Raw genomic sequence first — 72,089 nt, 5'->3', positions numbered from 1 at the left:
AAGGCAGGCAGTTTTGTCAAGACAGCCAGGCACAACCACCACAGTTATTTCAAGGACTTTGAGTGAACTGGGTGGTTAGACTTCTGTTGGTCCTCAAATCATCAGGCTGGAGAGTCAGTTCTGATATCACTGTGTTTCAACTTCTACCTTTAGAACAGGGCTATCCTGCATGTCAAATCCTGAATTTAAATGAATGTGAAGCTCTGATGGAGAAACCTCTCTCCTCTTTGCAGCCACAGCTGGGCGGCCACCAGAGAGTTTTCAGGCTAGACATGTTTTTCTCCAACATCTGTCAGCTTAGCTAAATCAGAACTCCAAATGAACAGTGTAATACCCAAGATCATTATCTGGATTTGTGACACTCCCTCCCTCTCCTCCCTTGAGGATTTAGGATTCAAAATGAAAAACAACATTTGTAAGAGATCAGGAGAGGGAGGATTTTCATCTTTATTATTATTACTACTAATAATACATTTTCATTAGCATGGTTTTAATAATATAAAACAAGAAAATGAAACCTGCCCCCTGCAAGTCAACATGTTCCCTGGTGTCTTTTGCATAAGGTACTGTATCTTTGACTCATTCTATCCAAGATAAGCCTATTAATTAAGCTTTAGTCTACAGGTGCAGTCGACACAGATGTAATTTTCCACTCTGAGCTCACAGAAAACTTGCAGATGGGCTCTGAGCTTAGCACTTCTTTTTTTTTTTACAACATGGAAAGGATGTAGTCTGTGCTTCAGGTAGAAGGGCAGAGTTAATCCATGAATCAAACCAACAAATATTTATCGAGTGCCCGCTTGATGCTCATCTAGGTGCTGGTGTTGTAGAGGCTGCCTGATGAGGAGAGCTTATACCTTTAATGAGGAAACATGATTCACATTACAAGCAGCAGGACATTGTGGACAGAGCACAGCACCTGAAATTGGGCAGAGCTGGCTTAGAAATCCAGTTCCATAGCTGAAAAATGATATGACCTTGAAAATTTTAATTCACCTTGTAGATACCTAGTTTCTTTTTATTAAAATGGGATATTAATATCTTTAAGATTGTTGTAAGCACTAGCAATAATATTTGTAGAGTACCTGCTACATCAGAGACACTCCAGAAATACTGTATAAGATGGAATATTTTATATGTATAATAATTTCATTCCTAATAAAAATTATGCAAATGCTCAGGAGCAGGAGAGAATAGTGCCAGCCAGGATAGTTGGGTAAATGCTAAGCAGAACTAAGGTAGCACTTAAAAATGACAGACTCAGATTGTTAAAATGGATCTGAGAGGTTAACTGGTCCAGTGGACACTTCTTTTCCAATGTGGAACAGAGATTCAGATGAATGAAGTTAACTTGCCTGGTTGCAGGGGCCAGGTTAGATGATGAAACCTAGGGTCTTGCTTTTGGTGCTGTGTGATGATGATGGTGTATGTGTCAGGGTATCTTGTGAACTTAAAAAAAAAAACAAGACAAAACCAGGCTTTCAACAGAGTCTGATTTGGGAAGCTTGGAGTAAGTAGCAGGAATTTAGCCCATTGGTTTAGCCTAAATTGGGAGATTCAGTCCTAGTTCTTCCTCTGTCTTGCTGTGAGGTTCATCAGGCCAACCTTTTCATTCTTGGTTGTCTCATCTATCTCTTGAAGGTTGGCCGTGGTTGAGATTTTGTATACCTTCATCTCTCGTCATCACTCAATTACACCATTTCAGCTCAAGCTGGGATGGAAATTTGGGGGGGAGATCTGCCTTGGATATGAGGAGAGGACTAGCTAAAGTGGTAGAGGGAAGATGGGGCTGTGAGATAAGTCTGGGTAGGGAGATTTCCTATAAGGAAGGGAAAGGACACTTGGTTATGTGGCAAGGAGGTGGCTTCCAGGCGGAGAGTAATTGTGGGATGCGTAGATTTTAGACTACGCTTTTTAGAGACACAAACTTCCCACAAGGGGCTCTGTGCAATAGGAAGCCCTTGAAATGGCTGAGAGAGACATAAATTTGGGAGATGTTGCATACTGTATCACAGTTTCGGAGACTTATAATGCATATTGAGACCAATGAAGTATCTGATTTACTTTACTGAAACTGAAATGTTTTAAATTTATTTGATCACAGACCACTTAAAAAAAAAACCCAATTACTAATGTTCCATGGAACACATTTTGGGAAGTACAGTTATAGAAAACAGGGAGTCATTATAAGTTCTGACAACTTGGGGAAGTGATCATTAGAACAAAGTCTTAAGAAGAGTAGGAGATGAACTGGAATTTCTCAGCTTAAAGAAGAGAAACCTTATGCAATACAGCTTTCATTATATGAATTGGTATAATGAGGGACATGAGTGATTGTTCTTCATATTCAATGAGCATCAAGCCAAAAGGAATGGGTTTAAAGTTAGGTCTAGAGATTTAGGGGGAAGAAAATGAAAATCTTTCTAATAAGGGATATAAACTAGAATAGCTTATCTAGGGAAATAATATTTCAGAGTCTCATCCATTTCATGTAATAAAATCAAGGGATAACTTAGATAACAACTCAAGTTTCCTGCATTTTCTTCTCCAACTTTGCTATTCAGAGACTCTTACACTTAAACGGCAGCCACAGAGCACCCCAGGGGCTAAACAAAGATCCAGCAGCTCACACAACCGTAAATCTGGAAAGAGTCCAACATCTGGTTTAATTTCCCACCAAAGCAAGAATATTTTCTGCAACACTCCTACCCTGTGACCTTCAAGAATATGCTGGGAACTTCAGTGCCTGGGAAACCATTACTTTTCTAGACAGCTTATTTCATTTATGAATGGCTTTGATACTTAGGAGACTGCCTTACTAGAACCAAAATATATTTCACACATTTAGACCTAGTCATTTGTGTTGGGGTGCCATAAAAAATGCTTGTTACTTCCCCCTATTCGATGACCATTCAGATGTCCAAAGACAGATATTACAGTTGCACTAATCCTTTTTGAAGACACAGAGTCTAGTCCTTCAGCCATTTCGCCTAACATATAGTCTCTAGAACCTTCCCCATTCATCCAGGGAATATGTATTGGTCAACATCTGGGCTATGACCTCTTTATATCTTGGCAGAGACTTACTGTGGAAAGGTCATATATGTTGGGAATATCCCTGAGATGGAGCACCAGACCAATCCATGTCTGGAGGCCTGGGCTGGCAAGTTCATTGCTGCAGTTACATGTGGGATCAAGGGGCCACAGGAAGAAACACACCTAATTTAAAAATATGTTGATAAGCACATGCTTGTCAGGATAATGGACTCTTAGAAAGGAGCTTTGTGGAAGGATGTTAGGAATTAGCAAGGGTTGGACCTATAATTTCTCTAAGTTATTGAGGACAGTATCCTAAACTGCTTTGTCAACCAGATTAATGGGGTAAAATGTGGAAATTCAGGAGATTTCCCAGCAACCTCCTGTAGATCGCATCTCCTCATAAGTTACACCATCCTTAGGAACAGAAGGCAAGGTTTCAAAGGGCACTACATGAGAGTGTATGTGAGACAACCCTTCTGGAGATAGATGCAGGGTTGACTCAGTGATGAAACAAATTCTGTTCATGACTCATACTTGGCCCACCACCACTCCTCACACCTCACTAGCCTTGAAATATATTCATTTGTTCAGTTCTTTCTACTTCCAATAAGGTATTACATTAATCCATTTTTAATGTTTAACAGTCCTATCATGCCATTAATGAAAATAATTTTTTTTCTACAAAAACTACTATCAAGTTGTTCCTCATATAGTCAGAAATGCTTGAATCTAAATGCAGGATTTTATATTTATCCTTACTGCATTTAAGTTTATTTAAATGACTTGACTGATGTTTCTAGAATTTTTTTTCTGATGCCATGTATTCCTCTTATTGTGGAGTCATCTTCACTTTTGATAAACAGTCTTCCATTTCTTCCTCACAATCTTGGATCATGCTCATCAGTTAGGGATCATGCAGAGGGTTTCTCTTAAGTATAACACCAGTATAACTGTAATCAGTGCCTTGAAGTAAAATATGCAACTTGCTATTCGCTGAGAGAGTAAGACTAGGGTGATTCCATCTTGTTTACAAGGAAATCAGAGGATTATTGAAATAACTTATTAAAATCAAGATACATTATGTATAGTTTGACTCCTTGTCTTCTGCTTGTTTACCGTGGCAATTTGGATTGATGGGAAACCAAAAGTATATTCAACCAGATCAAGATGTTGTCGATACTGGTCTTACGCTCTCAGTAACATGCCCAGCAGTTCATTGTATAACAAGCAGCAACTGCTTTTCACAGCATAGAGTCCTAACTCTTTAAGCAGTTTACAATGTCTTAATTTTCTGGCTTACCTTTTTAGCATAGTTTTCTTTGTATTCCGTTTACGTTCAATTCTTTTAATAGGCCACATTCTCTAAACATCTCTCTGTCAACATCTTACTCTGCTTCCCAGCCTTCATTTGCTTGACAGGCTCTTGCTTATCCTTTAAGTTTATGTCCTTCCCCAGTGTCCCTCCCTGTTCTTTTGCTAGCACTTCCCACTTAAAGTATTCTTACCTATGGACTTCTCTCCCTTGGCTGTTAATTCCATGAGAACATAGAATATCTCTTCTATGGCTGAATAATATTCTTCATCCACGCACCCACAGATGGACATAGAAGTTGCTTCCATATCTTGATTATTGTGCAAGTAATACTGCATTGAACATGGAGCACTATATTCTTGCTAAATAGTACTGATTTTTTTTTTAAAGATTTATTTATTTGTGCATGCAGAACTGGGGTACAGGCCAGAGGCTCAGGGGTGGTGAGAGGCTTCACCAGAGACAGAGTGGGGAGCAGAACAGGCTGACTGATGAACAACACTGCTGAAGGGAGCAGCGGGTGGGTCAGGAGAAGTCTGCCACGCCATGTGGTCACCTCCGGGGCAGGCGGGGATCGAACTCATGCGGAAGTGGCTTTAGCTTCTCAGTGCTGTGCTTTAACCCACTGCGCCACCAGGGAGGGCTGTACTGATATTTTTAATTTCTTCAGATAAACACCTGTGTGGAACTGCTGGATCATATGGTAGCTCTATTTTCAACTGTTTGAGAAACCTCCATACTACTGTGTTGCACCAATTTAGATTCCCTTCTTTCCACATCTTCACCAAAACTTATTATTTTTTTTATCTTTTTGATAACAGGTGTGAGGTGGTATCTCACTGTGGCTTTGATTTGCATTTCCCTGATTAGTGACATTGAGTAGCTTTTTATGTAACTGTTGGCCATCTGTATATCCTTGGGAAATAAGTCTATTCCAACCCTCTGTTTTATCCTGTTTGTTTTTGCTATTGAGTTATATGAGTTTTGTATGTATTTTGGATATTAACCCTTGCCAAATAAATGATTTGCAAATATTCTCTCCCATTCAATATGTTGCTTTATTCCTTTTGTTGGTGATATCCTCTGCTGTGCAGAAGCCTCTTTATCTAATAAAGAAATGAAGACAAAAGTGAATGTGTAAAACATCTTTCCCAAGTTTCTCAGATCTAGGTCAGGGTTACCTGTTTGCAGTTGAATGCTCTCTGCATTAAGCTAAAGTCTTAGAGATCTCCATTTCACATATAAACAAACTGAAGCCTCCCCAAAGTAAGGATTTGCTCATTGTCATACTTTAAATTTTAAAAACAGACCACTGGCTATTTCAGTATATCCATATATTCAGTACATATTTCAGAAATTTGTAAAGTATCTTGGTGCCCTCTTAGCTCTCAGCCTATAGTTTATAGCTGATTCATTGAGAGACTAATATGCTCAGTGAGTTCACTGAGCATAATGCTCAGTGAATTAACTTAGAAAAAGAAAGACAGATATCATATGACCTCACTTATATGTGGAATACTAAACACTAAACACCAACACATTTTGCCCCCAATTCATGGATAGGAAGAAGATAGTGGTGGTGGCCAGAGGCAATAGGCACAGTGGCAGGTGAAATAGGTGAAACAGGCTGAAATATACTAACTTCCAGCTATCAGTAGTCAAGGGGCTGTTATATGCATCCTGGTGACTATAGTTGATAATACTATATTGCATTTTTGAAAGTTGTTAAGAGAAATGTTAGAAACTTTATCATCAGAAAAAATTATGATTGTGTATGGTGACAGATGATAACTAGACTTATTGTGGTGATCACTTTGTAATATATACAAATATTAAATGATTCAGGTGTTGTACACCTGAAACTTTAATTTAATGCTTTATTTTTTAATGATTGGGTGAGTGTGGAGTTGGAGAAAGGTGGCTATCGAGCAGATCATTTGATGCCTCAGTTTCCTTATTTATGAATTCCTCATTACTTCGCAGTACGTGGCTACATGAGTTAACTCCAGTAACGAGGGGGGAAGATAAAAATATGCCAAATTTCACATCTGCACTAAGGACATTCATAATGTTCATAGTCCTTTATCTTTCCAGCAACCTTTATGGTAGGCGTCATAAATCTCCATTTTATAGTAGGAACTGGCTCAAGGTCACAATGGTTGTAAAGGACAGAACTGGCTCCCCAGTGTGACAGAGCCCATGCCTCTTCCACTTCATCCTAAGGCTCCTACTTTGTCCAGTGCCCAGCATGGCACTAAGGCTCTCCACTTTTCTAGGTCCATGTCTGGCTATAGAATTGCTCAGCCCTGGAAAGGAGCTGGTGCTAACATGAGGCTCTCTGGCCTGCAGATGGAGCGAGGTCTGGCCAGAGCCTGCTGGCACTGTTGGCATGGCTGGCTTGAAGCCCTGCTTCCTCTCTGGAGCAGGGAGGGAGAGCAGGCACACACACATCCAGGCAGCGTGCATGGTTTATAAAAAGCCATCAGGCGCACTGTCCAGGGACTGCAGTCATTTATCCACACTTTTTCCTTGTAAAATGTTACTGACTGTTTTACACCAAGGGCAGTTTATCCTGAATGGGATGTACAGGCATTCAATTCACCTCTACTTTTTGCCAACTCTGCTTTTTCCTCTCCTTTGCTTCTGAAGTTATATATGGTTCTGAGAAAGGAAGCCATTTTCTATGTGAGGGAAAAAAAGAGCTGAGAGCTTTAAAGAGAAACCTTCCATCATAGGAAAGAACATTTGGTTGGAGAGATAATGCCTTTGTTTTTAAAAATGGAATCCTGCCTCACTGGTATTATATTCTTCTATAATTGACCCCATTTCCGGTCAGACGCTAAGAACTTTGCTGAGATGATCTGTATCTGTGTAACTTGTGAGGCTAAAATGGAGGATAGATATGATCAACTCCATTTTTCAAATGGGAAAATTGAAGTTCAAAGAGGTTAAATCACTCATTTAAGACCACAATGAAAGGCTGCTGGGGCAAGCAATTTGCCCCAGCCGCCTGGTTAATAATGGAGAAACAGAAGGAATCTCTGAACCGCATGCTCCTCCTCTTCTACCCCCTCTCCCTAGCCATCTCATGTCCTTCTTCCTCAGTTTGCCAAACTAGTTATTGCTATTCTTCATTTGCAGATGAGGAGACTGAGTTTCTGTGATACTAGAGGCCTGCTGAAAGTTACACGCTTTGTCGTTGCGAAGCAGGTCTCAAGTCTAAACTTGCAGATTCCAGTCTGCCTGCTTCTCTGCCTTCATTAGTACCCTCTACTTGCCTGCCCCAGCATTTGCAGAGAATCTAAATGTAATGGATTGCTACTGCGGAATGCCAGAATATTTTAATTTATAGACAAGAATAATGGGGTTCAGGTGAATGCCCTCTTCTGTATATTCTCTTTGGAACGAGGCTTAACTTTATTGTCCTTTCACTTCCCGTTAGTTCTAGCTAAAGTGATTCCATAATGACATATAAACCCAAACATGAGTAATTGATGGCAGCCTCAGGAGCTTGAGCAGGATAAAACCAGACCAACTAGAATCTCCAGGGTGAAGAATTAACATTTATTGGTTTAGTGAAATGAATTTATGTCCCAATAAAGCCAGTTACGGACTAGACACTGATTTAATGAGGTGCCTTCTATAAAAAGACCAAATATGAACCAGGACTAGGTTGGATTGTAACTGATATACTACCTACTAAACCAGTTTTGTTCAGAAAAATCTGTGAAATTTCCTTAATCCATGAAATTTGAGCTTAACTCATTCTGTTTATAGAGTAGGAAGTTGAAGGGAAATTAAATCAGCATTTCTAAAACTATGAACAGTACATTTGGTATGAGTCCCACAGGATCAGGACCCTGAACACTCTGGAAGCTTGGAGAAGGAAGATGAGGACAAATGCTACCATAAAAGAGAAGAAATACTGAATCTGAATATACATGGTAGTCTTAAATCTAGGGCATTCTTGCTCTGGGTTTATAAGAAAGACAGTAAGGAAGAGAAACAGAGAAATCAAGCTCTGGTGCCTTCTCTGTGGTAGGGTGACAGACAGGAAAGGACATCCTGGCTGTTGTCCCTTGGCCATTGGACAGTTCATATGTGCCACTGTAAAACCAGGTCTATTTCTGCCTTCACTCCCTATTCTCCTTCCTTCTTTGTTGAGAGAACTGAGTAATTGGTTTTCTTTGATAGTCAAATTCTTAGACCCCATATCTGAGTCATGACTCTTTCTTTTGTATCCTATATCTAATCCAGCAATATATCTTTTCAGTTCTACGTTGCAGATTTGCAAAATTTGCCCATCTCTTGCCATCCCCATCTCTTGCTAGCTCCCTAGTTCAGTCTGTATAGCTCCAAAGGCATCCTAAATTGGGCTTCCTGTTTCTAATCTTAATTCCCTGCCCCTCCCCCAAATTCCTTTATAATCTGGTCTTCACACTGTAGCCATAGAATAAAAGTAAGGTCCAGCCTCTTCTCTGCTCCAACCTGTCAGTGGCTTCCATCTCGCATAAAGTAAAGCAAAAGTCATTATTACAGGAACTTTACTGAATGCTAGGTGAGAGGCAGAGGCATAGATAGCAGTGTGCTCCTTCCCACCTCAGCCGTCTCACTGACTTTAGAAATGGTGAAGGAAACCACCTACTACGATGTTTTGGGAGTCAAACCCAATGCCACCCAGGAGGAATTTTAAAAAGCCTACAGGAAATAGTTTTGAAGCACCACCCTGAGAAGAATACAAATGAAGGTGAGTTTAAATAGATTCTTAAAACTTATAAAGTGCTCTGTGATACAAAGAAAATGGATTTATATAACAAGAAGGAAAACAAATCATTAAAAAAGGTGGAGCAGGTGATGGTTTTAGTTTTCCCATGGACATCTTTGGTATGTTTTTTAAAGGAGGAGAAAGGATGCCCAGAGAAAGAAGAGGCAAAAGTTATGCATGAACTTTCAGTAACCTTAAAGGACATATAATGGTGCAAAAAGAATGTTAGCTCTCTGAAAGAATGGAAGTGGTGACAAATACGAAGGCTGAAGTAGATAAGAAAGGAGTAGAATGCTGTGCCATTTGTCTGAGTACAAGCATGCAAATAAGAATTCATCAGATAGGACCCAGAATGGTTTAGCAAATTCAGCCTGTGCACATGTAATGCCAAGGCAATGGGGAATGGATCCTTTTTAAAGATGCATGTAAAGCTGCAATGGCCAGAAGATAGTTTAAGAGAAGATTATCGAAGTTCTTATATACAAAGGCTATAAAGAATGCCCAGAAGATAACATTCCACAGTAAATGAGACCAAGAACCAGGACTGGAGCCAGGAGATATTATCATTGTGTTCGATCAGAAGGATGGTGTTGTTTTTATTAGACGAGGAGAAGACCTTTTCATGTGTACGCATACACAGCTATTGAAGCATTGTGTGGCGTCCAAAAGCCACATCTGCTCTTGACGACCAAGCCATAGTAATCACTCTCATCCTGGTCACATTGTCAAAGATGGGGATATGAGCACCATTTTATCAGAGACCACATGAAAAGTGTTGCCTGACCAGTGCTTTTAAGGTAAACTTTCCTGAGAATGACTTTCTCTCTCTTGATAAACTCGCTTTGCTGGAAGAACTCTTACCTGAAAGGAAGGAGTTAGAAGAGACTGATGAAAAGGACCAGAGAGAACTGGTGGATTTTAACTCAAATCAGGAAAGGTGATGCCATTACAATGGAGAAGCTTCTGGGAACAATGAACAGCCTCCCAGGACGTTCAGGCCTTTCCTGGGGCCAGTGACTGACACTGCTGGCATTTTATGTGCAGTAGTGAATGCGTGAAGTGTGCTCACTATAATCAATGTGCTCATTGTTTGCAATTCTTTTTTTTTTTTTTAATATTCAGTTATAGTAGTGATTATAGTAATGTTTTAAAGGAAATGAAAAAATAAACTCAAATATAAAAGTTAAAAAAAATCACATTTGTGGCCAGCAAAGGCCTACAGATCAGGCCCTCTTCTGCCAACTTCCACTTTCTGACAGCAACTCCCGACCCTCATCTGCACTTTTCTGCTGTAGCCCTGTAGAATCCTTAGTGTTTTTGGAAGCCAGCAGAAGTGCTTCTGTCTAAGCTTTTCTTCTCGGGCCACTCTTCTTCCAGATATTTGTGTGGCTCATTTCCTTACCTACTGCTTAGTTTTGCTCACTCACTTTCTCAGTTGAAATCCACGCCCAACCCCAAACCCTTCCCAGACTCCTATTCCTCCATATCTAGCTTTACTTTTTTTTTTTTTAAAGATTTATTTATTCATACAGAACTGTGGTACAGGCCAGAGATGCGGAGGGTGAGAGGATTTACCAGAGACAGAGCGGGGTACAGTACAGGCAGATCAACGAAGTGCACTGCTGAGGGGAGCAGCGGGCTGGTCAGGAGAGGTCTGCCTCGCCATGTGGATCTCCTCCAGGGCAGGTGGGGATCGAACTCATGCAGAAGTGGCTTAAGCTTCTTAGTGCTGTGCTTTAACCTGCTGCGCCACCAGGGAGGGCCTCTAGCTTTACTTTTTAAAGAGTACTTTTTTTTTTATTTTTAAGAGCACATGATATCAAATTCACTTACTATTTTTAATTTTCTAACGCCATTTATATGTAAGTTTTTTTTTTTTAAGATTTATTTATCTATGCATAGAGAACTGGGTACAGGCCAGAGGTGGAGCAGCAGTTGAGACGGGAAAGGTCTGCTGTACCATGTGGATCACCTACGGGGCTGGGGATTGAACTCACTCTGAAGCAGCTGTGGCTAACCCATTGCAACACCAAGGAGGGCCCTGGATGTAAGTTCAGTAGGGGCTGGAAACTGTTTTTTTACTGTTTCAGTCCCGAATCTAGGATCATGCCTGATATAGTCAAATGTTTCTTGAATGAATGAATGAACAAATAAGGAGTCTGCTGAAAGTTATCCTAAAAAAGAGCTGTTGCTGAGTTGAGAAGCAGGACTAATTCAGTTTTTTCAGAGTCTGATTTTTTTGCAGTTTGATTTTTTGTTATATTTTGTTTTTAACTCTGGAAATAAGAGATGGTAAATTCAGTTTTCTGTGTCTGTGAAGTTTTAAGATTTTGTGTAAAAGAATTTCAATTAGTTGAAGAGGATTTTTATTTAAGTTATCACTGTTAAATTTCTCTCTTTGGGTCATCTTAGACATTTGGAACTTTGCAACGAAGTGGAATGCCATTTCAGAAAAATATACCCTCTCATAATGTCATCACTGATACTGATAAAATATTTGAGCACCCACTGGGTGCAGAGCACTGGGGAAAAAAAAACATTCAATGTGTGCCACATACATCTGTGCTGCTGTGATGCCAGATGTTCTTGTTGTGGGAGTTTTATGTTTCCAGTGCTTCTAAACAGGGATGCCAGATTTTATGCATTTAAATTAACTTTGTGAAGAGTGACTTATGAGTGTAAAATATGGTCAACAGTGAAGAAAGCAGAAAACATATTGGTTCAAGTGGAAATATCTTGCAACACTTGGGATTTTTTTTTATTATTATTATACATTGTCGGGCAAAATGTAGACCAGGAATGTCATCCTAATTCACATTTGTGTAGCACTGTGCAGTTTATCAAGTACTTGCTTACAACAGATCATGTCAAGTGTATGGTCACTGGTAAAAGATATAAAGGAGAGTAAAGGACTGTCTGTCCTTTGCTTTTTCCCTTAAACTTTTTCTTCAGAATGTTCAAGAATTACTCCCTGGAGTCACTCATTTGGGTATATACTTTAACATAGTTAAGGAAGGGAACCTTATAGGAATTGAATGAAAAGTGCTGTCCCTTTGTCCAGAACAATGGTCACATTCACTTGTATGTACCATTTGCCAGAGAGTTTGTCAGAGAGTTCATAAATTCCAAAATTCAGAGCAAGAATCTACAGGTGAGGGTTTTGTGTTTTCAGAGACCCAAATTAAGTTGTTTCTGGCTGAACAATCACATTAAGCTACAGATGTCTCCGACCAGGCTGGAATGAGATAACACCTGTCACATCAAGAACATGGAGTACAAGAAGGACAGACTCCAGGGGATTGTAGTACATCCCCTGAGTGACAGGCAAGGAGAATGTTGACATAGGTAGAGAGGACACAGCGAGTGGAGCAGGTCTCTCCAGAGACCAGCCCTCTCAGTGTAATATTTCTTCTGGGACACCTTTCCTCACTAGCTTCCAGCTGCCAAGCTTTCCTTCGAAGCTAGGAGAAACTTGTCTGTCTTCCTTCAGCCTTCTGCACTCAGTCATTTCTCCCTAGTGGCAGCCAATTGCTGAGAAAGTCCCAAGAGAAAGAGAGACTCCCATTGCAAATGAAGACGGTGTGAGCAGCTCATAGCAGGACTGAAGTGGGATCTGACAAAGGCAGTGACATCACTGAAGCAGAGCCTTGTAATTGGATGTCAGTGTATGTATTTCAAAACATATTCTCTAGGTACCCCAACTTCCTAGGGAGATGAAAAAGAATCTTTCAGTATGAAAGCTTGTTACATCTCAAAGAAAGCATGCCAGTACTTCCCAAGGACAGAGTGTTAACATAGTCACCAAGCTACATGGGGAAGCCTTTGACAGCTCCTGGCACAGCTGGAGGGATCTTTAGATTTCTGTTTCGTGTCCTTTCCTTGTCTGTAGCTTCCAAAGGTAGCTGAGAGTGGTCTGATGTACAGTGTTTGGTTTGTGAGGTAGATGCCCTGTAGTTTGGGCCCAGCTGTACTCTGTGGAGAAAAATGCTGATTCTCCATGTTTTCTCTGAGGCTAGAAGAGGATAATAAAAGCTTTCCCCCTCTCCTCTTGGGGACTTGGTGAAGATTAATTAGATGCTGCCTGTGAAGTGTTTTAAGCTCTGGCAGAGGAAGGTGCTAAGCATTATTTCTAAAGTTAGTTTCTTTAACCCATTCAGTGAATTAGGGATCTCCACTCATCCTTCAGCATCTGGGTTGATGCTTCTTATTCTTGAAAATACAGTGCCTTGTAGGGTGGTAGTGGGGGTTTGATGGTGGAAAGATTGGTCAGTTTAATCAGCTCATTTAAAGTAGGAGATCTTTTTGTGAACTGTGGGTTTTGGTTGAACACCCTGACGAAGAGACCAGGCTTGATCAAGACCAGAGCAGGCTGGGAACCCTCTCTGAGACTTCTTGTCTCCAGGGTTGATAAGAAAAGGAGGGGGTATCATGCCTGAGCCAGGAGAAGCCAGACACCTTAAGATGGGAGTTTCTGCCTGGCTTCCCACAAGGCAGAGGGATAGACTAGAATAGCTTTGCTAGGAAACGTCAGCTCTCCTTGACCAGACCAATTGTCAAAACAAGGAAATAGGTTTGTGGATGGGCAGTTGTACCCCAAAATCTCTCTCTGTGTGGTAAGCACCAGTGTGGGAAGGATCTTCTCAAACCAACTTCACACTTCCCAGAGTTTGGTATAATCAGATATCTGTATTGAACAGAGGGAATAACCATTAATTTATTTAATAACATATATTGGACATGACAATTGGTCATAGTTCTAAGTATTGGGATACAGCTGTGATCAAGATAGCCAAGGTTTCTGCATCCAGAAAGTCTGCATTCTAGTAGGAGAGACAGCCACCAAACAGCTTCTGATATTGACTGATAGCAGAATGTAAGCTCTACAAGGGTAGGTTTTAAAACAATTCTTATTTGTGGCCCTGGTGGCGCAGCGGGTTAAAGCACAGCACAAAGAAGCTTAAGCCACTTCCGCATGAGTTCAATCCATGCCTGCCCCGGAGGTGACCACATGACACAGCGGACCTCTCCTAATCTACCCGCTGCTCCCCTTTAGCAGTGTAGTTCATCGATCTACCTGTTCTGTACCCCACTCTGTCTCTGGTGAATCCTCTCACCCTCTGCATCTTTGGCCTGTACCCCAGTTCTGTCTGAATAAATAATAAATAAATCTTAAAAAAAATTGTATTTGTTCTGTTTGTTGCTATCTCCCCAAAACTAGAATAGACACTGATATTCTATTTATTGTAGGTACTTAATAAGTATTTGTGGAATAAATAAATGAAAAAGATATTTCACATTGTGTCAAGCACAGTGAAGGAAATGAGTTGGCTTATAGTTTGGAGATGTAAACAAGAATTGGTGATGTAAGTTCTTGAAGGTAGGGAAGCTAGTTAAGAAACTGTTAGGACCCACAGAGGCAATGACTGCCCTCATGGAGGTGGCTCTGGAGGCCGCGAGTGGTTATTCAGGTCCTGAATGTATTTTAGAGACAGAGCATTGGGATTTGTTGATTGATTAAATGGGAGGATCAGGCTAGGAGAAGAGTCAAAGATGACTCTTGGGGTTTAGATTGTGTGAGTACATCGATGATGGTATTGTGATGATGGGGTGGATATTGGGGCTCCTGAAACATTGGGCTTACAGCAGACAGACTAGGGTTAGGAAACTCCTGAACTGAGTTCCTTGGTAGACTGAACACCGCTCTGATGTCTGAGTAGCTCTGATATACTGAGCTACTGAGTATCTCTCTGATAGCCTATTTTTTCCCCTTTGAATATGTACTCAGAAGTTGAATTGTTGGATCATATGGCAGTTCTGTTTTCAAATTTCTGAGGCACCTCTGTATTGTTTTCTATAGTAGCTATACCAGTTTTCATTCCCACTCACAGCAGGCAAGGTTTACTTTTCTACATGACTTTATTAATGCTTGTTACTTATTTCATTCTAATGGTGTAGGGTGGTGTCTCATGGTGGGTTTGGTTTGCTTTTCTTGATGACTAGTGATGTGGAGCATCTTATTGTGTATCTGTTGACCAGCTGTATGCTTTCTTTGGAAAAATTCTATTCAGATCCTCTGGTTTTTCATCAAATTGCTTTTTGTGGACTTTATTTATTTTGCCATTGAGTTATATATTTGATATTAATTACTTATCAGCAATATGATTTGCAAATATTTTCTCCCAGTTGGTAGATTGCCTGTTTCTTTTGTTCATAGCTTCCTTTGCTGTGCTGCTCAGAGTGCTGTAGTCCCACTTACTTATTTTTACTTCTGTTGCCATTGCTTTTGATGACAAATACAAAGAATTGTAGCCATGAATGATGTCAAGGATTTTACTACTTGTTTCTTCTAGGGATTTTATGTTTTCTGGTCATATTCAAGTCACTAATCTGTTGTGAGCTGATTTTGTGAATGATGCAAGATGGGGTTGAGGTTCTTTCTTTTGCATGTGGCTATCCCAGTTTTTTCCAGCACATTATTGACGAGGCTGTCCTTTCCTCATTGTGCGTTCTTGGCTCTTTTTGTCAGCAACTGACCATATATGTGTGGGTTTATTTATGGACTTTCTGTTAGTTCCTAATTGACCATTGTGGCTGTTTTTAATGACAATACCATGCTATTTTGATTACTATAGCTTTACTATAGTTTGAAGGTGGGAAGTGTGATATATTTAATATTACTGTTGTTATGTATTAGCTCTGATATTGTCATATATGACCTTTATTATGTTGAAGAACTTTCCTTCTAGACCTTGATTGTTAAGAGTTTTTATCATGAATGGATCTTGAACATTTTCAAATGCTTTTTCTGCATTTATTGAGCTGATCATATGATTTTTTTATCTTTCATTATGTTAATGTGGTATATCATATTGATTGAGTTTCAGAACCATTCTTGCATCCCTGGAATAAATCCCACTTCATCATGGTTACAATCCTTTTAATGGTTTGTTAATATTTTGTGAAGAATTTTTGCATCTATTTTCATCAGGGATATGCACTTATAAGTGCTGATCTTGTAGTGTCCTTGTGTATTTTGGTTGCAGGGTATACTGGTTTTATAAATGTTTTTCAACATTTCAAACAAATTGAGTTTGATAAATGTTCTTTCCTCTTTTATTTTTTTGGAAGAGATTTAGAAGGCTTGATGTTAATTCTTTAAATTTTGGTAGCATTCCCTAGTGAAACCATCTGGCTTTGTACTTTTGTTCAAGGTGATTTTTAATTGCTAATTTAGTCTCCTTACTAGTACTTGATTTGCTCAGGTTTTCTATTTCTTTATGATTCAGTCTTGGTGAGTTGTATGAATTTGTCCATTTACTCCAGTTTGTCAGTTTATTGCAGTACAATTGTTCATATACTTAGGAATTTGCATGTGTATGGTATTAATTGTAATGTCTCCTCTTTCATTTATAGCTTTATTTACTTAAGTCCTTTTTTTTCTTGTTAAGCCTAGCTAAATATTTGTCAATTTTATTTACCTTTTCAAATAGTCAATTCTTTGTTTTATTGATTTTTTCTCAGAATTTTTTTATATCTAAACCCTGAAGGAACAAATATATATATATATACAAATATATATATATATATATATATATATATATATATATAAAAGTATTAATATCCTCTCTTTGCTTTTGAAGGACAAGGAATTTTAGTTAGCATAAACTTACATAAAAACAAATATATAAGGCATTTTAATTATTCTCCTGGCTCCAAGTCTGGGTCTTCTATATCTGCTTGCCTTTTATCATGACTGTCCAGATATGTTTAAAAACACAGTAAATATGTCTCACTTCCACTCACTGGTGGATTGATAACAGAAATTGCTCTGGTAGAGAGAGTCATTCCTTTAACTTAATATTTCATTACCCATAACAGCCCAAAAAGCCATAGGGGAAAAGCACAGTAGGAAATTATTAAACCTAATAATACTTCAGACTTTTGTGCAAGTAAGTTGTGGGAGATAGATCTTCTTTAAGAAATGATGCTAGGCCCTCCCTGGTGGCGCAGCAGGTTAAAGAACAGCACTAAGAAGCTTAAGCCACTTCCGCATGAGTTCGATACCTGCCTGCCCCGAGGAGGGCCACATGGCGCGGCAGACCTCTCCTGGCGCGCCTGCTGCTCCCCTCAGTCAGCCGGCCTTTTCTGCTCCCCACTCTGTTTCTGGTGAATCCTCTCACCCTCCACATCTCTGGCCTGTACCGTGGTTCTGTAGGAATAAATAAATAAATCTTAAAAAAAAAAAAAAGAAAGAAATGCTGCCAACCATATGGTCTTCTCACACTCCTATAACACCTTTCTTGAGAGCTGATGAAAGCTCTAGGCATTTCTGTCAGTACATACAGATCAACCAAAATTGTATATTTTGGTTGCAGGGTAATGCATGTCTTACAGATGTTTTTCAACATTTCAAAAAAAAAAAAGAGTTTGAAAATGTTCCTTCCTCTTCTAATTTTTAGAAAAAATTGAGAAGGCTTGATGTGTCATTTTAAAGGGCAAGGAAACCTTTGAGATTCCATTTCTAAACCTCTAGGGATGCATGTGAGCCTGGTTCAGTGTCCTTGAAAGAAGCTGAGTGCTAGAGACCATCACTTCTCTGGTGGCCGCCACAGACGTTGCCTGTTAAAACCCCACGAACCAGACTGACACACAGCACAGAAAGCAGTGATTGAAAACAGGAAAGTCACTCCCTTCTCCCTGTGCTTGAGGTTCTTCCATCACAACAAGGGAAAATTTCACGCTCCTTCTTAGTGCACATGCTTATTTTATGGGAGTCAAATTGTTTTTAAATTGTACCATATCACTCAAGAATCAAAAATACAAAGGTTTTGTGGGGGGTTACTTGGGCAAATAACATGTATCAGGCAATCAGGGGCAGATGTAAGTAAGAGAAGATGGTGAGGAGAGTGGCTCCCTAAGACATGCATTTTGTAAAATTCAAGTTTTCTGAAACAATGGGGGGCCTTACAGAACACCTGTGGGCTAAGTTTGACCTTGGGCTGTAGTTTTAGATTATTGAATAATGCAAAGCAGGACCTATTATTAGCTATTGTTTAGGGAGTTCTGATGGTTCAACCAAGGCTTATTTTTGATGTGCTGGGAGGAGAAGGCTGAATATTTAGTGGTTTGGAGGGGCTTCTTCAAGTTTTTCTTTTTTATGTCTTGTAAAAACTGAAACCCTAACAATTACTGTTTTGGTGTGGAAGCGGATTGCGGTTGGGGAAGGGGAGCAGTCATGTAGGGAATTAATGGTTCTCATTAAGATGTAAACAAGTTATCTATAATGGAAAACTTACCGATTCTCTTTTGGCCATTAACACTTAAACAATTTAAGACAGTAATCAAAAATAGGTGTAAACTGTAATTATACTCTTTAGTTTTAGTATTTCTTTGCAAATGCCTACAATGTCTAAGTTTCCTTACAGAAAATTCCAAGGATAAATACAACCAAGCTCTGGCTTTTCTGCTCACCATTGAATACCTGAACCCTGTATAAACAGATGGAGTTAGACACCCTTGCAAACCTCTGCAGTGCCTGGCAAGTGTTGAAAGTAGTGGGGGCTGTGACTAAGTATCAGATTAACTCTGAAAGGGAGAGACTGGGGAGATGGACACAGGCATGTGTTTGTGGGGAACAATGGGTCAAGGGTTGATGAGAAAAGAGAGGATCGTGCTGGGAGCCCCCTTTCCCCAGCATGTCTGGGAAGTTTGGGTGGTGGAGTCTGTAGGAAAGCAGGATGTCAGTGAGCAGGAGGCTTGGGGGATGAGCTGGATCTTGGGGGACCAGCTGGAACAGAGCGGGTGGTAGGATGGCTCTGATGACCTGGCAGGGCTGTTGATAGCTAGCTGCGACGGCTCTACCAGATGGACACTCAGGCCAGCAGCCAGTGGGCTCTTATGGGAAGGCTTATGGGACTCTTACAGATCTTACCAAGGAAATGGAGACTCACAGAGACTGCAGTCTTGGACCAACTCAGACTCCATGGTACCTGTAGTAGGCTGCATGAAAATGCTCCTTGGCTGCGAGTTACAGGAGTCACAGGTTTTCTCCTCCGTCCAGTGTTCTTTTTCTTTTCTTGGTACCTGTAAAAAGCCTCTCTCACCATCCTCTATCAGACCTAAGTGATAATTTTAATAACTGCAGAGTCCTATGGTGGTAATTTGCCCCAGATAAAAGAGCTGTTAATTGCAGTTCTTATCAATGACCGTTAGGGCAGGATGGTTTGAAGTGCAAACAAAGCTTCTAGGTGTAACTTGGACTCTTTCCCAGGTTTGACAACTTGATTTAACTCAAGGTCAGAACAGGCTTTTAGTGCCTGAAAGTGAGGCTTTGAGCTTGCCTCTATTTGGGGAGGCATTATTAGCTCTTTTTCTCAGTTGGCATATTCTCACTGCAACATTTCAGCCTCATCTCCTGCCATTCCAACACTCAGCATGAGGGACCAGAGTATTTACCGTTACTGACCATATCTGTTTTGATTCCTGAAACCACCAAATGATTCTGCCTTTTCTTTAGTCTTTCAAAGCCTTGATTTGCTCATTTTGAAAATAGGGACAATTGTATGTATCTTGTGTGTGAAGAGGTAGGCATTGGTTAAAAGAAGATGAATTTTGTAAGTAGAGGGACAAAAGATTTTTCTCTTTCTCATTTACTGTGGTCTTGGGTTATTAATAACTTTCTGAGAGTCTCAGTTTCCTCAACTGGTAAAATGTATATCAATCATACTGATTGATTCATTTGACACAGAGGAGTCAATGACCTTTGATGTTAGTGCCTTCTCTTTCTTCCTCATCTGTATCACTCATCCTTAAAGTCTTAAGTACCTTGAGGACATTTAATGGAAGTTTTATTATAGAATCTTATTTGTTTATGTTCCCTGGGATCCTAAACTATTCCTGAATTGGCAGTTCTACCTTTATCAGCCTACTACTCTTTGCTGCAAAAATAACCATTTTTCTCTCTGTCATCTCAGTCCTCCAAAAGCTTGGTCTTCACTAGGTGATAGAAAGAAGGCAATCTGATTAAATTGTTCTTATCAATGTGCTAATGTATAATCCACTTTAAGCTTTACAGTAACATTTGAATTTCTAGTTGAATTCCTGATCAATGGCCGAATCTAGTAGAATTTCTGGCTGGAGAACAAAGGAAAGTTTAGAATTTCATGCTTTCTGGAAGAGGCAGTGGGGTTAAGATTGGAGAGAACAGTGCTGAGGTTAGTCAGTTAGATAGCCCCATCACCTGGCAGTGACTGTATCTAAAGCCAGTGTTGGGCAATGTATGAACAAAGAACACAGGATTTGAGACCTTTATCTAGAGAGTGGTGCTATCCATCTGCATCCAAATGCTTTTCCTTCAAAGATCTGGAGGATTAAGGTCTAGCTCGCTGTTAAAACTATAGTTTAGAATCTGCATGGCCCATTTTATTTTCAGAATCCTTTTTATTCATTAATTAGTTATTCATTTATTTAATGCAGTTTTTAATTGTGGGCTTATTCCATCTTGCAAAGGTGGAATTATTCAGAGGAACATTTAAAAGAAATTAACAGTATGACAGAGCTTATAATTGTGCTTTAATCTTAAATTAATATCCCTCCTGTTTTCACGTTACCAGGACAATTATCCCGAATGGTACCAGAAGCAGGAAATTATGTAGTGCCCTATATATGGCATTCCCTCCTGGAGAGCACTCCATTTATCACAGCTTTTTAATCTCCTCCCTGTGCAATGGAAGATAAAACATCTCAACAATATTTCAGTGTTTGGAGAAGATTAAAGCCCTGCAAACATTCGTGTTTGTTTCACCCAGTCTCTCTGCTTCATCTAACTGGGTCAAAGTTTAGCTGGGTTTGGATATACCTTTAGAAATGTGGCTGTTATATATGAAATTTCTGGGGACGCTCTAAAAAAGTCACTGAAGTAACCCTAGCAAGAAAAACTGGAAACATGCAAGTTCCTCTCAATGTTTCCTTCTTTCCAGTGCTAGCAGAATGTGACATTAGGGCAAGTGAGCATTGAGGAAAAAGCTGGTATTTAGACTCCAGCCTTTGGGCTGCCGGTGGATTTACTTCCACTTAGAGAAGACTCCTGACTTTAAGGTGAGGCCCCAGCATGGAGGTGCTGCCTGCAGCTTGTCCACCCTCAGAAGAGTCCTGAGAATGGTGCTCTGGAATCCTGGAGAGCAGCCTTTTGGAAACGGTATTCAGCTGGTTGTCCCGAGAAAGACCACCAGTAGGATAACCCAGTGCACATAGCAAGCACGCTAAAGATATTCTGGTATCTGCTTTTTATTTGGAGGGATCCCCACAAAGCCAACAACAATGCCCCAGAGACCAGCTGGGTATCTTACAGCTCAGTTCAGTCCTCACACTGCCTGGCAGGATATGGTATCAGGATCACCAGTTAAGGGCTCCCTCCCATGAGGCTTCACCCTCCACAACTTCAGATGCCTCACAAGCCCAGGTTGTTATCTGTGCTTGTCTCCAACTGACTATAAAACCCATTCCTTGGGTTTGAGTAATTTGTTATAGCAGCTCACAGAACTCAGGAAGCCCAACTACTTACTGGCTTACTAAAGGATATGATAAAGGCTGCAGATGAACATCTGGATGAAAGAGGGTCATGTGAAAAGCCTGGGGAATGGGCACAGAACTTCCACGTCCTTTCTCGATAGGCTACGCTCTCTGAGTCTCCCTGGGTTCTCCACGGAACCCACGGAACCCTGTCCTTTATGGAGGCTTCACTACCCGGGCAGGTTGATGTAGTCATTGGCTGCATTGTGTGGGCGTTGGGAGGTATCAATCCACTCTCCAGTCTCTCTCACCTCTCCTAGAGCTCTGGTCAGGGAGTGGGAATGAAAGTTTCAGTGCTTTAATCACAGGCTCTGGCCCATCTTTAGGTGTTTTCCAGAGTCTTTTTACTTAGGTAACAAGATACCCTTAATGCCTAGGGCTTAGGAAATTCCAAGGTTTCAGAGGCTCAGTGCCAGAAACAGGGCATAAACCAAATATTTCTTTACATAACTCAGAATATCACACATGTAAACCAGCATTTGTGTAAACAGAGTCACTTGATTGTGGGGACTGTGGAATCTAAAATCTGCAGGGCTGGCTAGGAATTCCAGGACGTGTTAATACTGAGTCAATATGAGTCTGAAGGTTGGAAATTCAGATAGAAAGTCTTTGTTGCTCAGATTTCCATTTTTGTGTGTGTGTGTGTGTGTGTGTAATCTCAGTCTTTGCTCTTAAAGCTCTTCAACTGGTGGGGTGAGGCTCACCCACATTACGGAGAGGATGATTTGCTTTGCCTAAAGTCAGCTCTTTGTAAATATCAACCATGTCAATTATGCAATTTCCCAGTAACACCTTCTGGTGTGTGACCAAGCAGAAGGCACCATTGCCTCACCAGGAGGCACACAATTGACTGTTATCGGGATCAGAGTTCCTGCTGACTGTGGAGCCTTAGTGTCTTCTGCATGTGGGAAGCAATGAACTGCAAAGCTGCCTCTTGCCCTGAGCTATGCCTGCTCGGCTCAGCCAGTTGGAAGTTTGCTCTGCCACCCAGATTTCCTTCCGTGAAGACCCACAAGTTGCCCTTTCAGGATGCCAGTGTTTCTGGCTCCTCCGCCGCCTTTTAGGTACCAGCTTCTTCCTGGCCCAGTACTCCTAACCTTCCTTTCAGAAGCCTGACAGGACCCTCTTCCATAACAGCATTTAAAAAAAACAGACATTTGTAGACACTATAAACCTACAAGAAAACACATGAGCCATAAGAATGCAGAGATGAGTGTTCACCCTGCAAGCCTCTTCCTGAAACCAGCCCCACACCAAGAAACACAGCACCCCCTGCCTCCCAGCACCTTCTGTGATGCTGTCACCTGTCTGTCACTGCTCTGCCTACCTAAGAGTTACCCCACCCTGACCTCTGGTACCTCACATTAGTATATTTTGCTTTTATTTTGTTTTATATGATGGGGTACTACATTACTGTCTCTCTCCACCACACCATCGTTTCAGTGGAGCAATATGTGCTGGGAAGTACATTGAGTTGCTTGTCCCCTCCTTCCATCTCCTCTTGCAGGTAGCAGATATGGCTGGCTTTTGACACATGGGACATTGTGCTAGGGAATGAGGATACACATAGTTGCCCAGTTGCCATCAGTGCTAGAGGCACCGCTTGGCTTCTGTGGTGAAACCAAGTGACTGAATTGTCTTCAGCCCTTAATCTGGCTCTCAGAAGCGCTCTTTAAGTGAGGGCATCTTGTTCTTAAGAGCAAGCGCCTTGGTCTGTGGAGAAATGGCACGAGGTGCTTGCTTAGTTCTTCCTTTCTGGTGGATCAAGGCTAGGGCATCCTGCCACCCTCCCCTACCTGGCCCAGCTTCTTTGGGGCCTCCTGGTTCTCTGTGAAATACTGGGTGGTGGCATACTAGTTGCTGATAAGCAAGGTGGTTGATAAAAATTTACTGCATGACTCCTATGATAAGGGACTGATTATCTGCATAGTGCCATCATGCCCAGTGGGGCCACAACGGGATTAATTTGCTTCTATCCCCTTTAGTGGCTTATTCTTCCTCCACAAACCTAGATAGGATATTATCTAAGATTATATCTCAATGACCCTCTCTTTATTATATTGCTTTCCATGGCAGATGTTTGTTCCTTCTACACTTTCAAGGACCTCTATCTCCTCTTCAGACCCCAGTCTATATGATTTACTGCCAGAAAACTATTTTCTCATGGCATCTTGGCCAAACTTCAGACTCTTGCTTCTAAGATGTCCTCTCCAACTATCACTGTGCCATCTTCTGGCCTGCCATTCTGCAGCCAAGCTGATCCTCTTCCTTCTTTTGCACACAGGGCTCATGTGCCTACTTCCTTTCCAGCCCCTTCGCCTCCTTAGTTTTCCCATTTCCCCTCCAGGCTCCCAGAAACACTGCCCTTCTCACTTCATTGCTCTCCACCGCCGCCGTATTCCCTGCAGCAGCATCAGATACATATTTTAAGTTGACCTTCAGCTACTGCTCAGTATCCGTGGGCTCAAGCCCCCTCTAGGCCCTGCACGGACCCATCCCCAGAAACTCATCTCAGCAGGGATGCCATGATTTCCCCAGAAGCCCGCAGCCAGCAGCCAGGCCCTTCCTGCTCCTGCTGCTTTTGCTGCTATGGCTTCTGTGGAACTTGATCCTCTTGCTCTGGACACATGAGAGGGATCCCATGGATCAAGCCTCTCGCCTCCTGGGGTAGTCTCTCCTGCATACTACATGCCCCCTTGGCCTGGAAACCTTTCCTGATGACCCATGAGGTGGTCTTTCCTTTCTGGAACTCTGCAGCACCTAGGATCCTCTAGCCTCTGGATCCCCGTGGAACCTTATATAACCACACAGAACCTTGGCTCCTCGTGGAACTTAATACTGGCTTTCATTTTATATCTAAGCTTTGGTTGGCAGAGTAATGCTCAACCCATTCTCTTTTTCATCTGCCCTTCTCCTATCTGTCAGATACCACATACTAGTCCCCCAGAATGAGTAAGTTATGTTACATGCAAAGGGGAATTCAGGTTGTAGATGGAATTAGTGTTGCTAATCAACTGACCTTGAAATGAGAAGATGACCCTGGATGGAGGTAGTGTAAACACAGGGTCTTTAAAAGTGGAAAAGGTGGGTGGATTGTGGGGGGAAGCAAGAACCAGTTCAGAGTGCTGTGAAATGGGAAGGCTTTGTGCAGACATTATTGACTTGAAACACGGAGGGAGATGACAAAAGCCAAGGAATACAGATAGTCTCTAGGGAAAATTAAGAACTAAATTTCAACATCAGAGAGTCTAGAAAGGAAGTTAGCTCTGATAACATAACACCTTTGGGGTTTTAAACTGTTGGTTTTAGCCCAGTGGATTTGCTCCAGAACTGTAAGACAACACATCTGTAAGACAATATACCAATTTTCTGGTGATTTTTTACAACAGCAATTGAGAACAAATATACTCTCCAACTAGAATTTAAGTATGCAGAGGGCAGAATCATTCTTTACACCACGGGGTGTAAAGAATGAGCTTTGGTTGGCAGAGTAATGCTCAACCCATTCTCTTTTTCATCTGCCCTTCTCCTACCTGTCAGATACCACATACTAGTCCCCCAGAATGAGTAAGTTATGTTCAGTGTGCTGCCTCATATACATCAAGTGTCCAGTAAATGTTTTTGACTGTGAGTTCCAGGAAACTGAAGGGGATTGTCTTCCCATCAGTCACTCAGAGCCCTGTTCTGCCCTTCTGGGCTCTTACCCTAGTCCCTGCTCCTGAACTTATTTTGTGTTCATTGCTGCTCTTATACAATCTTTGTTTTTTATGTTTAAAAAGCTTGGGCTCCTTCCAGACTCACTGTCTCACTTGCTGGATTTCTGGGCAGGTTCATCTCTCACCCCCATCTCCTGAGAAGGCCTGGATTTATAGTCAGCAGGTGCCTCAGCTGCTGCACCAGCCTCATTTGCAGGTTTCCTTCTCACAGATGGGACTTCTCCCTTTTCCCTGGATTCCTGGTGATGAAAGGGAGCAGACCTAGAGCTGGCTGCCCCATTCCCCTCCTCTCAGTTTACACATCTCCCCTTTCCTCCCTGGGTGTTCTCTCCTGACCCTTGTCTCCCATCCAGAAATGATCAGCTGTGTTACCTCCTCTGCTGTGTGGAGCACTGTCTTACCCCTTTCTGCTCAACCATACCTGTGCTCTCCTGGGTGGGGAAGTGGAAAGGTCTTATGGACTTGGGGTCACAATAAGGATTCTGGTCTCAGCTCTGCCACCAGCCAGCAGGGATGTTAAGCAGTTTCCTTGACCCTCAGAAGTAAGGCCTAACTTACTGCAACCTAAGGCTCATGCAGCCTTTCATGATCTGGTCTACTTTATTTTAAGGACATTGTTTTTACTCCTTCCCTCAAACTCTAAGCTCTGTCAATAATGAATGACTTGTCCTCAGAACATGCCATATTCTCTCTGATTCCCAGAACTTTACAGATGATGCTCCCCCATCTTCATTACATTTCCTGTGCCCTTTCTTTGCTATCCTTTCTTTCTGAGGATATTATTTTTTGGAATTCAGCTATGTCTTCACTCCTATAGTTCTTTAGATACTGCCCCATCAGCTCTGATTAGGTAATACTTTTTTTTTTTTAAGGTTTCTAATACACTGCCATGATTCTAGTAGACTGTTTACATGTTTGAGTCCTCTAGAGGCTTCTGGAAGACAAGACGTGATGTTTCTTAATGTTCGGAAGCTTTAGCACCTAGAGCTATACCAGATAATACGATAGTTACTAGCTATAGGTGGCCACTGAGTACTTGAAAACTGACTACTCTGAACTGAGATGTGCCGGAAATATAAAATACACACTGGATTTAAAGAATTAGTACCAAAAATGCAAAATATGTTGCATTCTAATTCATATATTATTTGTTGGAATGATAAGACTTAGGGCATCATGGGTCAAATAGGATGTATTATTAATATCAATTCATCTGTTTCCTTTTTTTTAAAAAAAAAGATTTATTTATTTGTGCATACAGAACTGGGGTACAGGCCAGAGGCTCAGGGGTGGCGAGAGGCTTCACCAGAGACAGAGTGGGGAGCAGAACAGGCAGATCGACGAAGTACACTGCTGAGGGGAGCAGCTGGCGGGTCAGGAGAGGTCTGCCACGCCATGTGGTCACTTCCGGGGCAGGCGGGAATTGAACTCATGCAGAAGTGGCTTTAGCTTCTTAGTGCTGTGCTTTAACCTGCTGCGCCACCAGGGAGGGCTTCCCTTTCATTTTTAATATGGCTTCTAGAAAATTAAAAATCACAGATAAGGCATTTGTGGCTTGGGCTGTGCTGGTGTGGAGTGTATTGATTAGCTTATCTATTGAGTGAGTGAGTTAGTAGACATATCTATGGGGAGGATAGATCACTGTCAGCTTCAGCACAGGTTGCTCCGAGTGCTGGCTGTGCTCAATATGTGACCCTACAGGTGTCTCTTGGGCCTGCTCTGAGCTGGGACACCTGGGTCTTCATGGTCTATGGGTTTGGGTCACCCAAGGAGGAAGCAACCTGAGGTGGAACAACCTACCTAAAGACCATGAACCCAGTCCTGTAGGTACACTGTGCACCTTGTCCATATTTCCAGGAATGAACAATTGTAACATCCTTCTATACTGCCAGGTAATAGCAGTAGGTGAGGACACTGCTCTCAAAAGAAAATTCTCATTGTATAATGTCCTAATACTGTAGTCAAGCAAGACTCAGTGATTACTTTGGGAATTTTCCAAGACTCTGCAATCTTGAAGAACAAAGAGCTCCCTTTTTCAAAGAACACAAGAAAAGTTCTTAAACCCTTTTTTATAGTTCCTTTGTATGTAGAACTTTAACTTTTTCCTTATCCTATACTTTATCAGCTGATTATTAAACCAGACTGGAAGGGGTGTTTAGTGGAATCAGGAGTCCTTGAAGCAAGATTTTTGTGACTATTTGGAACAGCTTTGGGTGTGTGATAACAATTTTCTGAGAAATTAAAGCTCTTAATTGGGCACAGCAATTCTTGAGTCTGGCAAACATTTGAAAGGCATATTCTTAGAACACTATGGACTTAGGTTCTTATAACTATACCCAACATCATATGGTTCTTTTTAATTTTCAAACTGTTTTCACACAAAGCAACTCATTTGACTTTTATTTTTATCTGGTGCATTTTTAGGCAAAACTCTTTGATAGTGTGTGTGTGTGTTTGCTGTTTCTTTCTCCTCACTCTCCACTACACCTCTTCAGTCGTGATTTCAGACCCACCACTCTGCTCTCTTAACGGGGTCACCTGTCTCACACACTGCTAATCCAGTCATCAGTTCTCGGTCTTACTTTATTTTTGATCTATTTGAGTCATTTGACAAAATGCTGGTTCTTTCCCCCTTGAAATTCTTTCTTTTTTTGGCTTTGATGGTGTTGCACTTCCCTGGCTTTCTTGTGACTTTATAGGCAGCTCCTTTTCCATCTCCTGGGCTATTCCCTCACATTTTTCTGACATTTTTTTCTCATAACCTTCCAAATCTGATATCTCAGATGTCTTTTAAAAATCTGTAATCACTTAATATCTGATTTAAATTAAGTCTCATGGTTTTAAATATCAACACACTAACAATTCTTAAGTATTTCTAGGTGGGCGCTCTCTTCTTAATTACAGACTCGTGTTTCCAGCTACCTGTACAACACAGCTTGGAGGTTTCAAACAGATCTCCAGCTTGACATTTCCTTACAGTAACAAAGTTAACATCACATAGGGAAAGTGGAAGTTGCAAAATATTATATAGCAACTGAAGTGCAAAGCTCTTAAAAGTGAGGTTGGATTAGGGAAGCCTCAGTCCTACTCATTACAGTATTGCTGGGTCCTTGAGTTCCCTTTACTTTGTTGTCAGTTGCTGCTTAATAGGTACAGATAACATCTCCAACTGTACCTTTTCTACCTCTATTCTCAACGTTCAGTTTTAGAGGAGGCAGACTAGAAATGCTTCATGTCTTATCCTGGGATGTTCCTCCAAAGGAAAACTTTCTTCACTCTCCAGAAATGATTAGCTGTCTTTTGCTCTTATCAGGGCCGACTTCATGGTTATGTACCCTGTGTAGTCCCCTGAGGTCCCCCTGAGAAGGGGCTTAAACTTGGTTTAATGCATTGCTTTCATTGCCTGAAAATTCTTAATGACTTTTGAAGAAGAAACCACATTTTTTCATTTTGCACTGAGCCTTACATTGGCAACACCTCATTGGTAGGGAGTGGTAAGTGAGGCCCAGGATGGACAAGCCACTAACCAACCTCAATTATGTTCAAATGATCATAGATGAGGTTGAGCTATTTGATAGTTTTGTGATCATATTTGCATAAATTTCCTGCACATGTTTGGCTATTGCTTCATTTTATGATTCATTAAGTTTTGTTCTGTTTAAATCGCAGTTTCAGAATTTGTTTCATTGTGTTCTGATTGTTTCCCAAAACTCATAAATTTAAGTTTAGCAATGTAACATGTAATCCTTGTTAATACATTTTAATGTTATTCTGTTCTTCTGATGACATAGGGGAAATGCAGCATCCAAATTGCTCCATTCTTTTTTTTTTTTTAAAGATTTATTTATTTATTTATTTATGCATACAGAACTGGGGTATAGGCCAGAGGCTTGGGGGCGGTGAGAAGCCTCACCAGAGACAGAGTGGGGAACAGAACAGGCAGATCGACTTAGTACACTGATGAGGGGAGCAGCTGGCGGTCAGGAGAGGTCTGCCACGCCATGTGGTCACTTCCGGGGCAGGCGGGAATTGAACTCATGCGGAAGTGGCTTTAGCTTCTTAGTGCTGTGCTTTAGCCTGCTGCACCACCAGGGAGGGCCCAAATTCTTTAAAAAATTTTTTTCTTGAGAACATTTTCTTGGCCTCTGAAAATCAGTGTTCTTATAGTTGCAAACCCTGGAACAGTAATTTCATATTCAAAGACCTACAGAGGCTCAACAGCTCATCTACATGAAGGGAAGAAATCAGAAACCAGGTGTGAATGATATGGCTCTGGCCAGCGGGGGAGTAGGTGTGCAGTTTGAAGGGGCAGCTTCTCCCTAGCTCCCACTCACTGATATGAGGAACATGGACCCGCCTGATCAGATCTTTCTTTGGCCCCCAAAGAAACTCCAACCACAAGAATATATGTGAAATCTTTTGTTTTTAAGCATTTGCACTCAAGTCATATGACCACTCATATTGATAATTTTTTTTTAATTTTTTTTTTTTTATTCATACAGATCTGGGGTACAGGCCAGAGATGCGGAGGGTGAGAGGATTCACCAGAGACAGAGTGGGGAGCAGAACAGGCAGATCGACGAAGTACACTGCTGAGGGGAGCAGCGGGCGGGTCAGGAGAGGTCTGCCACGCCATGTGGTCACCTCCGGGGCAGGCGGGGATCGAACTCATGCGGAAGTGGCTTTAGTTTCTCAGTGCAGTGCTTTAACCCGCTGCGCCACCAGGGAGGGCCCATATTGATAATTTTTAACATGATTCCTTCATTTTGTCCTATACCGCTCTGAAATAATTTTCCTTTCTCTTATATGATAAGCTTTTTTTTTTCTTTCTTTTTTAAGATAACGAAAAAATATAGTTTCTCTTTGAGTTTCTTTGAGGGAATTCCTGTAACATTTAACATTTATAAAGAAATGTTAAATTTGAAATCCAATGACAGCAACCTCCTGTCACTGGGAAAAGCCATTTGGCACAACTGCTGATGTTTCTGTAATCTCCAGAAACTTCTCCATCAAAGCTAATTATGTGTGATTTGTTACCCCACTGTGCCATAGAAATATACTTTAAACCGTATATATAAATAAAATTTTCTGCAAGGCCCATTTGAAAAATAGAGATAAGTGAAATTAATTTTAACAAAATATTTTGTTGAAATTCAGTATATTTAAAATACTATCCTTTCAGCATGTGATTATTAAAAAAATTACTGATGCAATCTTTTATATTCTTTTCTAGTAAGCCTTTGAAATTCACTCTGTATTTTATGTTTATAAAACATTGTGGTTCAGACTAGCCACATTTCAGTAGACACATGTGACTTAGTGGCTACCATATTCAAAAGTTTAGATTTGACAAATTCTGCTTTGTATCCAGAGTCACTCACGTGGGAAGTTGGTAGATACAATAGTATTGCTCCCTATTTTGAACTCCTTGTTTTTCTCGCTGTATTGACTTATCCCTGAATGCAGAATTCTCTAGCTTGGTGTGGCATTTGCAAGGTTTAAGTAAATATGGGCAAGGAAGTAACAGAAGTAGGAAAGTGAAAGTGTTGCCTAAATCTGAAAATACTGCAGTAGTTGTGTGGTCACATTTAGAATTTCTAGCTGACAACTTCTCATAAAGGCAGGGTATGTCTTTCTTACAGTGAGATGTGTGTGAGGACACATGTGTGCAATTAACTATGGGGAAGGTGAGCCAGACCAAGGACACAGATATTATAGCTCATGTATTTGGATATGAGGGAAGCAGAGCTTCCACACTGGGGCATATAAACAAGAGGACAAAGCACCTTCACCTCTGATTGGGGGAACCAACTCTCTTTTGTGGATGGCTGGGTGATATACAATTTCCAACTCAGGTGGAATACTCAGGTGTTGAAGTGAGGTTGCACCTCAGTGCATGAGTTGTTTAGGTGGTGGTCCTTGGTCCAGGTCTCTGGGCCGAGTCTCCTCCTTTGGCTTCCAGAGATTAGCTTAAGGTATGGTGTCTCCAGGCCTGGCATCTTGGTGGTAGGGCTGTTTTCTGACTCCACATTGTTATTTCTGAAGGAGTCTTACTAGCAAGCTTGTGGCTCTTGCCTAAACTTATTCTGCAGAAGTGAAGTTTCTCTTTTTTCCTAAATGTTAGTATATGTCACTTTTCAAAACTTGGACTGTTGCTTTTGGCTTTCAGTATTTGTACAGAACTTTGTGCGGATTTTCACGAGTTGAGTTTTTTACTTTGTGTTCTGCATATTGTCCATGTTGGCTTTGATACAGATGAAGAGTGTAAGTATTTGACTAAAAATTGTGTTGTTTGAGTTTGAATCTTCTGAACTGTGATGGGATGGCTATGGTGAGGGATATGGTGAGTGAATTAGAATGTTGATTTGAGGGTTTGGGCAAGGCTGTGGTAGCACCTTAGGAACTCTGAACCGAGAGTGAGTTGATAGGGTTGGTTGCGTGACACTGTAGGTGTTTAGCATGATCATGACTCCAGAGATGGAAAATTCAGGCTGCCTGAGTTCTTGTACACTTTCTCTCGCTGGGAATCCATTTTCTTTTTTCTAATACTGACTATAAAACTTAGTATTTTCTCTCAGAGTGATTTGAGAATTTACCTTACAAATCTTATTAAATCAGCTCATTCATTCATTCATTCATTCATCCATATATTTATAAAATATATTCCTCCAAGGTGCAGTTATTGGGCCCCAAGTACTGGATCAGATGCCCAAGATTTGAAACCAACAAGGCCTTTGTGTTCAGCCTCAAGAAATTCACCAGTTAGTGAATTCTTCCCACATCAGTCCATTCAGACTGGGTTACCATAATATAGCCCATGATTCCTCAGTGTTCATGTTATTGGTTTTGTGCTCAATTTGTTGTGTTTATTCCTAGTGTAGTTTCTGATGTGACATGCCTCGCCTAAAGTGACTAGCTGTTTTCATTTGTACTTCTTTCTCTATAACTCTTTACAAGGCCTGCTGCATTGCACAGAGAGACACCTAATACATGTTCCTAACCTCCTTTCCAGGGTATATGAAAGGAAGTTGATGACTTTTGCTCCTGATAACTGGTATTGCCCTCAGGATTTGAGGGTTGTTGAGGTGGTATTCATGGACAACACAACCTCTACAGTCAGTTTATGGATTGTGTATACCTCTGTTGTTCTTTTTCACATCAGATACCCTCAGACACTCTCCTCTGAAAGTACCACAGTATGTGGCAGTGGTTTTTAGTGAGAATGTATCTTCTGTGGGTATCTTTCTTATGTGCTGCAACTGTGCAGTTAGGGAGTTTCTCCTAATGAAGTGCCTACATAGTCACTTTCTCTCAGGCTGCAAGTGAGGAATGCTATTACTCAAGTGACCCCTTGCTCTCAAGGGAGCCCAGTGTTAGAACAGATTTTTATAATATACTGTTTGCTTTGCAGCGCCCATATTTCCTCCTCATTTTGAGACTTGACACAAGCTATGCAACTTCTGTTGACTGACAAATTCTAGATGGAAGGGAAATGCTTTGAAAAATCAGAATTTCCATGCTAACTTATGTTATGATCTCCCTTTTTTGTATAATCATAATATCAAAATATTCTGAGCAACCATAAGTTTACAACTGGATTGCCTTAACCTCATAAGGCACTGCCTGGTCCAGGCAAGCAAGTGCTGCCCCAGAGTGGGAAATTCCTCTTGAAGTCAAATAATTTTACAATTGGCTGATTAATAAAAGTTATGGGCTATTATAGCAAAATCAATATTGTAAAACAAGGCAGTACTAGAACATGTTAAAAATAATGAGTTCTTTTACTTTCCAGATGAGAATCCAAATCTTATCACTCTACTATCTTACTTAAATGTGGAACCTTACTATATCTCCTTTAACGATTTATCTATAAGAAAACTTCTCCACCCTAGTCCTCAACCTTAATTTAACCTCTTTCACATCTCCACTCTAGCCTCTACCCTAGCCCTCAACTTTACTTTACCCTTTAGGATGTCTCAATGAGAATGAATGTCATTAAGTAGTAATTAGGGTTTATGGGACTTTATTTTGAACAATCATCACTGTGGTAAATATAGCAATGTTAGCCTTAAATTTTATGAATTTATGTACCTGTCTTAACTTTAATAGATTGATTTTAACAATAATAAATATTATAATCTTAAATGAGGGTTAATACGAACCCAATTTTTCTTAGAAAAAAAGATTGTGATCTCTCTGCTCAATTCCTATGCTAATGTTATCCCACTGCCTGGTTGTAATGTATAGAATAAACTTCTGCTGAGACCAGAGCAGGAAGACTTGCACCCAACTCCAACACCCTGTCTTCCTTGTGCCCGCTCTCCTTCCCCCCGTTCTAGGAATCTCTGCTTGCAGATGCCGCCTACCTTAAGACCCTTCCTGTTCTGTCCTCCAACAACCCATGATAAGGGCTGGTCCCCAACAGAGACTGTCGAATAACCATGAGGTTTGTTGTTTCTTAGGACACAGGTACTTGCAGAGGTACTGATCATTATTATCTGATTATTATTAATAATCTCATTACTGAGGCTTCACTAGTGCTTTTGTGCATTTGCAGCAACCTACTAGCTCCAAGTTTTATTCTGGAGGCACACAGGAACAAAGCAGCTTGTGAGTACAGGGTGCTGGTGTCCAGTCTTTTTTTCTTGGCTAGAGCACATTTCCTTTAGAAAGAATTGCTGCCTCATTTCTGCAGGAATGCAACCCCTGGAATGATCCCTGGAAAGGGATCACCTAGAGGTTGGCCGTAGTAGTCCCTCAATGTAGTCATGTCTAGGGGCTACCTTTGTTGATGAGAGTTTTTTTTTTTTCTTCTGACAAGGGCACTGACATGATCTTTGAAGGGAGGGACAACAGAAGCTTACTATATCTGTAAACAAAGGTTATTAGCAAATGAGAAGAATTTTATTTATTTTTTTTGCCTTTTGCTTTGGTGGAAATCAGGAGAAAGAGGGAAATTATGATGGGAGGGAGAGAAAAACTCTGATCCCTATCTCCATATTCATAGCCTGAATCTCAGGATAATGGATTCAGTGTACCAGTTTTATTCTCACACATGTGCTCTGCTTTTCCTGTCTTGGATTGGGCATCTAAATGACTAGAACATTCAGCTAAAGAGGCCAAGGCTGAGTTGCTTCCCATGGGGAACAGTGTAGTAAGTTTGCAGCTCACATTCAGTCTTAGGAAGCTCTACACAGGTGGCACAATTGGCCTTCAGTAGTCAGATTCCCAAAAATACAGCTCAATTTGAATGGTAATAAACAGTATATATTTATTTTAGTATAAGTATCTCACAAATATCTGCTAAAACATATATACTAAAAATAATTTATCTTTAGTCTGAAATTCAAATGGACTAGGTACTGCATTTCTTGTTGTTATTATTATCTGCTAAGTCTGGCAGCCCTATGTAGGGCAAAGTAGGGCTTCAAAGTGCTATTCCTACCACCTAAGACCAGCCATGGATCATTTGTCCATGACCTCAGTCTTTACCACAGGTTGTCTTTGGAGCAGATTGTCTAGGTGAACCTTGTTGTTTCTCTAACACTTCTGGGAAAATGCCCTTCTCTCCCTGTGCATCTAACTGCCTCTAATTGCTGCATTGACATGAGAAGGCACCAGTGTGGCTTAACAGGTGTATTGCAGTGTGGAGGCAGCAACGACAGTAGGATGACTGGGATAGTGAGGGACCTAAAGTGGGGGAGACCATCTAATCAGGTGTCCTCTCAGTGCTCTATGTCAGTAACTAGTGAGGGACACTGACAGGGAAGCATCTCTGGGCCTTGGTGCACCAATGAGAGACAAACTTGTTCTTCTTTCCCTTTATCCTTCCCAATCTCATACCGTCCCTCACTCTGTACACTCTTTTATAATTGTTCTGCCTTATCCCACTCCTGAGTATCTCAGTAGCACACTGAGGGATGCTTCAAACCACATCTTCCACAGTGCTCCTTGGTGCAGTGGCCATGCACTGAGGTCCTGGCCTTCTTTCCCTGTTTAGAAGCCAACATGATACCCCAGGCTTTAGGAAATTAAGAACAAAGTTACAGTCCCCTCCCTGCTGACATTCACATAGTATTTCAAAATTTAAAAGCAACTCTCCATATTACATTTCCTTTAATTCTAACAAGTTAGGAATTGTTAAAACACCAGGGACCTAAGTGACTTGCCTAAAGCCACTGACTGAAGAACTGGTTTTAATATTCAGTCCAACACATTTTACACTCTTCAATGAGGAAGGCAGACAGTGCAAAGGTGGAGAGAGATAAGTGGAACCTGAAGATCTTCTCTCTCTGTTTAAGTTTTATGAGGATAAACTTTGAGCTCTTTGAAGACTGGCCAGCTCAAGTCCCTCTAAGTGGACTCCCTCAGTATTTCTGGACTGCCTCTGCTGTTTGGGACTCTTGCTCTTACGTCATATCCCCAGTGGTGTGTGTTTCAGAGTGCAGAGCCTAAACTAACTTTCCAGAAAAAAGAGTACTGCTGTCTTTCAGAGCATGGTTGTTGACAGAACTTGGTGTAGAAGCAGACACTGGTAGGGTGAGGTCAGAGGAGAAGGCAGAAGTAACTAAAGAGGAAATCCCCTCAAGGAGATTCTCAGTCTCCCAGCAGAATTACTTAACTTTCTCTGGAAAGTTACATTCAGTAAAATGGGGGAATCAACTAGAAGTGACCTCTAGGAAAGGAACAGAGGAGGGTTGCTTTTTCTTCCTGGAACCTCATGCTCTGTGTTACTCACAATCACTACTTTGACCCAGTCTCTTTTAAGGAAGTATCAAGTTGGAAAACAGATACTGGACTTGGACAAGTACAAGGAAGTTAATATTTGGCAGGAGATATCCATCTAAGGGCAGTGGCAGAGTGGGCTCAGGGACAAGGTGTGGAGGTTACAATGTGTGTCATAACCCTCCTTTGGGAGGGGGTCACATGCTCCCCAGGAAGCTTTCTCTTTTCCCATAAACTGGCAGTGGGGAAATCCCCACCAGGCACTATAAGAAGCCCTAGGATTCTGTGTAAAATCCAACAGCTCCAGCCTAGGAACAAGATGAGGCCCCATCTCCCCTGCCTGCTAGCCCTTCTGTTCCTGCTTTGCCCAACAGCAGAGAGTCTGGGACCCCTGATTCCTGGTCCTAACTCTTTTCCAGGCTCTAACTCATTTCCAGGCTCCAACTCCATCCCAGGCTCTGACTTCAGTTCCAACTTCATCTCAGATTCCGGCTCCAGCTCTGGTTCACCATCCCAGGTGAGAAGGCCCCAAAATCTGGGAGTTGTGTTCATTTCCTCTCTTTCTTTTTTTGAAATCTGAATATAACCTCACAGATGGCTAGACCTGGGTACTCTAAAAAAGGAAGGAAACTTTGCAGTTGTAGCTCCAGAAAAGTTTGTTCTGTTGATTTGCTGTCCAGCACCTGTGGGCAGTGAGGGATGGCCTCCAGGGGCCTAGAGCCACAGCGTTCCAGTTGGAGCCCTGACAGCATCTCTGAGCCTAGTTTTGTAAGTATGTAGGACTCGTGAGGATTTTGGAAAATGCCATTATACAGCAACATTCCCCTGGAGGAGTGCTGATTCTTTCATTCTTCCCTAAGGGAATATTTAGAGTCATTGCCAGCTCAAAGCAATAATACCAGGAGAAATAAGCCAACCAATCAACCAGCCATGCACTAAAGAGGGGACTGGTCCAGCTAGACAACATCACTGGGATGTATGGTAGGCACATTCCTTGGGGAATGAGTCCTCTTTCGCTCTTCTTGGAGCTCTATAACTTGCTAGCTTCATGGCTTTAAGTCAGTGATTTCATCCCTCCAGGCTTCAGTTTCACACTAAAACAGCACCAGTAATTTCACCTACCTTTCTGAATTAAAAAAGATAACATGTAATATATATTTAACCTAATTCTGGCATTTACTAGGCACTCAATGAATAAACATTGCTGTTGCTTTTCAAGCTGAAAAGCATGGAGAGAGTAAGAGAAGAAAGGCTTGGAAACCATTTCATCTTGGCCACATCAGCTCTGCGCCTTTCTGTTGGAGTCCAGCTCCATAAAAACCCAGGCTTTCTTTGCCATGGTCTAATTTGGGATGGGAATGTGTCTCAATTCCCCAAAACTCATAGGTAAGTTTGCTGCTTCAGTGATAATGTCTGGATGGAAGGGCCAGTGCAAAAGGAGAAACAGAGGCTTGTGTTTGTTTCATTTCTGCCATCAGGACTCAATGGACAATGCAAATATATTGATTAATGAATGGTTTGGATAGACTCAGCAAGAGCAACAGCAGTGTTTATTCATTGGGAGCCTAATAAATGCCAGGATTAGGTTAAGTATATATTACATGTTACCTTTTTTAACTCAGAAAGATAGTTGGAATTAATGGTGCTGTTTTATTGCGAAGCTGAGGCTTGGAGGAATGAAATGATTGGCTTAAAGCCATGAAGCTAGCAAGTCAGAGAGCTCAAGCTTTACCAACCTGTGTTCATCACTATCTCGCTGCATGTAGTTTTCTATATTTTCAGAGTAGAGAGGAAAACTGCTTATTATAAAGAAGAGAATAGTTTAAGAAGCATGAATACATAGCACGCTGCTTTGTAGCTAGAAATCACATACATCATTTTATTCCATGATGATAAATGATTACTACAGACAACTAGAGCTGGTTAATAGTTTTTTTTTTTTTTCCAGAAAAATGTGACTAACAATAATCATTTGTTTTGAAGCATCATCATCAGTCAGAAACTATTATGGATAATACAATCAATTAAAATAATAGAAAATAAGATATAGACCAAGAAGCAGAGAAATCCAAAATGCCTGTGATCTGGCAAGGAGATAACTATTTAAAAGTAGGGAGGAGTGCAAGTTAAATTGTACATAGGGGTTTTATTTCCTTCCTAGTTTACTTATCTCCCTCTTGTGAGTTAGTAGCACAACTCCAGGTTCTTTTTTATAGCAGACTAGGTGTCACTTCCATTGTAAGCCCAATTTTCTAGGGCTGCTGTCGTCTTGATGAGCTCTTTGGAAAGTGGAGGAAAACCCCTTTATAACTGTCATTGAGCAAGTTCCAAACGTATCATTTTCTGTACTTTGAAAATGTTGAGTACCGTTATTTTATGCCGTGAATCTTTACAGGCACTTAGACTGGGCTGCTAATTAGAGCGAATTGCAAGCTTAAATCACAAATGTGAGTTGTACCTTCTGCTGTAGTGCTCAGAGCACTTTGCGTGCCTCAGATGTCACCCTCCAAAGAAGGGGCTTCATCAGGGTCCTCATTTCAAAGATGAGAGAAGGTTCCATTTGTCACTCCACACAACACAAAGAAATTATGTGCTTTGTCATTGGGCTAAGGGGCTTGTTGGGGGAAAAAAAAGATTTTCATAATGACAGTGGCCTGATTTACTGGGAAGGAATTGGGCTTATTCATTCCCTAACACCTGGGGTATTGTGGACATCAGTTAACACCAGCTGAATACGTGCTGAGTGAATGAAAACCTACCAGTAGTTTGTCTTGTGGGGGTGTGCTGACAAATACAGAATCCTACTTGCCCTGTGCACGGGGATCACATTCCTTCTAGAGGCCAAGGAGACAACCGCTTGTCATTGTCTCCCAGTCCCCACATTGCACTCATGTAGTTTAAGCATTCACTGCAGAGAGACCCATCACCATTAGCTTCATTGTCTTTGAATGTGAGGAGCAGAAATATCTCTAATGGGAGACACTGATCAAACTTATGGACCATTTTGATGTCAGCTGAGCACACTGGGCTGATGATAAGCAGGATGGAAGCTGGGGACTCCATAGCACTGGGACAGAGATGTTCAATAGAAGTCTGTGGAATGGCTGTCAGCAGGGCTTATAATTATTCGCCTGCCTTTCAGGTGAACTTCAGGACTAAAAGTTGTTAGCTAGTGGTTTCTAGTTGATTGTCTGGAGACTGCTTGATGATTGCCACTGTTTTTTTGAGTTGACAGAACTTTTCAGAGAATTCTCAGAATGGTCCAACCCTGTCTTTCTCAGCTAATTAACCTCCCCTTGTCAAAACGCAAGGCAAGATTTTTTTTCTAGACAGTTATTATAATAAGCTGTTTTTTCAAAAGTTCATAATATGTGGGCCCTTTTTGTAAAAGCCTTCGCATAATGAAGATGGAGGCTTCTATCTGCAGAGGAAGTGATAAAGCTGATTTTTATCACTGGCTTCTCTGACAGGCTCCTGGTATAGCTTGTCCTTGTTGATGTGCATCCATGGCACAGACCCTTACCCTGACTACACCCAACCCCCATGCTCACCATAAACCTGCATGTCCCTCTTCCTTACTGTTAATCCCTGTAGCTGCAGCTGTGTATGGGGTTGTGATTGGAGAAGAAATTTGAGACCTTGTCAAAAATTTACCTGGCATAGAGAGCTTTGGAAACGTGTGCGTGTGTATGTGTGTAACATACAAGAAACTTAACTACAAAAGCCTGAATTGGTCTAGAAGTCACTGATGGGGATATCCTGATTATAGAAGCCTCTAGTTTCTGTTCATTTGGGTATCATGGAGATTGGCTGTTAATAAATGCACAGAGCTGCAGTCAGCTGACCTCCTAAACTTTGAGCTATGCATACATAGTCTGCACCTATTCAACTCTGTAAATCAGTGCTCTCCCCCGGAAATTTTTGGAAAGAGACCCTTCACACTGTTCCACAGGTGAGCTTTGGCTTGACCTTAAGATGAGATCATTGAAAAAGCACCATCAGTGGACTTCCAAGAGTTACTGGAAGGCAGCATCAGCAATAAAATGCTGTTAATAGTACTGGGAAGTTCAAAGGGGACCACAAAACAAGCAATCAAAACAAAAAACTCAGGGTCTTTCAAACTTGTCATTTTGAATATGCAGCCCACCAAAGTTTCAGCCTGAACATCATAAAGAAACATCAGATTTTTTAAAAAAATTACTTTCCTGCAAGTGGGTAGCTGGAAAACTTTTTAGCACAAAACCTTCAAACTAATAACGCTGTTCTGTCTTTAACAAATGACTGGTTTCCATTTTGAAAGATGTTAATTACACAATTTTCCCAGGTGAAGAGAGAATATGAATTTGCATTAAATATTTTCACACTAACTCATATCATACTCTTGATATTTTCTTTATTACTATTAGGAGGAATTGGGTTACTTGGGGTAAAAGGTGAGGAACAGAAAATAGGTAGAAGGAAAGAGAAAATGACAGTTACTAATCACCTATTATGTGTGAGGGACTTGGTTAATATTTTTATACACAACTTAATTTTTTGGGGTAACTTTTCATTCTCTAGAATTTGTAAAATTTATCTTTAATTGAGGTAATATTAGGATATCCCCATCTGATATTACCACCATAGTGCACCCACCACTAAATCACCCATGTTGTACCATGGTGCAATGTAGTTGATTGTGCTTCCTTTCTTTGTATCTCTCCAATTCCTCTCCCCCTTCCCTCTCCATCCCTTCCCCCATTTCAGTTCTTTTTAAAGATAACCTAGTGAAGTAGGTTATCCTTCTTTGACAGATGAAGAAGCAGATTTAAAGAGAGTTCATGACAATTAGAGGGTAGACCTGGAATTCAGGTTTAGGATTCTCATCATTTCTTTCTTTCTCTTTTTTGATGTTGAGACAGCAATGTTTTCCTTTTAGACCCCTCAAATAAACCAGGGGACTGACAGAGTGACGGTGGCCAAACAGTAAGTGTCTTGGGAAACTTGGCCTGTTGAGTTTGTGTCTGTGCTTCTGTTTCCTTATGATTGATCTCCACTTGCCTCTAAATGCTTTTTGGACAAAGACAGTTGCTACCACTCCAGTTGCCAAAAATCCCATCTTCCAACTTATTACTGATGATGAACTTATTTTTATTTGCAGTTGTTTTCCAATTTTTCTGGCTCCAAAGATGACCATGGAATCTGCCAGTGCTCCGTTACCCTCCCGGACACCGCCTTCCCTGTGGAGAGAGTGGAAAGCTTGGAATTCACAGCTCAAGTTCTCTCTGAGAAGTTCCAGAAAGAGCTTTCTAAATTAAGTATTTTCTTTTATCCCCCATTTCCAATTTATTCAAACACTGCCTTGATAAGTACAAACTAACAAAGAAACAAAACACTTTTTATTCAGGATTTTATAAGCAGCTGTTCTTTGCCTTTATCAAAGACAACATGTTTATATCCTATGGAGATGTTAGCGCTTATTTTATACCTGTGGAGTCCTTTATAGCCGGAAAAATAAGAGCACAGGAAGGAAATGGGATCGAGATTATGGGTGCCATGGATAAGTCACTTCAATTCTGCGGGGCTCAAGCTGTTGGAAAGAAACCTTGAGCTCCCCTATGAAGCCCAATCCTGCCATTTACATCTTATTTCCTTTCTTCTACCTCTGGGTTTTCCCTTCAATTTACTCCTTTTCCTGTCCTTTCCTCTCTCCTCTTCACTTCTGTCTTCTCTGACTTTTCCTAATCTGGTCCTGCTCCCCACTGGTTCTTGTTTCTCTTCTTGCCTCAAGTTAGTCCTTGTCCAACCCACCTAAGAGCTTTCTTTCCCGTTCCTTCTTAATTCTCCCTTAGCTTTTTTTGGTCTTTTATTTTGGAAGTTCCCTTCTTCTCTTCTACTTTCTCCTCTATTTCCCCAAATTGTCTGCCCTTTTCCTTCATTCCTCTCTCATTTCCTTTGTTTTCTCTTTCTAGTGTAGCCTGTACCTTCTTCTCTCTCTTTCTTGGTGGTTTTCCTCTACTTCTCAGTCAGTACATTACATTAGATGTGCCTTACATTAAGCCAAATTCAGAATTCCCTGGGAATTTGAACCAAGACTAGTAGGTGATAAGTTGTTGGTGAAAAGCCTTACTTGAACCCCTAACAACCACTCTTCTGTAGCCAGAGTAAGTTTTCTTATAGGGTTTGTTTTCTCCTGAGTGTATTCAAGTTTTCACCACTCTACCTTTATAGCCACATTTAAAATCAGTGCGAAAGGCTCCCATTTTCTGCACAGGTAAAGTCCAAGCTGTAATCACATTATGCATTATTTACTACAACTCCATTAATTTACAAGGAGCTCTGGCTTTCCAGCAAGATTCAGATTAAGTTTTCCTGAGAAAGTTAAACTTAGCTATCTCAACCTTCAATATGGTTGTCCTTAAAGGCAAAATTTGTGGTGAGGCTGAGACCCTGCTTTCAACCTAAATTGGCAGATAAATATTCTAAGTTTAAATCAGTGTCCAGGAAAATATGTTTGACTACTCCAGGAATTTAGCTTCTTTGGAAATGAAATGTCCTTGAATTAATCAGCAGAAAAGGCACAGCACTAAATTATAAATTCCAGCCATTAATATTCATAGCCCTATTCTAGCATAATCAAGTACAGATAAGAAGTTATGCATAAAAACATAACAAGTGGAGGAAAATCCTAGGTAAAGATCTTTTCAGTTAGAACCTTTTGCTTTGAAAGAGTGGAAGCTACTTACTGATTTGCATGTCTTCTTTGCTGGCAGAAGTGTGAAGGGCAGTTTGCAACCCTGTGATGCCCTGGGGAGAATATGTAGCTTGCCAGGCTTCGAGTATGGGACATTTCATTCCAGTCCTGTGGAGGGTATAGGGGGAAGGAAGAGTGGAGGGAGGGGGTGGCATCTGCCTTGCTAATAATTGGCAGGGAATAAGTGCAGGACAGGTGGGACTACTTAGTTCTGAAGGTGTCGGGTAGCTTGTCCAACAAAAATTAATGATTGAGGCCTAAGAAAGGAATTGACCTGCCAGCTGAGATTTGCATAATAGATTCAGTGTGACTTTATTAAAAAAAAAAAACCAGTGATAGTAACAGCTTCCCTTTGTGCTTTTCTAGATGGTTCCATTTCAATTTTAATCTCAAGCAGCTCTTTAGTTAGGTCAAATGTTCTCTTTCTCATTTTAGGGGAAGAAAAAGTGAGATTCATAAAGGTCAAGGGACATAAGTGTAAAAGGTCATTCCTCTGCTGTCTGGTTAAACCAGGTCAGGAACTTTAGTCTTCAGAATCATCAGTTCTCTTTTCTCTTTGCCAGGCTGTTTTCATCCTTTAGTGCAAACCCAAGAAGAGATGCAGTAGGTCAGTGATGCCTTCAAATCCAAAGTTATCTCTTCAGCTGAGGGCTTTTGGACTTCCAGGTGAATTATTATACCTGTCCCTAGGTTGCCTAGGAAATCACCGTTTATCTAGAGGCCTGGGGGAATGCCTGTTTGGACAGGCCTGTAGGAAAGGGTTTTTTGACTGTCTTACATTGATTCATTATCTGTCAGTACACGGAGAAGACTGGGAGCTGTCTCTGCATAAAATGCTGAAAGTATTTTATTCTTTCCTGTTGTTTATGATATAGCCTGTTGTGACTATACTTAGGTAGGGGATGGTGCAAAAGTTAGCTCAGGATTTTTGTCCTCTGGAAGGTTATGGGCTTTGGGGGAAATTATTTAATATGACATCTTTGCTAATAGATCCTCAAGCATGAGAAGGTTGAGTAAGCCTGGGAGAAATTTAGGCAACTCATAAACAAACGTTGATTGAACAATGTTTTGTGCAGTGAATTATAATAAATTAAAAGGTCAGATTGAAAAAAATAAAAAACAAAGTCACTGCTACTCTAATAATTGGTTTAATTTATAGGGCATCCATTATGGTGGGCATTTAATACACATTGTCTCTAGTCTTTATAATAATCTTATAAATTTGGTATTGTTTTTCCCAGTTTACAGAAAGAAACCAAATCTTAGAGAAATGAAATTATTTGGCCACTGATTGCTGAAGTCTGCTTGAGTCTAGATAGGTCTTACTCCAAAGTGTTCATATGTGATGGTAGTCAGTTCAAGCTCAGTTGCATTTATTTTCAAGGAAATATTAAAACAGTAGTAAATTGCAAAATACTTTACTTACTTCACATAATCTGGGCATAGTTAACATCACAGGATACTGTCACAAACACAAGCCCGAGTAACTCTTTAGCTTAATGTGAACTGCATTGTGTCCTTCTTTATTACAAAACCATTTATAATACAGAGCAACATCAAATACCCCAGAAATCTCCCTCAACAAACTTTGATTCTTAGGATCCACCTATGACATTATTAAGTACACAACACACAAAAGAATGGCAATTCTGCATGTTGGTTAAACTGGTGCTTTGAAGACAAACATGGAAGTGTCCTTCAAAGCTCAACTTGTAGTGATAAGAAGCATGCTAGTAAAGACATAACACAAGGCTTTACCCCCTAGGGCTAGATCCATTTCCCTCTACACATTCCTGGGTCAGTCTGGCTACCTCTGCTGAGACTGTAGCTTCTATACAGAGTTTGAAGGTTCTCAGAATTGTTCTCGGTGTTTATACTAACAATCCACTTAAATTCATTAAGTTCACACTTGCTTTCTAGCCTATCGTCAGATTCTCTTTGATCTTGTATAAGTTCATGGATGACTCCAGTTGTCCTGAACATCACTGGCCTCTTCTTTCAATGTTAGCTGAAAGAACTTCAAGTTTTCCCCCAAAAGATCTCTAGAGAGACTTCATTTTGTGGCTGAACTGGGGCAGACATATTACGAGCTCTCATAGGGAGCAAGCTCCCGAATATACCTTAGTTTTCAGTGAGAATCTGGGGGAGCCATTTTTTATTTAGCAGAGATGACAGTTGAATTACTCATTTTTGTAGAACAGCAGCTGCGATGTGCTACCAAAATGTTCCAGGAAAACTAAGGGTGTTTCATTTGTTCCAAGAGCTGGCAGGCAAGGCCAAATGCCAACAAGAATATTCATTTTGTAAACTTCTATTCCTTCAATGGATTGACAATTAATTTATTATTTTAATTTTATCACAGGCAATATTCTATGCTGGATATTTGTAGAAATTGAAACTTGGCTATTTCCTATCTGTGTTTCTTATCTGTACTTTGAGGAGCTTGTTGGTTTATATGTATGTGTTTTTAACCTCCTTATTCACCAAAATGTCACCAGCCTCATCAGCTTCCAAGTGGTGGTGCATCTGATGGCGGGGAATGTTAGTTGCCCGAGGAGATACAGTAGCAGTGCCAGTGGCTGCATTATCAGCTTTCATTAGAATCCTCTTTGCCTGAAGCCTTAGCCCTTTAGGTCTACGACCTGAGAGTCTATTCTGATTTGTACAGTGGGGTTAAATGGAAGGGCTAAAAATGACAGAAGTTAGGGTGCCTTTGGTATTAGAAGGATTAAAGGCCAACATCTGGCTCGGAATCCATCCGGGCGCTGTGGATCCGCTACTTGACATTAGTGCAGTTTGGGGGAAAAGTATCACTTCTGTTCAGATTTCTAAAAAGAATGTAAAACCAGCAACTTTTAATGAGCAAGTCCTTAAAAAAGCCATGGCATTTCTTTAGAGATCAGATACAGAAAGAATCACCAACTGTGTTTATTGAAATACCCATTTGGAGATTCCAATTATATACTAAGCCACCAAGGGAATTTTTGGAAGTATTTTAACTTAATGATCAGACATTCAAATATATGCAACAAATGTGTAATTTAAAGGTCTGATTGCAATAATCAGTTCTTGGAATAAGTGTGGGTGCTCTTAATGAAATGTGCACTTTATAGTTGCATATACACTCACGTATTGTAAGTTTAGTCTTTAAGCCACTATGTAAAAGGCAGATGAGCTCAAAATTCATTGTACATGTAGTGCATTTCTTCCTGTTCTAGAAAATAATGAGATTTAGAGCTGTGGTTCTAAACAGAGGAAGGTTGGTGGTGGTGGTGATTTTGCCCTCAGGAAACACTTAGCAATGTCTGAGGACATTTTTGTTTGTTGTAACTCAGGGGTAGGTGAGGAGTGCTATTGGCATCTAGAGGCTGATGCTTAAGCATCTTACAATACACAAGTCAGCCTCTGACAAGAAAAAATGATCTAGCTCAAAATGTCAATGGTGCTTAGATTGGGAAACCCTGATTTAGAGCATGTGCATTGAGGGGAGCTGCAAGGGCAAAGGGATTCTGACTCCAACCACTTAGTTTAGAGAGCTGATGTCTTTAAATATTGAGACAGAGAGGAAAGTGCACTTCCAAGTGATGATTCTGAAGCAAAATAATTTTTTAGTCTAAGCAAGCACAGTCCCCACCCCCCCATTAGTAATTTTTTTTAAAGTTTGTAGTTAGATATATTTTTTTTAAAGTCTAGTTAAGTATATTTTTGATCCATTTTTAAAGTTCTTACATCTTTGTTAATTTGGACAGTATTTGGTTTCTCCCCTCCATGCTGGCCCTGTAGTTCCCCCCACAGCACCCCTAATCCATCACCAAGTTCCCTAGTGCTCTTCCCTCTCTGGTTTTGACCCCTCTCTTTCCTTCTACCTGCTGTGTGCCTCAGATCTATGGTCAGATTGCAAGTATTATCTTTTTCCTGACCCTTTGTTTAGTTTCTCTATATTCCACATAAATTGAAATTGTTTGGCCAGTTTCTTTCTTTTTTTTTTTTAAAGATTTATTTATTTATGCATACAGAACTGGGGTACAGGCCAGAGGTGCAGGGGCGGTGAGAGGATTCACCAGAGACAGAGTGGGGAGCAGAACAGGCAGATCGATGCAGTACACTGCTGAGGGGAGCAGCGGGCGGGTCAGGAGAGGTCTGCCGTGCCATGTGGTCACCTCCGGGGCAGGCGGGGATCGAACTCATGCGGAAGCAGCTTTAGATTCTCAGTGCTGTGCTTTAACCCGCTGTGCCACCAGGGAGGGCCTCTTTCTTTTTTTTTTTTAAGATCTATATATGCACACATTAAGTGGGGTACAGGCCAGAGGTGTGGGGGTGAGAGGATTCACCAGAGACAGAGTGGGGAGCAAAACAGACAGATTGATGAACTACACTGTTGAAGGGAACAGTGGGTGTGACAGGAGAGGTCTGCTGCACCATGTGGGCCACCTCCCTGGCCAGGTATCGAACTTGTGCTGCAGTGGCTGCAGACGCTGCAGACAGCTTCATAGTGCTGCACTCTAACTCCTTACACCACCAGGGAGTCCCTGATCCAAAAAATAAGTGACAGAAATCAAATAGTACCCAAAGGGTTGGCAATGGAGGAAGATGATATGCTATTACTCTGGGAATTGACTTGAGCCTTTGATTCTCTTTCAGGTGAAGGAATATGCCCAATTAATCACTGTGTATGAAAAGAAACTTTTAAACCTAACTTTCCGAGTAGAGATCATGGAAAAGGATACAATTTCTTTCACTGAGCTGGACTTCACACTGATCAAGTTAGAAGTGAAGGAGATGGAGAAACTGATCATACAGCTGAAGGAGAATTTTGTTGGCAGCACAGAGATCGTTAACCAACTGGAAGTGGAGGTAAGGAACAAACACGTCCTCACCACATTGACACTGAATTATCAGTAAGCAAGGGCGAGGGCACCCTCTTCTGATGTTGACTTCTGTTCCTCGTGTGACCACGTGGCATTGCCTGCCCTCAGCTTTGGGAGGGCACCTTGAATAGTTAGTAAGCACTTTGGGAACCTATTTCCTGAGTAGCAAGGGTTGCCAAATGGTCAGAGTCCTGTTTCAGAACCGAATGACATTTCAGTGTCTCAAGAAGGAGATGGTATAAATCTGAAGAGCTCCACGGGCGAGCCCCATCAGGCATATCTGTGCAGGAATTATCCTCCTGGATAATTATTCTACCTGATCGTGGGCTTGTTAGGTCTGTTTCTTCTTTTGAATGAGTATGTAATACTTAATCCTTCTTGGAACTCTTTTCCACAGCCCTCTTTAAAGGAATTTCTTGAGAGTATGTCTCAGTGAAGGCTTTTAATCTTTGTAGATAAAGACCATCGTATTAATGTTATGGTTGGGTAATTTATATCAACGAGAATTTACTAGCACAGTCATGACATGAGTTATAATGAAGAATTCTTGTTAGGTATCTTAGAATTTTAAATTTTCTCTGGTCCTCATCATTCATTAAAAACAATTATAATGCAACATGAGTAAACAGGAGTTCACTTGGAGAGTTTGTGAGAAATGAACCGGAACGGACATTTCTGGGTGCTTCAAATGAATCTGTGCTCTGTTATTAAAGCTCTTAAAATCTTTGCCATTTTCTTCTTGTCACACACATCTGCCTGAGATCTGACAGGCATTCACACTAAACCATAAAATGTATTCTTCCAAGTGAAACCATTCAGGAGAATCTCGGGTGTATTCTCTAGCAATGTTTCACTAAGTGACAAAATTCAGCTCTGGAATGTTTATGAAAGAAATTGTGCAATATTATAAAGTCACTCTGTTTTTTTTATTTCCTTAGATAAGGAATATGACTCTCCTGGTAGAGAAGCTCGAGACGCTAGACAAAAACAATATTCTTGCCATTCGCCGAGAAATCGTGACTCTGAAGAACAAGCTAAAGGAGTGTGAGGCCTCCAAAGGTGAAAATGCTCCTGTCTCTCCCTCTCTTCCTGAGCCAGGTGAGCATGCCATATGCTGGGGTTTCACCCCCTGGAGGAGCCAAGAGTGGGGTGGTGAGGGGCTACAAGACTGTAATGGTGGAGGAAAGATGGGACTTGAGCAATTCTGAGTTTACCTTTTCAGGCTTTGAAATCCCCTCCTTAGTGGGTCTGCTTACTCTCTATTCTGGGCTCACAGAGGAAGGAACAATGAGCTGATTTAAAACAGAATACACACATGTATGTAAAGGCCCTCTGTATACGAACTAGGAAGATACATGTCTGGTGATGGTGTTGCTCTCAGGGGGCTGGGAAAGTCTCTGGAATCCATGAGGCAAAGAGCTGTGCTGCCCTGCGTCTTGGAAAGGCTGATTGGCTCATTTATCTGATCAGCTGGGGGTATGCCTTGAATCTTCCTTCACTCCTCTCCTTCTCTTCTCCTCCCTCCTCTGTATTTTCCTCTCTGCTTTCCTTAAGTGCGTGTTGAGTACCTGCTGTCTAGTGTGTCCTGGCAGCCAGTAAGGATTAAAGGCACGCACCCACATAGCCAGTACTCTGGGTGTGTCCTGCCCTCCCTCCTGGAGTTCTGAGGGAGCCTGTCTCTCTAACGAGTCTCATTGAGGAGTATAACATAGAGGTGGGTGTTCTGTAAATACCTCATGAATGGAGGCAGTGGAGTCTAGGGGTCAGGACCATGATTTAGAGACCCCAAAGACCTGAGTTTCCCAACAACATGTTCACTGTGAAAAATCCTTAATCTTCTTATTTGTAAAAAGGGTATAATAATAGTACCTATCTGGCAGGGCTGCAATGAGGGCAAAGGAAACAAGGCTTGGGAAGCTCAGAGCTCTGTGATTGACATTACACACCAGCGATTGTTATTAGTATTGATGATAATTGCAGTGAAAACCTTGCTATGGATAGCTAGTGCAGTGCTTGGTCTGGGTTCCTTCCAGGTGAACCAAAGCCAGCCTCTCAGTCCACATTCAGCTCTGTTCTTTGGAGACCTCAGTGTCACAGGGATGCTCTCTCTGCAGGAGCATCTCAGCCTGAATGGGGACTAAATCTTTTCATCAAATCATATAGTTCTTGTTATTCCTATTAATTCCTACTGCTCACAACCTCTTTTCTTTTATTCAGTGTGTTTCTGGATTCCTGTTAGCTGGTTTCTTTAAGGCTTTAATTAGAATACCACTATCATTATGAGCTTCTTGGTGTTGTTCAGGGGACTCTCTTCCCTCCCTCTGCAATTGGGGAAATGTGACATACAGAGGAGGTTGAGGATAAAGGCTAAATCGGGTCTGGGATCAACCATGTGAATATGCACAGAAAGTGAGAGGCACTGAGGCCCTTGAGGGCAGGCGTTGAAGCAATGGCAACCCCTGCTAATACCGGTCTTTTTTTCTTGCTTTTCTTTTTTTAGCCTCCATAAATCTTCCTCATGGAATAGATTTTTCTGCCTGTTCTATTCATCCCTAGGAATAAGGATATTATAGAGTGGGAAGGAAAATATGTCTCAGAGGAGGGGGCCTAGGTGGTATGGATGCTGCTTTCCCTGAGATAACTTTTCCTGAGCCACACAGGTGACTTGTGACAGGGCTGAGACAAGGTGCCTCTCTCTGGTCATCTCAGGACCTGGATGCTAGATGTCTGTACCCAGGGAGTGTGGTGGTGGGAGGTAAGCACATTGCTTAGCATCTAGGCCAGGGAACAAGGGAGACAGTCTAATTATTTTTGTTAGAAAATTTTTTTTCCTAGACCTTTCCCTACGTCTTCACACTTAGACTTTGGTGAGCCATCCTAGCCCAACTGTGTTGTTTAAGCAATTGAACCCAGATTTCCTCTCACTTTCTCACAACCTTGGCTGTACCTGGACCCCCGCCAAGCCACTTGGCATTCCTCCAGCTTTGTTCATATTATATTTATGATGTTTATATTAAACTGAGTACTGTCATGTTTTTAAATCAATTTCTTTCACTTGCTCTATTTCTGTTTGGATTGGTTGATAATGCAGAATTGAAAAATCCCCAGGCACCACCAAGTTGTGAGCCTGTGGAGACTTTAATTAAAGTTACTCACTATTATGGGACTTTAAAATCTGGCCTGTCTGCTTTTTTCACTGCAGAGTTGCACAGAACAAAAAAGACTATATGCAAGTCTCAGCCAAAAACTAATTCTGCACTCTGGGTCCTTCTCTTGCAGCTGCATTGTGCTACCCCTGTGGTCAGCTTGCTCTTAGAACTAGAACATGTACTTAGAATTCAATAAAACATGTTTTATAGTTAGCTTATGCTGTAAATGGCATCCTTTTCTGCTCCATTTCATAATCTAAAATAATTGGCCTTCTGCTCATTAACTTTTTTTCTTTCCTGTAAACAACTGACTTCACTCTGTCTTTAGTTTCCCCTTGAATTTAAATTGCTAGGTATAGACAAAATATGACAGAAAAGCTCAGAGGTCAACCACCACTGTGCCTGGAGATGCCTGGCTCTGATTAGCACACAGTAGGTGCTCAGCACATGACTGATGATTAAATAGGGTGTGAAATGGGTGACCTACCAAAATCCCAAGCCTAGAAAAGAACATAGTACATCTAATAATTCAAAGTCAATTTATTCTTAATCATTTTATGATTATAACCAGTTTAATTGCCTCGTTCTCACAAGTCAATTATATTCTTCTGTTGGCTCAAAGGTCAGTTGCCTAGGTGAGAGATTGCATTACAAGCCAAAATTAAGTTTCCTCTACAAGTATATGATGATTGACTTTTTTTTTTTTTATGCTACATGATACTTTAAAAAATCCAAGTTAGAATATTTTAAAGTCTCACTGTGTGGTTTTTCAGGAAAATTTCAGAATACCATGACAATATCTAATGAATTGCATGATGAAGAAATTGGCAAACCAGGCAACAATTTGTGTAGAGAGTTCCCTGTATTATGTTCTGTAGCATAAATACTGGGGTCTTTGAAAAATTCAGATACATGGCAGGGTACTGGCCTAATGTTTTATAAAATAAGGGTTAGTCTTGCATTTCTTTGTTCTACAAACATCATTTGGTGCTACCGTGTGGCTGGCCCTATTCTGAGTACAGGGGTTATCAAGATGGGTGCAGAAGCCTCTGAAACCAACATAAAGGAAGTAAAATAGTCATATAAACCTTCAGTTGTAGCCTGCTGTGAGTTTGTAATGCTGCTATAAATCAATGTATATTGAGTTACATGTACATGCCTTCTTCTATTCTTTCTGATGATCCTGCAGAATAGGTAGTATCGTTTTTCTTTTAAAATGGAGAAGCTGAGGCTCAGAGAATTCAAGGATACACAACTAGCAAGCTTTGGAGTCAGGATTTGAATTGCAATCTGACTGGCTATGTTTTCACCATAGCAAGCTGCCTTCCTTAGACGGTCTAGTAGAGAGGAACACCTGTGATTCCTGGAGTGACAAGAAAGTTCCAACAACTCGCACAGCTGATGAAGGTCAAATTATCTTTGCTTTCTTGCTTGTGGAAAGCTAAAGGGCACTTTTGCTGCCAGTTCTATGCTGTATTCTCTTCTACCAGAAAAAGCAGCATCTGGTAATTCCTTGGTAGTTCACAGTTCTTGGATTATAGCTAGGCAATGGGATGTAATTCCTGTGGCTGGGGAAAATTGGGATGGGATGGGTTAGGAAGGAAATAGGGGATTGCTAAGATCTCAAAATAAAGGCTGCGGCTGGGAAGGGGTCTGAGGTAAGGGAAGGTAGGGAGGAGCTCAGCGTATATAGGGTTGAGATAACTGTAGCTGGGCTAGAAGAGCAGTGGGCATTGGGCTGGCTTCAGTTTATTTCCAGGTTTGCAGCCAGGATTTGGGAGATGCCTGTCATAGCTTTTTCACTGGCCTGTCACTGCTATAGCCACATTGTAATATTGGCAGCAATATTTAGGTCTCTTCCATATTTCACTTCTTTTGATCATAACCAAGCCCCTAAAAGTGGCTCAAAGGAGGTAGAACAAAAAGGGGTATAACAAAAAGAACAGAAAAAGGTCTTCCTAGTGGTGCACTATAAAGTTTTCAGCACCATCAAGTTATCTCCAGGCACTGGCTTGACTTTAATCCCTGGCCAGGGTGCTAAACCACATGGCACAGCATGTCTCCTGTGTTGCATGCTGCTCCCCTCAGCAATGCACTTTCATTGAGCTGCCTGTTCTGCTTCCCACTCTTGTCTCTGGTGAATCCTCTCACACCCCTGCACCCCTGCCCTATACTTCAGTTCTTCTATGCATAAATAAATAAAAACAAGTCTTTAAAAAAGCCAAAAGTGTTTAGGACTGAATGATTGGGAGATAAGGAAAAGAGATGTAAGATTCATGTAATTTTAGTATTATACCAATTACAACTTAAATTTCCAGGTTAATTTTTGAAATGACATGCCAGTATTATTGTTATTTTTTATTAATAGTAGTAGTAGTTTTTAAGAGTTCATTATGGTTTCTTCATATTTAAGAATTTCCACATCTAAGACTGTTACATGTATCCTAAGTTTTCCTTAAATATTTTGTTGTTGGTTGGACATTTCCTTTGTGGAGGGTAAGATTCAATTAAGCAAATTGTAAGTATTCATCCTGCGAAAAAAAAAGGAGGACTTTTTTTTTCTCATACCTTGAGTGAAATGTAGTTGAATAAATGAATCCTTGGAAAAATATTTTAACTAGAAAATCTAGTTTCTAGCATATTGAAACTCGAATGGTTTTTGTTATCACTAAACTGTACACACTGCTAACTTTATTTTAATAATTCATGCATTGTTTCATGAACAAAAACAAACAAGCATTCATCTGAGAGATCACTTTTAGGAGAAGAAATAATAATTTATAATTTTATTTATCATTTCTTTAGTGGAGAGCAGTCTCTTGGCTGAACACACGTTGCTTTTTTATTTATGAAATGGTGCATGCATTATTAAAATAAACCCACAACTGTGTTCTGCTTAATGATATGCAAAATTATTTGAGGTTGGATACAGAGTGGTTTCATTTCTCTACCTGTTGTATGGTTGGCTGACTTTACCACCAGCTGTGGATTTATGAGAGCATTTAAGAGGCACGTATTTAACTCTGAGACCAAAAAGTCCCAGCAGATTGGAAAAATAAAAGTAGGATTTCTAGTAATGGTTTCACCTCTGAGCAGTCCTGAGGAGGGCAAGTGGGGGAGACATTTGGGAAGAAAAGAAATGGGTCTTTCCATATTGGTCAGAGGCAGAGGCTCAGACAAAAGCTTTGTGTTCCCACCCTCAAGTGCTCCTCTCAGGCAATTCTTTGGAGTTTTGCTTTGGGCTCCAGCTTATCTCTTGTGCACTCTATAACCCTGATTCTCTACAAGCATGTAAAGTAGACCCAGAAGTTCAGGTTCTGTTCCCTCTTTCCCTACCTGCCTGCTTCAGGTAGCAGAAAGAGGGAAATGGCCTCAATGTACTTGAAGTAGGGTTTTCTTTGTTATCTAAAAAACTGTCACACCAGTTTTTTAAGGGCATGTGTTAAGATCCCAGAAAATTTGTGTTCAACTCTTTGGATGGTTATAAAAAATACTGGAAGAATTTTATTTTACTTCTTATAGCTCATAAAAGAGTTGAGTTGGCATACATTTTAGAAGAAATACAAGTCCCTCTCCCTAAGTCATTCCCCCAAATGTTATAGGGAATGTAGATTCAGTGGACTAATAAGCCTAGTGCCACTTGATTGCAACAATGCCAGTATCGTGATGGGAAAGAAGTACTTATCCATCATTTGGTGGCACAGACAAATGTGAGTTATGAACAGCAAGACCCACCTTATAAGCAGCAAGATGATCACCACATGATGTTCGTGATGGGCTCTGCTTTGGGCTAAGAGCAGGCAATATTGCTCTAAAATAATGTCCATAGTTTCTCAAGCCTGAAATCCCACCATTATAGTATCGTCTTTCTGACCCACTGAAATATCATATTTCAGACATTCTCTTCTGAGATTTCCTGAGTCAGCACTGGTACTGGGTGCTGGAGATGAACTTGTGGTCTTGTATAGAAGGGCAGAAGGCTGAGGGGCCAGGGAACTTGCCAGGACAATGTCCTCTATCATAGTTCTCCCTGAGGCTGGTGGGTATCACTCTCTGGTTTTATAGAAATAAGGTAGGATTCTGGGATGATCTGGATTTTTCTGTAAGAAAAGTGATATAATATTTGCAAAATGCTTTCTGATAGAAAAAACGTGTAAAATTCACCAAACCTTTTTCTCTCTCTGTCCTCTCAAAGCTTTTTTTTGACTCCTGGCAATTTCAAAACTGGAGACAGAAGGCTAGAACTGACAGTGGGTTTTCATTGAGACTGAAATCCAGAGAATGTTTTGGCTTGTCTCCATCAAAAATGCTGTTGTCATTGATCCTTGACAGGAAAAATATGGAATCCTTTGGTTTTGGGGTAGTAAAGTGTTCGTATCTTGCCATTCACTTTCTCTAAAGATTTTTTTAATTTTCTTTTTTGTACAGGGAGCTGTGGTCATGGAGGTGTGGTGAACATCAGCAAACCATTTGTGGTCCAGCTTAACTGGCAAGGTTTTGCCTATAAGTTTGGTGCCTGGGGTCGCGATTACTCTCCTCAGCAGCCAGACAAGGGGCTGTATTGGGTGGCACCTTTGAACACAAATGAGAGATATCTTGAATATTACAGACTGTACAATACACGGGATGATTTGTTACTGTACAGATATTATCAGCAGAATAGGATCACATATGGTCAAGGCAGTGGCGCAGCAGTTTACAATAAAAATATGTATGTCAACTGGTACAACAGTGGAAACATTGCCAGAGTTAACCTGACCACCAACAAAGTTGAAGTGACTCAAAGTCTCCCCAATGCTGTCTATAATAATCGCTTTTCATATGCTAATGTTGCTTGGCAAGATATTGACTTCGCTGTGGATGAGAATGGATTGTGGGTGATTTATTCAACTGAAGCCAGCAATGGTAACATAGTGATTAGTAAACTCAATGACACCACTCTGGCTGTGCTAAACACTTGGCAAACTAGTCAGTATAAGGCATCTGTTTCTAACGCCTTCATGGTATGTGGGGTGCTCTATGCCACCCGTATTCTAAGCACCAAAACAGATGAGATCTTCTACTCCTATGACACAAAAACAGGGCAGGAGAGCAGATTGAATATTGTCTTTCATAAGATGCAGGAAACTGTGCAGAGTGTGAACTACCACCCTTACGATCAGAAACTTTTTGTCTATAATGATGGCTACCTTCTGAATTATGACCTTTTCTTTGGCAAGTAACTCCACTAAGATGTCTAGGCGTCAGAGTGAGGAGAAACAAAATGTTCCTTGAAGGAAGGATCTTTTCCACTTAGGTAGATTTGCAAGGGGATCCTGAGGGGGGGATATTTAGGAGCAGAGGTCTCCCACACTAGGTCTTAGAATATTTGTCCTGATTTAATTTGCCCTGATTTACCTCCTTGTATTTCCCTACTGAAATATGTCTGGGCATTATGAGTCCATTGGTGCTTTCAGGGAGGTATCATTTTGGAAATTAAGGCCTCACAGAAGACTTTGAATGGCTTCTGGGGTTTCCTTGTACAGAAGAGGGACTCAATGATCAGTCCTCATGTAGCCTGGCTAATTGTTCCATTCCTGAAAGAAACCTGAAGTTTAGCTAGGCAGATGAATGCCTGAAGCTTCTTGAGGACCCAAATCTCTAACCTTTGCTTTTTTATGGGGGGGTGGGTGGGAGAGGAATCTGAAATGATGGTTTGTACAGAGCAGATAAGTGTACATGCTTATGTCTGTAATTCTGTTTACTGGAGAAGGACTCTTTTATATCTTTCGTTGTACTCTACAGATAGGCACTTGAGTTTTCTTTTCTCCCATGGTGTATCTACACAAGTCAGGCACACTCTCCAACGCCACACCTTTCTTCCAAAGGCAACTCAGTAGACTAGGCCAGACTCGCCAACCAGTTTTCCTTCCCAACCCTTACTGTTTGCATTTCATAGAAATAAACCATTTTAATGGAACAATCATAGGATAAATATATTATTTTTATATGAATTTTACTTACATGACTATATGAAGGTCAGTGGGCAGAGATTAAATGATATCTTTTCTGGTTACATAATGAAATTCTGGGATCATAAATGAGATGTGTGTTAAATCATTTTGATGGGTTCATGCAACTTTATTTTTTCCTAAGCCTGAAACTTAAAATAAAATTTTAATTTTTTCAAGGATTAAATGGAGGAAAACTGTTGAAAACACCTAGTAGATCATAAGTTTGAACACCTTGCAGGTATCTGTGTTCTGTGCTGTGGGAGCCATCATCACCTGGTCTCCATCTACTTTCCTTTGATGTTTGTTAGACCTAGTCCATAGTATCAGCTCCTTAAATGCTGTACTCTTCCCCTTTTGATGAATGATTAAAATGTCTTTTGCAAAAAAGTGTTGTCTTTTGCTGTGTTTATACTATTTTAAATTGTAAAATTAGGGTGGTCCATGCCTTACTGTGAGCTATACACAGTGACTCCTGCCAAGCAACAATGCCCAGGAGGTCACATACCTAGCAACAGACATCAGTAGCTTTTAAAAGCATCCAAATTCAGAGCTGGCGCTTTTGTTTTTATTTCCCTTTAAAAACTTTTCTTTCTGGCAGCTATCGTTGTATGAGATGAAACATTATTTTTTATATGAATTTTACTTACATGAGTATATGACCAAAAGAAGATCAGTAGACCATAAGATGATCTTTTCTTTTGGGAGATGACCTCATGTACCTATTAATTTGCATGACTGATCTGATTATTTCCAAAATTAGACTATATTTGTATGGCTTATATTCCTTTTCCAATTGAGCTATTAACATGGGTCAGAAGCCTCTTGAGCTTCCCAATACAGGAGATCTTGTATAGAAAGCAACTGGCTCAATTGAGAAGTACCTTCATCTAGAGCTGGAAGGACCATCTAGACTAGAGTAGTTAGTTGTGTTGAAATACCTATTTTTTTTTTTTTTTTAGATTTATTTATTTATTCATACAGAACTGGGGTACAGGCCAGAGATGCGGAGGGTGAGAGGATTCACCAGAGACAGAGTGGGAAGCAGAACAGGCAGATTGACGAAGTACCCTGCTGAGGGGAGCAGCGTCGGGTCAGGAGAGGTCTGCCACGCCATGTGGATCTCCTCCGGGGCAGGCGGGAATCGAACTCATGTTGAAGTGGCTTTAGCTTCTTAGTGCAGTGCTTTAACCCGCTGCGCCACCAGGGAGGGCTGAAATACCTATTTTTAATCCATGGCAAATTTTTTGAGACAGGTGATAGCTATCATAGTTACTTTTAGCAAGATTTATTTTTTTCTCTATATTTAAGGACTGAGCATAGAAACAGAAATCACCTTCCAAATGCAACAGATATGAAGATAAAGACAGGTGTGTCATGTGAGATATGAGTTGAAAAATAGTAATGTTATATTTAATCTAGCTGTAGGCAATTTTCTAGATGACTGTTTCTACCAAATACACAGTATGACCTCTGAAGAGTCAGGAAAGGATACAGAAAAGCCAAGAGAGCCCAGCAATCAACTTGCTTAAACTGCTCCTGAAATATCTGTTTGAAAACTCTCTTCAGACTTTCTTCCCATTGGGCCAGGAGCATCAGTCTGCAGCATTTGCTGCAGGACTGTCCCCACTAGGAAAGCTAAGCAACTGAGGGGACTCATGGTTGGGGGGGTATTACAGTATAGCCATACATTGTGCAGTTTTTGCTCAAGATTTATCAGCTATCACCCTTTTGGGGAAAAAAATTAGTGTGTATATATATTTAAATCCATTTTATTGAGCTATAATTTGCATGAGGCAATATTTGCCAGCTAATTTTTTTTTAAAGATTTATTTATTTGTACACACAGAACTGGGGTACAGGCCAGAGGCTCAGGGGTGGTGAGAGGCTTCACCAGAGACAGAGTGGGGAGCAGAACAGGCAGATCGATGAAGTACACTACTGAGGGGAGCAGCAGGAGGGTCAGGAGAGGTCTGCCACACCATGTGGTCACCTCCGGGGCAGGCAGGAATTGAACTCATGAGGAAGTGGCTTTAGCTTCTCAGTACAGTGCTTTAACCTGCTGCACCACCAGGAGGGCCTGCCAGCTAATTTTAAGTGCATACTTAAGTGAATTTTGACAGTGTGTAAAGGCTGTCACAATTGGGATAGAAAATATTGCCATCACCCTCCAAAGTTCTCTTTTGCCTTCTCGTAGTCAACTTCTACCCACATGTCCTCAGCCCTGGCCAGCACTGGTCTGTTTTCTTTCTTATGGGATCTTAAAATAGGTGACCCTTTGAGTCCAGATTCTTCAGGAATCTTGAAAAGAGAACCAGCAGGCTCTGGCAACCGAGCATTGCCAGTGTAGGGTTCCCTACATTTTAATTATTTTGAGGAGGTTGGAAAGGGAATTGTGGAGAGCTGTGGTGAGCTCCTGCCTTTAAAAGTCTTCCCTGGTGATTCGGAGTTACCAAGGGAAGGCTTTAGCTCTGGACATCAATCAAGTTTACCTGATCACACTTCCTGAACTTGCAAGTTGTCTTGCCGCCAACCAAATGATTGTCTCGTCTCTACCCTTGTGTCACAGGCATCTCTTCCCAGGTGAGTCTGGATCCTAACGAATGATGCTTGGTGGGTAAGAGCACACATGTGGAGTTAAATAGAGTGGAATTTGACTCCTGGTTCTGTTGCTTATAAATGGTATGGCTCTGGGAAAATACCTTAAGTTTTCTGAAACTCAGTGCTATTTTCTGTATAATGGGATAAAACCACCTACCTTAGAGTCCTGTTGATGAATTAAAGAATACTTAACATATTGTGCTTGGTGTAGTCATGTTCTACCCTCAACAAAATATTTTTACCTGTGTTTTGCATTCTGAATTTTAGATTAAAAGTGGTAACTGGGTTGAGAAGGGAAAAAACTAATTGCAAGCAGAGTTTACATTTTCTCTCTTATAAAACTTATTGCAAGTGGTGATTTTATAAGTAGGTGCCATCTTGGCATGAAGACATTGCACTTTCGAAGTTTGATCCTTACATTTGATGTTACCTGTGTGGTGACTCCAAAAGACAGACTGACATTAACAGCCGAAACTGAGGCTGCTTCCCTTTCCTTTTGAGCCCTGAAAACATAGATGAAGGCTGGCTTTTCTCACACCCCATGAAAGGAACCAAAATAATGGCCCAGGTCCATGTACTTGCTTTGCTGTGCCAGCAAGAACACCAGTCTCCTCAGAGTAGGGATGTGTATATATTCTGTACTCTACTTTTAGAAAAGTATGTTTCTTTCAAGGTTTTCTTGCATTGATAGCCATAAAAGCATGCTGTTTTTCTCTATTCTGAATCACTGAGAAGGAAATGACAATGGACAAACTAAGATGACTATGTGACAGCCTTTAGGATGTGTAGGGAGGTTCTGGGCCTGAGTCCTCCACCATCTCAAACAGATGAAGGATGATTGCCCTCCTGTGCTCCAGAATGTTCCAGAACAACAAAAGGGTGAATTGTGACACACTGAAACTAAAAGGCAGGCATGTCTCTAAGGCATGCTCTCAGCCAGTGGAACAGACCAGCTGGCCTGGCTCATCAAAGAGAGTTGCTATTTGAGTTGTCAGTTCAGTTGCCAGGCTTCACATCTGTAGCTGGGGATGTGCCTGCTTGTCTCTGAGATCTGCATCTGTGCCTGGAATGCATTCAAAGGGAACAGTCCTAAGAATTCAGGTTCATGGTGAAGAAAGATGGCCTCCAGTCTGTCCAGAGGGGCAGTTTCTTCTTGGGTGATAACCCTGGATATTTTGGAACCTGCAAGGATGGTTTCTCAGACCTCAGCCTCTAGGTAGAATTTTAAAAGAAGACCACAGTATGTTTGAAGACTTCTAGTAAACCACTGGAGCTTAGTACATGTGGAAGGTGATGGAGGATGAGGATGTAATGGTGGACATGGGCTAGGTTTTATATGATCTTAATGAAATATGATTCCTGGTCTAACTCCAAGCTTCTCCAACCTTCTGTCTTTTTATCTGGACTCTGTCAGTTGATGTATCCTTTTTGGTATGGCCTTTTCTTCCCCCTCACATATCAGTGTGGCTTTGTCTGGTGTCACTATGATGGAAGAGAGCTTCTCTTCCAGATAGTAATTGAGGAAGGGACCCAGTTCATCCCATTCTATCTTGGGGCTCCAAGATGGAAAAGTTAAAGGCATGGCAATGTGAAACTGCCATTTCATGTTTGACTCTAACATCTCCACATAGAGCTTCCAAGATCATGAGTTTGTCTGCATAGACAAATGCAAGGGAGAAGTTCTTCTGTGCAGACTGTTTTGTTTGCATCTCAAAGGGCTGGCCAACACTCATGTTCACCCTCTGTTAACTTAGGGTCACACCTAGCTCTAAAGGAGCCTGGGAGCATATACAGGCTAGGTGGTAGAGAGGAGAAACAATGGTGAGCAGCCAGCCAGTGTGCCTTGCCACTCTGGATATTGCAAGAATAGTCAAAGGCCAGTTGACTGTATTTATGTGGTTCTATATCTGGGCTCTTTATTCTGTTTCACTGATCTGCTTGTCTTATTTTGTTAAAGTCACATCTTGATTAGTGTAGCTTTGTATCAGTTCTGGATTTAAACTTATACTAATGTCAGTCTTCCAGGTCTTCTTCAATATTGTGTCTGCTACTTGGTGACTTTTGACTCTCCATATAAACCTTTGAATAGCTTTTGGTTTGGATTGCTATAAATCTAATGGGAAAAACTGACATCTTGACAATACTGACATTTCTTATATATAAACAAAAATATCTTTCCACTTATTTAATTTCCTTTTGATTTTGTTCATCAGAGTAGTTTTACTCTGTTGATCTTATAGGGATAAATTTTGTTAGATTTATCCCTAACACAGAGAATTATGAAATCACCGGAAAGGCTAGAGGCATGGCCACGGGAAACTGCCATTTCATGCTTGACTTTGAGGTCACACACCTGTCACCCACACGAAGGCCCTCAATTTCCAGATCCCCTCTGGTCCGTGCCTCTAGGATCCTTTCCATAACAGTCTGATACTTGCTCCTGTATTTGGCACCTGAGAAATTTTAATCCTGTAGCTGATTTAACAACTAGGTTTACCATAATGGTATTTGCTGTTACCGCTGTTGTTATACCTACAACTTCCACACTGACATTAGTAGAGCTTGTTCACGCAACCTGAATGAACACAGATCTGTATCTACACAGGATTTGGGAAATGTAGTTTTAATCTTCCTTTCCCATGTTACATGGAAAATGATACTGCTTCTTCTGACACAGTGACCTCTTTGGGTGTCTGCTGCTTTCATTATTGTTGCTCCCGTTTGTGACTGAGACTATGAGGCGTATGGTCTATGAGTAGAAAAATCAGAATGGAGGAGGCACAAGACCAGAAACTGGAGGTGGTTGTGGAAATGATTAACATAGTTCAGCCAGCTACAGAAATGAAAAACCCTTACGGGTCAACTGTTGCAGCAAGTATCAGGCCGCTACAGAAAGGATCTGGAGGCACAGACCAGAGGGGGGATCTGGAGCTGGGGGCCCATTGGAGAGAGTCCCTGCTGCTCTGCTCACTCTGTTGGCAGTGAGTCAACCTAGTCATGTCCTAGTATTAATTACTTTAACAGCAGGTAATAATCATTGAAGACTTCTAGTAAACCACTGGAGCTTAGTACATGTGGAAGGTGATAGAGGATGAGGATGGTATGGTGGACATGAGCCAGGTTTTCTATGATTGATTCCCTCCCCAACAGAAGAACACTATCTACAAGTTCCTCACTAGCAAGAGGCAGCTTCCCTGCCTGCCTGTGACTAAATAGGTGCCTCTTTTTCTTTCTCTTTTTCCTAGTAAACCTGCCCTTTTGAATATAACTGAATGTCTCTGCCCCCTGGGAAAACTCGCTGTGTGTCACTGGAGGGGATGCTCTGGTGAAATTCTTCTCAGAGGCAACCTAAGGACCATGCTTCAAACCAACATCAGTACCCATGGGGAATCCATCTCTGCAAACTGCCAGGTTCAGGCTCCTCAGTTCCTTTTTAAGGTAAGAATAAGTGTCTCCTGTTTGTGGTACCATCCTGATCGGGGTGGTATCCGGATTGGGGATATGCTGTGTTCCTTCACTCCCCTTTGCTCATCTTCCCTGAAATTTTGGCTGTTACTTTTTTTTTGGCAGATTTAGGGGCTCATTTGGCCAACAGGCTGCTGGGAAGTGATGCTTTACCTAGAATTCCTGAGGGGATGGTGCTGATAGGGATATCTGAGGGCCTTCATCAAGCTCTGCTATGCTGCTGAAGAGAACCCCAGGAAGTTGGGGGCATTGTGTTCTTCTGCAGTGACACCAGTCCTTTTGTGGGCTCATTCAGAACCATCGCAAGAGGAGTCCTACCATGGTGAGGTCCAACCCCACTGAGAGCAGGGCTGCTGGAGCCAAGTGGCAGATTGTCTAACAGGATCTCAAAAGTCAGTGAGTAAAGGCAAAAGTGTGCTGGAGAGGAGGGATTCTGACAGCATAAGCTTAGGGAATTAGTTTGGGAAAGAAAGTTTATAATAACAGTGCTCTAGTTCCTCCTGAATAAAACATGCTTTTCTTCTCTCAGCAGAAAAATAAAATACTTTGGGCAATAGAATGGTTGTTCTTTTCAAATAGAATGGTGGTTGTTTTTAATAACAATCAGGTGGTTTTGTTTTTGGTTTTGGACCTCCCCACCCATCTTCCTCCAGATCTGTCTGAAATTGCCCTGGGCATCCTGTGGGCTCATGGGGGCACTGGGTCTTGGGGCTATATCGCTGCTCTCTCATTGAAGCAGATTGGGAAGCAGCCACTTGAATGAATGGGGTGTGAACTCAGAGAAGGTACCGCCAGCTGCAAACAGACCAGTAAATATGGCTGTTACACATCTGGTAGTAGTTCTACAGTGGCGCAGCTAATGGTGCTGGTATTTAAATGGCCATTAGTAGACTCTACATTCTGTACACCCAATTTAGAAGAACCCTGGGAGCTCGCTCTTGGTGCTGCTCTGCTGTCTGTTGGCTGCAGATCCGGGCAGTGGCAGTGCCTGGTTTGCGTGGCTGTCATCATTGCCTGCAGGGAGAGAGACTTCATTTCTGTGAACAGGCGTAGGGGGATTCTGGATGGGCCCCCACCACTCTGTGGCATCTCAGAAGTAACACTTCCCTTGGTTCCTCCCGTGCAGGTGAGGATGCCCAGCTGGCACGTCCTGCATCCCCAGTGTCTGGCTCTCGTTAACCTTGCATCGGCAAAACCTAGAGCCAGTTAATCCTAGGGTTTCAATATCTGTGCGGGCCTTTAAACCCTCTGGCAAAGTAAAGAAGGGGGAGGTTTTTCATCCTGAAGGAACTTTGTGCCAGAGAACTGAGTAGACTTCTGTCTGCCTCCCTTGATTCCTTAGTTTTAGGCTGCTGAGAGCCTCTCCTTTGCTTGAAGGATTTGTTCACAGTTAAATGCTAATATCTTTGACCTACAGAATGTATCCAGATGATTTTTTTCACACCTTGCCTGAAAAGTTGGAATAATAGAGAGCTTAGAGAGTTTGAGGAAAGTGAGACTGAATATAGAACAGGGGCTCTACAGAAAAAAGGGAACATAAAGACTGAGTGATATACTTACCTCCCTTCCTGCTGTCTTCCACCAACACCACTACCGCCACCTCCTCACAGTTTACATGTTGCACAGGAAAGAGCAGGCTGTGAACCCTGCTTGCTCAGACTTGACAGACAGCCACTCCATCTTGTTTTACGGGGGTCTAGCTTATGCTGATTGTCCTGATGTAATACTTAACAGTGGACTCCTTGCCACTCTCTGAAGGTTCTAGTTTGAACATCACCCTAACCATGGTCATCTCATAGGAAAAAGTCCTTTGTTGGGTGTCTTTAATCGCTTCATTTTGGGGAGAGGGAGTGGGAAAGCATCAAAGAGGACATCGTGCTTCTACTTTCACATGGAGATTTAGTGATAAGTAGAAGGGGAGCCTAGAATGAAATCAAAGTAAAGAAAAATGCCGGCTGAAACATGTTTGTCCCAAAGCCAGTGAGGCTCTGTACTGCTCTGCACAGCAAAGCTTTGGGAAATTGGTGTTGTGGGCTGGCCTGTGGATGGCCCAGTGGCTTGAACAGAACTTTTGGGGTACATGCTGAAGATGTGTCTGTATGGTAGGGGTATCATGTGACAGAGGAACTCAATGTGAGAGTAGGTAACAGTGATTGCTGCTCCTAGGACCGGAAAAGTCAAGACGGGTTGCCTTCTCTGAGGTAAAGGCTGTTTGGAATTAGTTTAAAATAGGCCAACAGTGGGCTAAGGCAATTTGCTCTGCTAGACTGACCTGTGCTTAAATCCAGGGTGTTTGGTGATCTACCTACACATACGCATGCGTGCACACACACTTCCAATCACAGTTACTACATAATAGGCACTAACATGACTGGGAGGCAGTCACCTAATAGAAACAGAGCTGGCTTGCGGGCAGTCTGCCCTGGGTTCAAACCTCCACAGCTCTGTAATCTACTATTAGCTTAGTCTGGTTTCTTAAACTAGCCTCTTTTCTTAACTATGAAGTACAGTAGTTGTGACTCTTAACTGATGGACTGTCTTCTAGTCCTTAACTCCAGGTCTGACTCATAAGAATGAATGCTCAATAAGCGCAAGCTCCCAGTTTCTCCCCGTCCTTATTCCAGCACTGTTTTTAGGACCCTTTAAGTCAATGGAGCAAGGGGAGGTTGGCGCAGAGGGGATGTACCACTCTGGCTAAAGGAACCTGCCCTCAGCCAATCTTTTATTAAATTTCAGCTTTTCATATTCCCTGTTGTTAGCACCCAGGTCTGAACCCATCTCACCCCAGCAGCAAAGTCTTCCTGGGGCTGTGTATGTGCCTGCTCCTGGCTGGCCACACGTGTAATTATTGCTACGCTACTGAACAGAGCTGGGTAGGGAGTGTTTCTGGTTCACCAGAGGCCGTGCAGCTCAGAGATATGTTTTAATTCTTTGAATTTTCTGCAGGAGGATCCGAGAGATACTTAGCATGGGTGTTCTCAAAGCTGCAGCTAAAGACTCACCCCTTTTCTGTTTTTTGCTTTCTGCAAACAAGAGGGTAATAGGATCTGTCCCCTAGAAAATGGCCTGCTCTTGGCCTGCTTCTATTGTGCATCATCTGGTTTTAGCCTTGACTCTCCTGTGTTCTGTGCTGTGAATGGAATATCAATCGGTGTGGAGGAGAAGCAAGCCAGGCGCAGCCAGCCCCCTGTGAGTGTTGTCAAGGGGGAAATCATACTACATGCCCAGAAAATTGCTTCATTTTCTCGTTTTATAAATTAACTCAGCGAACCTTGGGCTTATGAACCTTTATTCCCATGGATGGTACTTAAAGGGGGGAAAAAAAAGGAAAACCCAACAAAACACCAACAAAGGAATCAGAACAGAGTGCTCTTGGCAGCTACGAAAAGGCAGTGTAGGCAGGAATGTTAGCTGGCTGTCCTTAGAGCAACCCAAACTTCCTCACCTTCCGGGTTCCAACTTGTGTTTTCTTTGCATCACTCCCAACTGGCTGCAGAAGCATTGAAGAGCCTTGTGATCTTCAGAGGGGCTGCCAGGCTGTAGGGAGGTAGGGGTCCTGCTTTCCAGAGGAGAAAGATCATGCAAAATGTAGGATTCCTGTCCCCAGTGTCTACCAGTCTTTTCAGATAAAGCTTTATCCTCTGTACCGATTTTGTCATAGAAGTGTTGCCCACTGGAGCGAGACTAGAACCAAAATACCATCTAGACCAACTCCTTTGTTCTATAGAACGGAGACTGAGATCCAGAGCAGGCAAGTGAGCCAAGGTCCTCACCACAGTGAGGCAGGGGTGGGCTGGGGCCCAGGTGAGCGTTGTGGAGCTTCTGCTTTATGGTTTCTCAGAAAAGAAGCAGACTCGCAGGCTCCCAGGGGAAAAGGGGCAGATCTTTCCCATTTCATTTTATTCCAAAATAAAAAAACACTTTCCTATTTGTTCTTAATCTACTTGTAAACTCTAATGACTAGTTCTAGTGTTAAGTACCTAACATAATTTACTTCATTAGCTAATTGCTAAGAATGGAAAGTAGTTTGCTTTGACCTTTTATAATCCATGTTCCTCCCACAGAAAAGTTCCAGTCATCAGTGTTTTGGTGACATTAGCATAAAAGGTGAATTACTTGGCAGAAAACCAGAGTCCAGTTCCTGAAGGTCAGACTTTCATTTACTAAACACCATATGCTCCTTATAAAATAATATGTAGAGGGATACGAAGTATATGTTCTAAATAAAATCATCACACACTCCTACTTATTAACTGATTATAGAGGGGAGTTAGTCCAGCAAAACGGTGCAGGGAGACTGGACCTCCAGTCTTGCTTCTGTCCTTTCTCAACTGGGAAATGCTGAGCAAAGAACTTGTCTCTAAGACTCTGTTTTCTCTGCTGGGTATGTTTTTGATAAATATGTCTTTTGTAGAGTTCTAAGGATTAAGAGGGTTGATATATATGTATATGTAAGTACCTGGCACATAGTAGTCTTCAATTTTTATTATTGTTGTTGCTAAATACTTACAGAAAAGTTTGAAATCTCATAAATAAAGTATAAATAAAGTGAAGACTGAGGGGTACCCCAGGAATCCCAATCTTGCAAGCTCTAAGTCATTTCTGCCATCTGTCTAATAAAGGCAAAGCATACTCTTAGTGTGAAAGGGCTAATAAATTAGTGTGCATAGAGAGGGAAAAAGGGAAGGATATAGTTTCCCAATGAAACACCCCAAGTTACCCATGCCATCATGGTCAATGCTCAGTCAAGTAAGATTGGCCCAAAATGGGGGCTGCTGAGGCCTAACGGCTTGCCATAAAACTATGAGGCACCTTTTGGAGGGGAATAATAGGAAAAAGGCAGAATGGCCAGGCAAGTCTGGAATGAAAGGAGAAAATCACAATCAAGGTAATGCCTGCTGATGTCAGCCTCCTCACATCTCTCACCCGTGTGTCTTCCAAAGTCTCTACTTGTATCCATTCCATGTGTCTCCTCCGTCTCCCAAGCTGGCGGTGCTGTTCCAAAGCTGAGAAGCAATCACGACTTCTTTGCGTGTCTCTGTGCTCCATGTGTCTCCTCCGAGGCTTCTCCCCACTCAGCTCCATCCTTCATTAGGCGGGGCAAGGAACCTGGAACTGTCTCTTTTATGGAGATTACATGCTGTAACAGTGTGAAGAAAGATAATTGCCTCAATTTCATTTCTTAGAGTTTGCTCCTCTTCCTATTGTGGGATAACTATGGTATAAATTGTGTGCAATTCAGGAGGCTGCATTTTTTTTTTTTTTTTGACTAAGCATTCTTTTGTGAACATCTTCCCTGGTTCTTCAAACACATTTTTAATACCTCACAACATATTCTATAAATAGACATACCATAATTTAACTATTTCCCTATTACAGTTTAGTTTGTTTCTCCATTCTCTTCCCCTCGCCCCTACAAAAATTCTAGTATATACATCTTTTTTTTCACCTTTGACAATTTTCTTAGGATAGATTCCTAGAAGTAAAATCATTGGATCAAAGTATAAACATGTCAAATTCTAAATTCAAATCACCAAATTGCTTTGCAAAGCTCATTCTTCAAAACCACCCACCTGTTTTCATGAAAGGGAAGTCAAATACTTAACAAACTTAGTCAATCAAGATTGGATTTCCTCTCCTCAGAGTCTGTATAGGGCACTGGAAGTGTCTCCCATGTGGGAGTCCTTTAAACTCCTCTCCTGGGGAAGCTGCAGGTGACCTGATTTGGACAGATACTCAAACCAAAGCTGGCCTCAGGACCTCAGCTCGTCTAAGCCAGTCTTCTGACCAGCGGAACGGCATTCTCCACCACACCCACCTTTAAAATACTTCAAAACAGTTGAGACCACAGTCCCTTTATTCAGTTTATTGTTGTATGGCTAACATCTCTCATTTTCTAGAAAGTCACTGGTTAGTAACTGATCAGTGTGGTTCTAGTATGTAATCAGTGTGTATTACAATGTGGGTCTAGTATGTAATCAGTCAGGATGGCCCAAATCCTTCATATATTGTCTCCAAAGTGTGTGGGTGGTGACCGTGTAACAGGGGTGTTTTCCTGATACCACTGTGTGCCCAGCACAGCAGTTCTTATCACAGCACTTTAGGCTTTGGTCAGGTGCCCCACCAGCATCCTTCCTCAGATCCAGTAGCCTTACCTTTCCTGGAATCACCCTTTCTATTCTCTGCCCATCCCCTCAGTGGAGGGCCCCCGGTCTTTATGTCTCAAGTGCTGCATCCTCACCTAAGTGGTCTCTACTGCCAGCCTCTTCTTCCCCCAGTCTGACCGAGACACAGTTGCCAGAGTAATCTTCATTAACTATAGTTTTAAGGCTGCTATTCTGCAGTGATGACCAGAATAGTCACATTCTCAAGGCCATTCACTGTGTGGACTCTGTTTCTTGGTTGCCCCGAATTTTTGTCAGATTCATTATTTTCCCTTTGCCTTAACTTCCCTCCTTTTCCCCACATCTCTTTTGAAACTTTGTCTATCTGAGCTGATCCCAAGGATTCCATATGAAGCCTTTCTTAACCCCCTTTCACCAGAATGAAAGCTCACCCCACAGGAATACCTATGGCACGGTATTTCTCTTCCTGCGGTTTTGCACATAAAATAATGATTTCTCATCTTCCCTTTGTCGCAGTCTAGTAAGAAGGTAAAGATTATCTGTCTTTACCTTTATTATCTGTCTTATTGCCTGGTCCTCCCCTTGTCCACTCTTGATAGACAATAAACTTCTGGAGGGGAGAGTGGTGCCTTTCTCCTCTCTGTTCCCCTCCCCCGCCTTGGCAAAGTGCTTTTACATGGTGGACACTCTCCTGCTCTCACACAGCCCTTTCTTGCTACCAGGGGAGCAGCACAGCTGCCTGAATATATTGCTTTTCCCAAGAGAAGCAATTATAACGCTTTATCTTCCCCCTTTGGCTTTCCGCCACTGGCTCTGCACCTAGTTTCCAATTTTCTTTCTTTCTTTCTTTCTTTTTTTTTTTTAAAGGGATGTTCTATCTACTCAGTCAAAACAGAATGATGATGGTAATGAGAGTTGTTGCCATTTGTTAAAAGCCTACTATGTGTTAGACACTGTATTTTCCATGTGACATCTTACTAATCTTTATTTTTTAAAAATCAGATAATTAAATACTCTTGCCCTACTGTACAGATGTGATAATTGAAGCTGAGAGAACTTTCAAAGACCACACCAACATCCCTAAAGTAGTAGATTACAGCTACTTGGGTCAAGACTTGAATCTAGTTTGTCCCACCAGAACAAGATGACTGGCTTAACTTTCTGGTAACTAAGACTTTGAGGCTGTACAGTGGGGTAAGCACAGACTTCTTGATCTTGCAGCTTAGTTGTTCTAAGCCCCTGGTTCTTCTTGGTCCTGTTGAATTGTCTAGGAGAGGACAGTGAAGCCACCATTGCGTGTGTTTGAGTGCTCTTGGTGGGTAGCAAGTAATTTTTAGGCCCCAAATGCCCTCAGGTCTACATATTTTTTGTTCTTCCTTCTGAGATGTCCAGATATTTTAGGACTCTTAACGCATCTTTGGGAAAACCTAATCTAGACATTAAGTTGCAGGGAACCTGACTCCTTGTTCCACATTCCAGGCCACCTATTTGCTGGGAAAAGGCACTTGAGAATGGGAATAGCATATGCCAAAATTAAGACAATCTCAAATATCTTACTTTAGGCATCAAAACTGAGCATTCTGTGATAATTCAGTGCAAGTTTTTAAAGGACTCTAGAAAATAGTTTCTAGCATACTATTTAAAATAATCTATGAAAAAATTTCATAGACAATAACTGGATTAGTGAATGAATGAATTCAGAATCTAGGAAGCAATGAAGAAATTTAAAGTTTTGTTTTCTCATGTTAAACAATGGAGAAGAATGTGGGGGAAATGATAGCTTCCAATTATTAGTAATGTGACTTTGGGTAACTTGTTCTCTCTGAATTCAGTTTTTTTTTTTAAACAAATTTATTTATGCATACAGAACTGAGGGACAGGCCAGAGGTGCAATGGGTGAGGAGTTGGGAGCAGAACAGACAGATTGATGAAGTACACTGCTGAAGGGAGCAGCAGGCAGACAGGAGTGGTCTGCCATGCCATGTGGGTCACCTTTTTGGCCAGGGATTGAACTAGCACTGCAGTGGATGCAATAGCTTTGTAGTGCTGTGCTTTAACACATTGCACCACCAGGGAGGGCCCTGAGTTCAGTTTTGTCAGGAATAAAAAGGTGATGCCAGTATTTACTGTCAAGAATTATGAAGAGTCTGAAATTTTACCCCACTTATAGCTAACATGTTAGCCTGTCTCCATTTGAAAGATGCCGACGGAAGACATGGACTTTGGGATCAGATACACAGAATTTATTACTCCTTGCCCAACAAAACATAGATACCACCATATTTATATAAGTTCCCTTTGTAAATGGCTGAGCTGGATGGCTGCACATATAGAGAGCTGTGTTATAGAAGATGAACCCCAAACTTAGGGAAACGGAGTTGATAATGAGCATAAGTATGCCTGTGCTTTCCTCTGGGAGGTAATACTAATCTTTACTTTTCCAGACTGTTCATTATACAAATATCCTTGAGGAGACATTCTGGAACAAAAGCAGGTATTGCTTCACACTTAAGACATGCAGAAATGCCTGAGACCTCTCCCAACATTACCTCATGGAAACTTTCTTATGAGAATTAAATGATCTAACGTATTTTCTTAGAAAGGATGGCCCAGGTTATGCTGCAGTAACAAGTAACAGAGTACTTGCAATACTTTGAATCTCTGAGGATGTATTTCTTTTTTAAAGGTTTATTTATTCATACAGAACTGGGGTACAAGCCAGAAGTACAGGGGCTGTGAGAGGCTTCACCAGAGACAGAGTTGGGAGCAGAACAGGCAGATCAAAAAAGTACACTGCTTAGGGGAGATCTGCCGGGCCATGTGGATCACCTCTGGGGCTGGGGATTGAACTCGCATTGAGGCAGCTGCGATTGGCTTGCAGTGCTGCATCCTAACCTGTTGCATCACCAAGAATGTATTTCTTGCTAATGCCACATGCTCATAAAGAATCTGGTGAGCCATCCTCACTCTGGGTCTTCACTTGGAAGGAAGGAAAATGAGAGTGCAAAATGGCATGTTTCTCTTAGAACTC

At 41.4% G+C, this 72,089-nt stretch overlaps 1 protein-coding gene and 1 pseudogene across 1 annotated transcript; both read left to right on the top strand.

Moving 5' to 3' along the window:
- The first annotated feature begins 8,975 nt into the window (after window positions 1–8,975).
- LOC101619600 lies at window positions 8,976–10,174 on the top strand (annotated as a pseudogene).
- Window positions 10,175–41,273: 31,099 nt separating this feature from the next.
- On the top strand, window positions 41,274–56,099 carry OLFM4 (olfactomedin 4). Its single transcript, XM_004680306.1, has 5 exons — window positions 41,274–41,424; window positions 46,196–46,197; window positions 47,508–47,714; window positions 48,667–48,826; window positions 55,306–56,099. Exons 3-5 carry the CDS (start codon window positions 47,574–47,576, stop codon window positions 56,097–56,099), a joined length of 1,095 nt encoding a protein of 364 aa, XP_004680363.1. The 5' UTR covers window positions 41,274–41,424; window positions 46,196–46,197; window positions 47,508–47,573.
- Window positions 56,100–72,089: the final 15,990 nt, after the last annotated feature.

The sequence above is a fragment of the Condylura cristata genome, unplaced genomic scaffold, assembly GCF_000260355.1.
Source record: "Condylura cristata isolate star-nosed mole 26May11 unplaced genomic scaffold, ConCri1.0 scaffold00010, whole genome shotgun sequence".
NCBI classification, from domain to species: Eukaryota; Metazoa; Chordata; class Mammalia; order Eulipotyphla; family Talpidae; genus Condylura; species Condylura cristata.
The sequence above is the reverse complement of the archived record's forward strand: the minus strand, read 5'-3'. Positions and strand labels throughout refer to the sequence as shown.

Excerpts from the sequence above, each read along its gene's own strand:
- OLFM4 (XM_004680306.1), top strand. The coding sequence starts at position 47,574 with ATGGAAAAGGATACAATTTCTTTCACTGAGCTGGACTTCACACTGATC. Across the intron at positions 47,715-48,666 it reads TTAACCAACTGGAAGTGGAG|ATAAGGAATATGACTCTCCT; the intron begins GTAAGGAACAAA and ends TTATTTCCTTAG. Across the intron at positions 48,827-55,305 it reads TCCCTCTCTTCCTGAGCCAG|GGAGCTGTGGTCATGGAGGT; the intron begins GTGAGCATGCCA and ends TTTTTTGTACAG.